This window comes from Ranitomeya variabilis, chromosome 4 (genome assembly GCF_051348905.1).
Source record: "Ranitomeya variabilis isolate aRanVar5 chromosome 4, aRanVar5.hap1, whole genome shotgun sequence".
Classification (NCBI taxonomy): domain Eukaryota; kingdom Metazoa; phylum Chordata; class Amphibia; order Anura; family Dendrobatidae; genus Ranitomeya; species Ranitomeya variabilis.
Genome location: NC_135235.1, coordinates 572,246,067 through 572,318,155, shown reverse-complemented (window position 1 = coordinate 572,318,155; position 72,089 = coordinate 572,246,067). Strand labels below are relative to the sequence as shown.

At 43.8% G+C, this 72,089-nt stretch overlaps 2 protein-coding genes and 1 long non-coding RNA gene across 5 annotated transcripts; 1 reads left to right on the top strand and 2 right to left on the bottom strand.

Annotated features, from left to right (window-relative positions):
- Positions 1-16,148: 16,148 nt before the first annotated feature.
- SS18L1 (SS18L1 subunit of BAF chromatin remodeling complex) lies at positions 16,149-35,359 on the bottom strand. Of its 3 annotated transcripts, none has more exons than XM_077252861.1 (11): positions 35,194-35,351; positions 29,946-30,022; positions 27,121-27,205; positions 25,562-25,706; positions 24,410-24,607; positions 23,845-24,009; positions 23,045-23,146; positions 22,521-22,613; positions 19,127-19,252; positions 18,888-19,015; positions 16,154-16,906 (listed from the first exon to the last, which is right to left on the bottom strand). In XM_077252861.1, exons 1-11 carry the CDS (start codon positions 35,260-35,262, stop codon positions 16,880-16,882), a joined length of 1,215 nt encoding a protein of 404 aa, XP_077108976.1. In that variant the 5' UTR covers positions 35,263-35,351; the 3' UTR covers positions 16,154-16,879. The 3 variants fall into 3 exon arrangements, with proteins under 3 accessions (XP_077108977.1, XP_077108976.1, XP_077108975.1); XM_077252860.1 differs by having other exon boundaries at positions 16,273-16,906; positions 19,127-19,255; XM_077252862.1 differs by lacking the exon at positions 29,946-30,022 and having other exon boundaries at positions 16,149-16,906; positions 19,127-19,255; positions 35,194-35,359.
- Positions 35,360-35,625: 266 nt separating this feature from the next.
- On the top strand, positions 35,626-50,624 carry PSMA7 (proteasome 20S subunit alpha 7). The gene is made up of 7 exons (XM_077252859.1): positions 35,626-35,877; positions 38,350-38,476; positions 38,828-38,952; positions 39,057-39,179; positions 39,266-39,385; positions 39,513-39,575; positions 50,470-50,624. The coding sequence occupies exons 1-7, from the start codon at positions 35,782-35,784 to the stop codon at positions 50,557-50,559; spliced, it is 744 nt and encodes a 247-aa protein (XP_077108974.1). The 5' UTR covers positions 35,626-35,781; the 3' UTR covers positions 50,560-50,624.
- A 4,690-nt stretch (positions 50,625-55,314) lies between these two features.
- Positions 55,315-70,008, bottom strand: LOC143769174 (uncharacterized). Its single transcript, XR_013214246.1, has 3 exons — positions 69,902-70,008; positions 65,319-65,344; positions 55,315-56,420 (listed from the first exon to the last, which is right to left on the bottom strand). It is a non-coding gene; the product is annotated as an uncharacterized LOC143769174 (long non-coding RNA).
- Positions 70,009-72,089: the final 2,081 nt, after the last annotated feature.

Below are 72,089 nucleotides of genomic sequence, written 5' to 3'. Positions count from 1 at the left end.
ATTATAATCCACCACTATGCCCCCACTAACTCAAAATTCATCATTTGCTCTTCCCAACCCCACCTTCAATTAATAATTTGCTCTCCCCACCTTCCTCCTAAATTCATTTCTAGTCCCCCGTTCTCCCATTACTTCATCATTTGCAATCCCCTTCTCCCCTCACTTCATCATTTTCAGTCACCCTACCCCCACTTCATCATTTTCAGTCCCCCATTCCCACTCACGTCATGATTTGCAGTCCCCCATCCCCCCTCACTTCATGATTTGCAGTCCCCCTCCCACCTCACTTCATAATTTGCAGTCCTCTATCACCCCCTCACTTCATGATTTACAGTCCCTCAGCTCTCTCACTTCATCATTTGCAGTCCCCATCTCCCTTACTTCATTATTTCCAGTCCCCATTTCATCATTTGCAGCCCCTTCCCCCTCACTTCATCATGTGCAGTCCCCCCCTTAGACACACTTGATGATGTGCAGTCTGCCTCCCCCTACCCTCACTCATTTAATTCATTGTTTTTCATACTTACTTGACAGACGATCCACAGCAGGAGCAGGTCTACTTCTGGCTTTCTTGTGTATGTCGGCGCATACACGATGACGTCATCGCGTACGCTCCATCACCTGACGGAAGTCCAGAAAAGATGAAGGGAGCTGGAGCTGTGCAGCCTTCAATGTTAGACGGCCGTGCACAGTTCCGAGAATGCCCCCAGGCCTCAGTGCCGATGTGTACGCCGCAGCGCACACAGCATTTTAGCGCAAGATGGGTCCCGGGGAGCAGAAGCCTAAGAGGCGGGCCCCAGGACACCCCCTCTGTACTGCTGTTCACCGGGCCCCATGCATCAGTAAGGGCAGTAATGCCCTGACGGCGGCCCTGTAGGTAGAGATAAGCTGAGCCAATTATATTGCTAGAATATAAGTCCAGAAAATACCTACATAAACACTGACATATGAAGTCATATAAAGAGAGATCGGCCTTGATGTTCAATGTATCAGTGTGGCTCTTCCGTGCATGTATTTGGATTTTACATTTTAATTTGGATCAGGCACAATGTCAGAATGTCCCACATTACATGGTGACGACAAAACTAAGGATAAAATGTTGTTTGTAATTGGGTTTCATTCAAAATTTTGCACCATTTGCCTTCTATAGACTCCGTGTTAGGTCCCCTTCACATGTCCTGCTGTCTGTGTGTACAATCCGTGTGCACCATCAGTGTGACACGTACTGGAATAAAATGCAGAATAGAAAAGACAGATGTTTAGGTGTTAGATGTGCAAAGATAGAGAATAGATATAGTGTAGATAGAAAGATATCTGTGAGATATAGAATTAATGTTGTGCGTGTTTAGTTTACTGTACTTTCATATAGGTAAAAAATGAATTAATGAAAAAATTAGCGTTGGGTCCCCCTTATTTTTAATAACCTGCTAAGGGAAATCAGACAAATGTCAGCTGATCTTATTAGTCTGGAAAAGGCCCAATTACCATGGAGCTTCCTAGCCTGTTACTATCACCTCACTGCTGTCTGCTTAGCTTTTTCTGGTTATTAAAAAGGGGTCCCTAAAAAAAATCATGTGGGGTCCCTCTATGTGTAATAACCAGCACAGGCTAAGCAGACAGCTGCGGCCTGATATTAATAGGCTGGGAAGTTCGATGGATATTGGCCCCTTCCCCGCCTGATAAAATCAGCTCTCAGTTGCCCCAGAAATGGTGCATCCATTAGATGCGCAAATTCTGGCACTTAGCTTCTGCCCTTCCTGATTGTCCTGTTGTGTTGTAAATTGGGGTAATGGTTTTGGGGTTGATATCAGCTTTGTAATGTATGTCTGTCAGATACCTCCACTATTAACCCTGTAGTCAAAATAAATAAACACACACAAAAAAGTACTTTATTTGTTAAAAAAAAAAACACTCCCTGACAAATTCACTTTTTTGCCAATAACCAAAAATAAATAACCTCAGTGGTCCAAAGTTAATATGTAGGTCCCATGATGACCCTAGTCTTCTTTGACCAGTGTATGGCACCTGTTCAGAGAATAGAACTCTATAGACTGACCCTGCAGCCACTGCTGGTTCTCACGCTGTACAGCACAAGAACCCGACAGCTGTGATGAGCGGTGACGTCGGTAAGGTTACCATAGTTCACATATCTATTCTCTATCTTTGCACGTCTAACACCCAAAAATCTGTATTTTCTTTGCTGCATTCTATCCTTGTTGTGCGTGTCACACAGACGCCACATGGATTACACACCTTATGTCATCCATGTGCACGTGTGTGGTACGTTATGACATCTGTGCTACTGGAAAAAACAGACATGTCCAAGTATGGGTCACTCAGACATGTGCGCAGCCCCATAAATTTAAATGGGTCTGCAAGTGAAAGTGTCTCCAGTATGTGTGAAACCTGTCACCACACATACTGGAAACCCTGACTATTTTATTCTATGTGGGGGTTGCCTGGTTGCTAGGGAATCCCCACATGTAATCAAGCAGGCTAGTAGCTGTAAATCATTCAGCTGCCAGGAAGAAAACTAAATCTCCGAGCAGTCATAAATACTCAGAGGTCACATGAGCGTGCTGGGGAAAACCCGAGCAACAAGTACACTTGCTCATCACTAGTGGTAATTCCTTATCCTTCTCGATTTTGGTTTATTCCCCTACCGCCACGCCCCGATGCATTCCTCTGTTATATGTGAGTGAATATTTTGTATGCCTGGAGTTTTCTGTTAACCCCTTTTTTGTCGGGTTGGTGTACTACGGCTGCTACTACAGTAGCGCCCCTCTTCCCAAGGGTGGGGGAAGACAACAGATGGAGGGCTAATTCAGGAGATAAGGCAAGGGTGGAGGCCCGGCATCTTCACCTTCAGAAGTATCCCAGGGAGTAGGGCAAGCAAGAGTGTCCCCTAGTGTTAGGGACATGGAAGGAGCCCCAGGTCCCAGGTCACCCGACAGTTGTATCGTGACAACCTCTTTAAGCAGATATACATGGAATAGACTGGTAAATAAATTAGGTAATAGATAAAAACAGGTAATCGATAGATAAAGTGAAAAAAATGAGGCCGCACACCAGCAGTCCTCTGTAATTTTACGGCGATTTAATAGCCCATTTAATACCAATTGCTATTAAATCACCCTTAAATTACGGAAGACTACTGGTGTGCGATCTTATTTTTTCACTTTATATTGAGGTTTGGTAATTGCCTGGAGGCTTGACATTTCAACAAATAGAAATTGGCTTGTGCTGCTTTACATTTTTCTTTACTTAGATAGACAGACAGACTTGGGCACCCCTGGTCAAAATTACTGTTATTGTGAACCGTTAAGCAAGTTGAAGATTATATGATCTCTAAAAGGCCTAAAGTTAAAGATGACACATTCCCTTTGTATTTAATGCAACAACAAAAAACCCTTAAATATATAGTAATTTTTTACATTTTTAAAATTACAAAAAGGAAAATGGGCTGATGCAAAAGTCTGGGCACTCTTGGACTCTTGTGTACTCAGATAGCTTTGACCAAGGTTTCAGACCTTAATAAGCCTTTTAGTGTTATGGCTTGTTCACTATTATCGTTAGGAAAGGCTAAGTGATGCAAATTTCCCAGCTTTATAAAAACCCAGCCTCCTCTGACCATGTGCCAAAAAAACAGCAGCCATGGGTTCTTCTAAGCAGCTGCCTAGCACTCTGAAAATGGGGGGGCCTACAAAGCAGGAGAAGGCTATAAGAAGATAGAATAGTGTTTTCAAGTTGCCCTTTCCTCAGTTGGAAGTGTAATTAAGAAATGGCAGTTAACGAGAACAGTTGAGGTCAATATAAGGTCTGGAAGACCAAGCAAAATTTCAGTGAAAGCTGCTCTTTGGATTAATAGAGGCAAATCAAAACCCCGCTTGACTGCAAAAGACCTTCAGAAATATTCAGCAGACTCTGGAGTTGTGGTACATTATTCTACTGTTCAGCAACCCCTGCAAAATATGGCCGTCAATGAAGAGTCATCAGAATAAATCTCTCCTTTGTCCTCATCATAAAATTCAGAGTCAGAAATATGCATCTAAACAAGCCTGATACATTTTGGAAAACAGTCCTGTGGACCGATGAGGTTAAAATAGAACTCTGGCCACAATGATCAAAGATATGTACAGAGAAAAAACAATGAATATCTTGCCAACCATTAAGCATGGGGGTGGATAAATCATGCTTTGGGGTTGTGTTGCAGTCAATGGCACATATCACGTAGAGGGAAGAATGGATTCAATAAAATTTCAACAAATTCTTCATGCAAACAGAACATCATCTGTAAAAAAGCTGAAGTTGAAAAGATGCCGGCTTCTACAAATGTATAATGGTCCTAAACACACATCAAAATCCACAATAGACAACCTCAAAAAGCACAAGCTGAAGGTTTTACAATGGCCCTCACTGTACCCTGATCTGAACATCATTGAAAATCTGCAGCTAAACCTCAAAATAGCAGTGAGGAATCTCACAGAAATGGAATAATTTTCCAAGGAAAAATGGATGAAAATCCCTCAAACAAGAATTGAAAGCCTCTTGGCTGGCTACAAAAAGCGTTTACAAGATGTGATGCTTTCAAAATCTGGACGCTATTAGGTACATGCTTGGTGCCCAACCAGGAACCAGGACCTATAAGATATCTATAACACATACTTTCAATATGCAATAAATGCCCCAGAAGCCAATACTGTGGTAACACTATGGCCCTTGGGGTCGGTATGATATGGTAATGTGGCCCTAAAATCCGAAATGGTTCTGCACCCCCAATGTTAATCATATCAGTGGCATCACGTGGGCTCTCAACACCTGGGGCAAGGTAGGTATTGTATCCCCGAACCCCAGTGCCCCCTTAAAACATGTAATGCCTCCTATGTTACTTCTTTAGAAAATAGTTACATTTCAGAACTGATAATGGTCCCCTTCGCAAAAGAATGCTTCTATACTCAGTCCAAGTAAAGAACCTTGCTTCTTCTCCCGTGCATACAGAGCAGTGCCATCTGCTCCGGGACACTGATGTAGACCTACAGAATGGAGGGTATTGGGGCACGGAGCCGATAGCTCCTTACTTTACGACAGGATTCAACAGTATCCGTATCGTTTTGGTGCTGATGGGGAGTTTAAAGTGGAGCTCACCTGCAGACTTGGGTCACCCAATCTTGGTCCCTAACCCTACTATTAACCATATTCCAGAAAGATATAGTGGTAATCTGCAGGTAAATAGCATTTAACTCATGCTTGGCAGGCTTACTGGAGCAGCGACTACAGGGAGAAAATTAAGTTGTATCTTCCCTGCTTTAGCAGTTTGCTTCCAGTTATCAGGGTGGTACAGGGAGCAGTTAGAGTCAATGCTCACTATGCAATTAGCTCACCTTAATCACTCCTCAGACACTTTGACCGCCCGCTCAGCAAAAACACACTGCAGAGTGAGCTGTCAATCAATGTGCTGGGGAGTGCACTCACTGTGCAGTGAGTGGTGACTGTAAGGGTATGTGCACACGTTGCGGATTCCAATGCAAATTTTTCCGCGTGGATTCTGCAGAATCCGCAGGTAAAATGACCTGCGTTATACCTGCGGATTTTGTGCAGATTTTATGCGGATTTCGCCTGCGTTTTTACACCTGCGGATTTCTATTGAGGAACAGGATTCCGCACAAAGAATTGACATGCTGTGGAAAATAAACCACTGCGTATCTGCGCTGAATTTTATGCAGCATAGGTACATAGAATCATAGAATGTTAGAGTTGTAAGGGACCTCCTGGGTCATCTGGTCCAACCCCCTGCTCAAAGCAGGATTCACTAAATCATCCCAGACAGATGTCTGTCCAGCCTCTGTTTGAAGACTTCCATTGAAGAACTCACCACCCTCTCGTGGCAGCCTGTTCCACTCATTGATCACCCTGTCAAAGTTTTTTCTAATATCTAATCTGTGTCTCCTCCCATTCAGTTTCATCCCATTGCTTCTAGTCTTTCCTTGTGCAAATGAGAATAAAGATGATCCTTCTACAATGTGACAGCCCTTGAGATATTTGTAGACAGCTATTAAGTCTCCTCTCAGTCTTCTTTTTTGCAAGCTAAACATTCCCAAATCCTGTAAACGTTCCTCATAGGACATGGTTTGCAGACCAGTCACCATTCTGGTCGCTCTTCTCTGAACTTGCTACAGTTTGTTGATGTCTTTTTTAAAATGTGGTGCCCAAAACTGGACACAGTATTCCAGATGAGGTCTGACCAAAGAGGAGTAAAGGGCAATAATGACTTCACGTGATCTAGACTATATGCTTCTGTTAATACATCCCAGAATTGCATTTGCCCTTTTTGCTGCTGCATCACACTGTTGACTCATGTTCAGTTTATGATCTATTAGTATACCCAAGTATTTTTCACATTGCTGTTGCTTAGCCCTATTCCTCCCATTCTGTATATGCTTTTTTTAATTTTTATTGCCCAGGTGTAGTACTTTGCATTTTTCCCTGTTAAAAATCATTGTTAATTGCTGCCCACTGCTCCAGTTTAGTTATATCTTTTTGAGTCATCTCTTTCTCTTCTCTAGTATTAGCTATCCCTCCTAGCTTTGTGTCATCAGCAAATTTAATCAGTTTACCCTCAATTCCTTCATCTAAATCATTGATAAAGATGTTGAACAGTACAGGGCCCAGGACAGAGCCCTGTGGTACCCCACTTGAGACATTCTTCCAACTGGATGTGCAGCCATTTACGACCACTCTTTGGGTCCGATCACTAAGCCAGTTAGGAATCCACCTAACAGTTGCCTTGTTCATTCCATACTTAGTCATTTTTTTCAATAAGGATTGTGTGAGATACCTTGTCAAATGCTTTGCTGAAGTCAAGATATACTATATCTACAGCATTTCCCTGATCCACCCAGTCAGTGATTCTGTCATAGAAGGAAATTAAGTTAGTCTGACATAACTTATTAGTTACAAAGCCATGCTGACTCTGGTTAATCACTTCATTCTTATCCAGATACTTACATACATGTTGTTTAATAATTTGTTCAAAGATCTTTCCTGGTATAGATGTCAGACTCAACGGCCTATAGGTCCCTGGGTCCACCTTCCGCCCCTTGTTGAAAATAGGAACATTTGCTCTTCTCCAGTCTTCTGGGACTTCTCCTGTTCTCCAAGAATTTTCAAAGATTATGGAGAGCGGTTCAAATTTTTTTTCTGCTATCTCCTTCAGTACTCTGGGGTGTAATTCTTCTGGACCAGGAGACTTGAATTCATTTATGTTAGCTAAGTGTTTCCTCACCATCTCTCTGTTTATAGATATCCTGGATTCTTCTATTCCCTTAAGAGGACAGTGAAAATCAGTTGATGTTACATTTTCTTTCTGAGAGAAAACAGATGCAAAATAGGAATCTAAAAGTTCGGCCTTCTCAACATCCTTTCTTACCATGTCATAATTTTCATCCTGTAAAAATCCTATAGCATCTCTGACTTTTCTTTTACTTTTGACATATCCCCAAAATCCTTTTTTATTGCTTTTGACGTCTCTTGCAAGCCTTAATTCATTGTCAGATTTAGCTAATCTGATTTGTGCCCTGCAGGTTCTGCAGACAGCATTATATTCTTCTTTAGATATGCCTCCCTCTTTCCATTTGATAAACATTTATTTTTTTACTTTTTAGCATGTGTTTAAGTTCTGTGTTCATCCATCCTGGTTTCCTTAAATGCTTCCTATTCTTCCCGGAATTGTTAACGATTGTGCTTTGAGAATCTCATTTTTCAATATTTCCCATCCTTCCTGGACATTTTTGTCCTTAAGGATATCCAGCCATTGGATCCCTTCGATTCTCTTTGTGAGTCCCTTAAAATCTGCATTTCTGAAATCTAACTTTGACGTCCGAGTCTTCATAGGTCTTCCTCCTCTATTTATCCAAAATAGCATGGTCGCTACCTCCTAGGGTCCCAGTAACTCTTACCCCCTCAACCATTTCCTGTTTATAAAGGTACCGTCACATTAAGCGACGCTGCAGCGATATCGACAACGATGCCGATCGCTGCAGCGTCGCTGTGTGGTCGCTGGAGAGCTGTCACACAGACAGCTCTCCAGCGACCAACGATGCCGAAGTCCCCGGGTAACCAGGGTAAACATCGGGTTACTAAGCGCAGGGCCGCGCTTAGTAACCCGATGTTTACCCTAGTTATCAGTGTAAATGTAAAAAAAAAACAAACACTACATACTTACATTGCCGTGTCTGACGCGTCCCTCGCCTTCAGCTTCCCTGCACTGTGTAAGCGCTGGCCCGCACAGCGGTGACGTCACCGCTGTGCTTTGCTTTACGGCCAGCACTGACACATTCAGTGCAGGAAGCTCTGAGCAGCAGCGCGGACGCCGGGGGACGTGACAGACATCAGAGGGTGAGTATGTAGTGTTTTTTTTTTACTTTTACAATGGTAACCAGGGTAAATATCGGGTTACTAAGCGCGGCCCTGCGCTTAGTAACCCGATATTTACCCTGGTTACCATTGTAAAACATTGCTGGCATCGTTGCTTTTGCTGTCAAACACGACGATACGCGCCGATCTGACGACCAAATAAAGTTCTGGACTTTCAGCAACGACCAGCAATATCACAGCAGGATCCAGATCGCTGCTGCATGTCAAACACAACGATATCGCTACCCAGGACGCTGCAACGTCACGGATCGCTATCGCTGCAAAGTCGATTAGTGTGAAGGTACCTTAAGGATAGATCCAAGGTAGCAGATCCCCTTGTTTTCTCTCCTACCTTTTGGAAGATAAAATTGTCAGCAAGAGAGGATAAGAATTTGTTTGACCTGTTAAGGTACCGTTACACTAAACGACTTACCAACGATCACGACCAGCGATACGACCTGGCCGTGATCGTTGGTAAGTCGTTGTGTGGTCGCTGGGGAGCTGTCAGACAGCTCTCTCCAGCGACCAACGATCAGGGGAACGACTTCGGCATCGTTGAAACTGTCTTCAACGATGCCGAAGTCCCCCTGCAGCACCTGGGTAACCAGGGTAAACATCGGGTTACTAAGTGCAGGGCCGCGCTTAGTAACCCGATATTTACCCTGGTTACCATTGTAAAAGTTAAAAAAAAAACAAAACAAACACTACATATTCACATTCTGATGTCTGTCACGTCCCCCGCCGTCAGCGGTGTGACGTCACCGCTGTGCTCTTCTTTACGGCCGGCACTGACAGTCAGTGCGGGAAGCTGACGGCGGGGGACGTGACAGACATCAGAATGTGAATATGTAGTGTTTTTTTTTTTTTTTTACTTTTACAATGGTAACCAGGGTAAATATCGGGTTACTAAGCGCGGCCCTGCGCTTAGTAACCCGATGTTTACCCTGGTTACAAGTGAACACATCGCTGGATCGGCGTCACACACGCCGATCCAGCGATGACAGCGGGTGATCAGCGACCAAAAAAAGGTCCTGATCATTCCCTACGACCAACGATCTCCCAGCAGGGGCCTGATCGTTGGTCGCTGTCACACATAACGAGATCGTTAGCGGGATCGTTGCTGCGTCACAAAAAAGCGTGACGTTGCAACGATATCGTTAACGAAATCGTTATGTGTGAAGGTACCTTTAGTTTTGCCTGAGATTCCCAACAAATGTCTGGATAGTTGAAATCTCCCATGAAAACTATGTCATATTTTTTGGAGAACTTGGCCATTTGATGCATAAAGAGTTCATCCATATCTTCTGCTTGAACAGGCGGCCTGTAGTAAATGCCTACAATGGTGTCCTTTCCGTTGTTCTCCCTTTGTATTCTTACCCAGACAGTTTCCACAGAACTCCCAGTCTCTGAAGCTTCAATCTCTGTGCAGATATACGCTTTTCTAACATACAATGCGACACCTCCTCCTCGCTTATCAAGTCTGTTTCTTGCAAATAAGTTGTATCCTTCTAGTCTTGTATTCCAATCATGTGTATCGTCCCACCAAGTTTCAGTGATTCCAATGACATCTTATTTCTTTTCCCGAGTTAGTAGTTCCAATTCTCCTTGTTTGTTGCCCAAGCTTTGTGCATTCGTATAGAAACATTTTAGTGTGTGATTGGTTTCTTTCTCCAATATTTTTATTATTTAGATTTTATTTTTTTGTCTTTGTTCTTCCACTTCTAATAGCAGAGTTCTCAACAGTGTTTGTCATGTGTATGGCTTCCCTTCCCACATTGTTCTAGTTTAAAGCTCTCCTGATGAGTGTAGCATAAGGATTTGGTTTTCCATAGGTTTACATGGTACTGTACGCCACATGAAAAACTGCTGCGGATCCGCAGAGCCGGATCCACAGCCAAATCCGCAACATGTGGACATACCCTAACTGCCCCCAGCACACCCAGATGAGTGGAAGCGAGCGGCTGCAGGGAAAATGAAGGCTCATTTTCTCCCCGTAGCTACTGCTCTACTAAGTCTGCATGAGTTAAATGCTATTATCTGCAGTTTGCCACTAAATCTGCAGGCAAATAGCATTTCTGAAGGCAACAGGTTCCCTAAAGAAGTTTGTGCCCAGTGGTATGATCAGACAATGTCCCTGTACGGTCAGACACGGCCATTACACAGTACACATTTATCTCAAGATTATCTCAGCACAGGAACATTTTATTTAAACACATCCAATTGTGGATTATTCCAAGATTTATTAAAGTTACCATTGTTTGTGGGAAACCCCCCACAAGTGATCCCATTCAAGTACTACACTCCATACCACGTGGATCAGCTTTATGAGGGGTCTACATAGAGATATGCAGTTACAGTGTAATAATATAACGCATTGCTCTGTGCTTTGAGTTTTCAGTGCACCACAATGAGCATGTGAATCTGGCTCAGATAGAAATAAAAAGTGGGAATAATGGAGCTCCCGCAGGAGATCCCTCACCTTCCAGCCTCAGCGGATTCCACATCTTGCTTATAATAAGAACACAGGACACACAGCGGCACTTCTTTGAAATATTTTTTTTTTATATCCTTCATAAAAAGCAAACTTTAGGACAATTCTTTAAACCCTACAGCAGTACAGAAAAGAATGACATTACAATCTGTCCTCCTCCCCCAGAGCCAGTGCTATACTACAAATGCAAAAAGTGATAACGAATGCAGACAACAACGGATCGATGCATGGGGAAAAGAGACACGTGGTCAGCGCCCCTTTACCAGTGAAGGAAGCTATTTTGTTGGCTACTCTAATACTCAGCACCCCCTGCTGCCATAACTAGCCAGATATGCCGTACAGGAGAACATGTAAACTCTATAGTGGTTGTCACCCAATTTTTACAAAAATAAAACACAGCTGTTTCTTCTCAAAAACAGCGCCACACCAGTCCACAGGTTGTGTGTGGTATTGCAGCTCAGCCCTATTTATTTTATTGGCGTCTGGCTTGGACAATTACCTTTTCCTTTGAGGCACCACCAATAGTGACGCCGACGGCCATATTTAGAGTTTTGGAAGCAATGCTGTAATGCGATGGTCATGGTTTAGGAGTGTATACAACCTTGGATAACCCCACGGTTTGTCCAGTCCAGCCCATATAACAGGCAGCTTTAAGTTGGGTACATACAAGTATTCATAAAATAGCATTAGATTGAAAGGGATATTCCACCTATATTGATCCCTTCCGACATGTCAATAAGACTACTCAAGCAATGATAATGATAGGACTCAGTGTCCTTAGACTCCTACTGAATGCAGGGACCCAAGGGCTTTATAAAAGAGACTAAAACCCATGATCTCTGGTCAGTGATGTCCATAATTCAGATGTTATTAGACACACACTACGTAAGGATGGAATATGCCTTTAAGAGAGTCTTCAAAAGGGTTACCCACCAACAACATTTATCGCCTGTCCACTAAATGTATGGGGGCAAATCATGAGAACAGAGGGTCTGTGTCCCTATGTGACCATTACTACTATAATTTCTGTGGGTCTATGAAAGTGATAGTGTGCACACATGACCACCACAGACAGTGAATGGATAAGTGGGCGGACGCGCACACTAATGTTCTATTCACCTTCAGCACATGAGACCCCATTTATGCAATCAGTGGGGGGTACCATAGGTTGAGCACCAATGCATAGACGATAAATGTTTTTCATGGGTTAACCCCTTTAGCATTTGACATGTTATAGATACAATGCATATAAAAAGTGGAGTCACTCTGCACACACATGATATGACTTGTACTGCTTTAGAGTTACATCCTGTATTTAACTCAGGAGCAGCACTCCATATTCTGCTGGTGAAGTCACCTTATATTCAGATATATACAGACCAAAGCAGGAAACATATAGGTTAGTCTGTCATGCATGCTCAACACCACTTGGGGGAGCAGAAACAGAACCATAGAAAGACGGACACTCCAGCATGCAAGCCTTATAGCTAGTGATAAGCGAATATACTCGTTACTTGAGATTTCTCGAGCACGCTCGGGGGTCCTCCGAGTATTTTTTAGTGCTCGGAGATTTAGTTTTCTTCGCCGCAGCTGAATGATTTACAGCCATTAGCCAGCTTGATTACATGTGGGGATTCCCTAGCAACCAGGCAACCCCCACATGTACTTATGCTGGCTAACAGATGTAAATCATTCAGCTGAGGCGATGAAAACTAAATCTCCGAGCACTAAAAAATACTCGGAGGACACCCGAGCGTGCTCGAGAAATCTCGAGTAGGAGTATATTCGCTCATCACTACTTATAACCCAAGAGAGAGAATGGACTTCAAGTCCAGAAATTTTAAAAGGGGTATATATTTATTGCAACAATACAAATTTTGTACACAAAGTAAATAGTACTACAATAAGGGTACTGATAACCATTAGAATTTCAGCAAGAGAAACAGGTGGAAAAAAGATCGGTGGGTATACCAGATATCACCACATATATCATAAAATTAATAAAGCACTCTGCACTTTATTATAAAAGAGGAAAAGATAACCATGAAAGAGGGATAGTGTGTGTAACTCAAACATAATTGCCGGTGATTGATTAGGACGTATGGTGGGATCTATTTAAAAGCAAGCTTGGGACACACTGCAGCACTGCCCGCTGACGAAGCCAATGCGAAACGCGCGTTGGGGCTGCACCGTGGGGAGCCAGAGGACACCACTTTATGGGTTAGATTTTTAGGATATGGAGGGTCATGATATGGTCAGGGCACTGTTCCCTATGCTAATGAGCAATTGTGTTTGAGTTCCACACACTATCCCTCTTTCCTGGTTATCTTTTCCTCTTTTATAATAAAGCTCTCTGCACTTTTTTATGATATATGTGGTGATATCTGGTATACCCACCGATCTTTTTTCCACCTGTTTCTCTTGCAGAAATTCTAATGGTTATCAGTACCCTTATAATAGTACTATTTACTGTATGTACAAAATTTGTATTGTTGTAATAAATTTACACCCCTTTTAAAATTTCTGGACTTGAACTCCATTCTCTCTCTTGGGTTATAAGGCTTGAAGTCCCCATATACATACATCACATTAAATCTTTTATACTGATTCAGAGTTACATCTAGTTTTATGCTCCAGAGCTGCACTCAAAGTTCTGCCTTTGAAGTCATTGTGTAAATACTTATCCTGTACGGATTTATTGTTACATTTACATTATGCTCCAGAGCTGCACTCAATATTGTGCTTCAGAAATCAATGTGCAAATACATTAAATTACTTTAAAATACCTTTTTCTGATCCGGATTTATATCCTGTATTATACTCCAGACAGAGCTACACTCAGTCAACAAGCTTATCGTCAGACACCCTCATAACAAATTAGCAGACCTCCTATATTTCAGGAGGAACAGCTATTTTTCCCCCACAAAATATAACAGCTTTATGTTAAAACTACACTTCCCAGACTGTCCAGATCAAGCTCTTTTGCAGACATTCAACAAGAGGAGGATGCTTGCAAGATTTCCACATCGTAGCCTGCAGAATTGTGAATGCCGCTCTGGAGTATAATACAGGATGTAACTCGGGATCAGTACAGGATAAGTAATGTAATGTATGTACTCAGTGACTCCACCAGCAGAATAGTGAGTGCAGCTCTGGAGTATAATACAGGATGTAACTCAGGATCAGTACAGGATAAGTAATGTATGTACACAGTGACTCCACCAGCAGAATAGTGAGTGCAGCTCTGGAGTATAATACAGGATGTAACTCAGGATCAGTACAGGATAAGTAATGTGTGTACACAGTGACTCCACCAGCAGAATAGAGAGTGCAGCTCTGGAGTATAATACAGGATGTAACTCAGGATCAGTACAGGATAAGTAATGCATGTACACAGTGACTGCACCAGCAGAATAATGAGTGTAGCTCTGGAGTATAATGCACCATAAGTAATGTATATACACAGTGACTCCACCAGCAGAATAGTGAGTGCAGCTCTGGAGTGTAATACAGGCTCTCATTCAGAATCAGCAGTATATGCAACTAAAAAATTGGGTTGATTGAGTGCGGTTCTTTCACCCACCCATTATTTATTATTTCAATATCCCATGACTGATGAGCGATCAGTATAAGAAGCACATTCAATGTATTAAATAATAATAATTTAAAAAAAAAAAAAAAAAAAAATCAACCAATTAATGAAATAAAGTCTAATATACATATATTGCTGCCTCTCCTTTGCCGGCCTGTCCTGCTCATCTTCTACAACCATTTAGAAAGCAAAACATACAACATACGGACTGTTCAGTTCTTAAAGCAACGCTAAATAATATACATTTAAGAGAAAAAGGTTCCTGCTTCTCCAAAAGTGCTCCGTCAAAATATACACAATCGTACCCCAGGAGTCATCACTCATATAAATACAGCCATTATCTCAAGATCAGCGAGGAGACATGGAGTGACCCCCTACTCTTCTGCCAATAAGCACACAAAGCGTTCTCCCATCTTTAGATGACCCCTTATATCTTCAGTCCAGTGTCAGAGCCTAGCAATGGAGCACCATCAACTTGGTAAATCATTATCATTTTTTATTTTTTACTCAAAAATGTGTCCAGATCCTGCAGGGGGCGCCGAGCCACGTTATGTGCCGGCACCACTTGCTGTCCGGTGCCAGAGAGAGCATTAAAGGGTTTTTTCCTGAAAAAATAAACTGATCAATTACCCTACCCAGATCTAGAGATGGCTGTACGCTGCTGCCCTGGTCTTTGTTGCTCGGCTGTAACTGTGATGTCACGTTAACAGCGCTGCAGCCAATCACTGGTAGACGGCCCTAGCCACCGAGCTCAATGATCGGCTGCAGAGCTGTAGATGTAACATCACCGCTGCAGCCAATAAACTGATCACTTACCGTCCCCAGGTTTACAGCTGGCTCTGTGCCACTAATCTCTGTTTGGCTGCAGCAGTGATGTCACATCGCTGCAGCCAATCAATGAGCTTAGCAGCTCCACTCATGTAAGTGGCACTAGCCTTTGAGCTCAATGATTGGATGCAGATGTGACATCACCGCTGCAGCCCAAAAATAACGAGAGTGCGGCTCTGCTCCTGGGGAGAGCAAGTAACACTTAGTTTGTATTTTTTATAACTATATTACTATGTACAAGTAAGTTTTCTAAAAAGAGGACAACCCCTTGAATTGTTGACTCACTATAGGACTGGAGTGAAGATTTTGTGCTATATATACACATGGAAATATATATTCGGTGATTAGACCTTGCTCCTCCACATCACATGGGTAGCCAAGTGTGAGGACCCAGGTACAAGCAACATATATCTCCGCATCCTAGACCATTATTAGGTTTTGTCAGACCCAAAGCTTGATGGCTCCTGGTGATCCTCAGGATTCCCACCATACAGCATAATGAAGACATGCAACACTGAATCAACTGAAGCAGTTGTAGCACCTCTCCATGGCTGTGCCTGGTACTGCAGCTTAGTCCCCCTGCCCTTGAATACAGTCGCAAGTAATAATGAGCCGCTGTGCTGGCATCTCTTCATTGGGATCACGATGATCAGACCCTCGCTGATTATGACAAGTTATTATTATTATTATTATTATTATTATTAACAAGCCATCAAGGTTTAAGTCTGAGAAAACAGAATATTCATCTAGGATGCTAAGATACATGGGGGCCGGATGACCACCTATACATTTTTAAAGGGAATATGTCATTAGAAAGTGATCTTTCGTTTAAATCAGGTCTTTATTTTTACATTTTTGGCAATATTATTTTTTTCATATCCCAATCTGTATTAAAAATAAAAAAAAATTAGAAATCCTGTAGTTTTAATACCAGTCACTGAGGCTTTTTAAGACTAACTTCTTGTTGTTTCAAGGAATTCACATGTACATTAGCAGCAATGAACAGACTCTGATCCTATCTGTTGTATTAAACCATCTAATGAGCGTGTGCAAAGCTTATTATGAAGGGAGGGGGAGTAGGGTCAGCTGTGACATCGCCTATTGTGATTGGTCGATCATGTGTATCATCTGGGTATAGCGGTGTTGTTATCTGTCATTGTAATTCTGCCTCTGATGATAATGAGCCTACTGAAAAGGACTGGAAGAATGAGCCTAAAATATCCCAATTGGCCAGTGGGAAAATCACTAGTTTTGTTTTTTAAATAAAAGATCGTGATGTGTACTGTCTACACAAAACCTGATGTAAAAGTAGGTCCTTTTCTGGTGACACATTCCCTTTAAATCTTCTTAAAGCATGCAGGGTGACATCACAGATGCAAATGGGAGGTCAAACAACTTGGGTTCTTGCTTGTTGTCTTATCCTCTTCTTGGAGAAAGCCTTGGTAGCTCCATCGCTGATCTTCCATCTTGTAATCAGTAATGGTGGCAAGGAGCCGAGTCAGGTATTATACAAAGTTCTCCCAACCACAGAGCAGGGGGACAATTGTCACATTTACTTATTGCTGGTAGTTTCCATATTGACCCTGTTGGGAAAGAAATGTAGGCACAAGGGTTAGTATCTTGGGGTTTGAAAGAAACCTGGCCAAGCAAGGGTTGGGTAAGGCCGGACTTGAAGACGGAGCAGGAATTGGCTGTAATAAGTGGAGCTCGTGCTAATAAAAAGTTACAAAAATTTTTTTTTTGCATGGGATCATTTGGTGACTTTACAACACATTTTCCCAATTCTTTCCTTTAAAAAAGGCTTTCCGGTATTTTTATAGTGATGGCCTATACTTAAAGTCGGTGTAGGTACATCACCAGATAGCCCCACCAATAAGTGGCTACGGGATGTGATCAGTTGTGACGCTGCACAGCCCAGCGCCTTCAGCTACATAGTGGCCGCGGACGGGTACTGCACATCTTCCCCTGTGGAAATGAACAGGGGTGGTCTGCAGCACCTGACAGCGCTGTGGTGTTCTGCTCCACCACAGAGCACTTCTGGCCACTGGAGACACCACGAACAGCTGATATGAGGGAAAAGGGGTGTCGTACCTCCACTGATTTGATGTAGATGACCTATTCAAAGTACAGGCCATCAATATAAAAAGTGCTGGACAACCCCTTTAAGGAATTCAAGAGACTTCCCCTAAGGACTACAGGACCACAAATTATGAGAAACTTATAGAAGAATACATCATTTAAAGTAGTAACATCTGGGAAACCGATAAAGACCTAGAAAAAGCAATTAAGTGGTTTTCCATGGGATAACTTCTAATCACCAATCCACAAGTTGATAAAAAAAATAAATGTATGACTAGGGACCCCAATGCCGGGACCCAGACTGATCACAAGACGGCAGTGACGAGGCCTTCGCCAGGAGGTAAGCCATTGGTGCCCTGTGATTGCGTCACAGGAGGCAGATGGAATTTGGTATGCAAGTGATACAGACACTATTAGAGATAAGGTGGCCTGGGAGGGTAAAATCTAATATATGAAACCCCAATAAATGACCACTCTCTAACAGGTCATTAAAACACAACTTTTAATTATTTATTAATGATGCAAAAAGATTAAAGTTGAATCATATTTGCCCTAATTCCAGAATGTTTTATTTCATTGAGTAGAAGCCACTCATGAGGATGGCACTCCAGGGGTACCATCAATGTATAATGGACAATTTACACTTATGTTCCATCCCCTGATGATGCCGTTCTACCAGCGAAACATGTTTGTGGGACCTGTGCTGCATGTTTGAGTTGTATATAATTATTATTTGTCTGTTATACTTTCTTGGTATCCCGGGGTGGTATTAATTTATTAATAAAAGTTATGTTTGTATGTTCTCCCCGTGTTTGCCTGGGTTTCCTCTGGGTTCTCCGGTTTCCTCCCACATTCCAAAGACATACTGATAGGGAATCTAGATTGTGAGCCCCATCGGGGACAGCGATGATAATGTGAGCAAAACAGTAAAGCGCTGAGGAATATGTTAGCACTATATAAACATAAAGATTATTATTTATTATTATTATGTTTTGGTGACTTGTTAGAGAGGGGCCGTTTAGTGGTGCTGGGCCCTATTGGTCTCATAAATTGGTGTGTGAGAACATCGGTAAACGATGCAATCGGTGCTCAGCTGGCCATGTACTATACCGGGTGTGGAGAGAGCCCAAATGTCATTCTGAAGAGAAACGTCACTTTTTCCCCCCAATTTTCAAGTAAAATGTTGATGCGAACAGTCATTTTTAGGTTTCATGTATTTGGCTTTTTAGTTACTGTAATTATACTGGGTAGTTGTGCCCTGAGGTAATTTTTTTTTCTGTCAGGGATTGAGAAACACTGATGTAGGGGGATTAGGACAACTTGAACTTTCATCACTCTGACAGACATCTAGAAAACGCTTTTTTTCCATTAAAGTCCCTTAAAAAATCCTCAAATATGGAGGGAAAAAAATGTTAGCTGGCATACAAAATGGAGATTCAGCAAGTAGGAAATGTGAGGAGTGGTTGATCAGTGTGTGTACTCTACCTGCTCGTAGCCATAGGGCCTCTGTTGCTGGGCTGATGACGCGGTCTGTGGTGCCCGGTAGCTGGCGTACTGTTGGCTCTGGCCTTGCTGGAAAGTTGAATACTGTGAGGACGAGCCCTGTGCTGGGACTGAAATGAGGAACAAGGGTTATTCTCACCATTTTGGGGTGTTGAGAGTTGTAGTTTGGCAATAAACTGGTTCCAGAATAAATAAATCGCCATTACCATTGCCCCGCTTACCATATCCCTGCTGTTGCTGTCCGGGATAGTTCTGCTGATTGGAGTACTGCTGTTGCTGGGAGTACGCCTGTTGCTGGCCTGTTCCCTGCTGATATCCGGTCTGCTGCTGGGTGTACTGGGTGTTTCCTGCTAATGAATAATGAATAAACTAATGGGCGGTTGTTAATCACAAAGGTGCTGCATTTAGTGGCCTTAGGCTACTTTCACACTAGCGTCGCTTGCTGTACGCTGCAATGCGTTGTTTTGGAGAAAAAACTCATCCTGCAAAGTTGTCTGCAGGATGCGTTTTTTCTCCATAGGCTTGCATTAGCGACGCATTGCGACATATGGACACACGTCGCATCCGTCATGCGACGGATGCGTCGTGTTTTAGCGGACCGTCGGCACAAAAAAACATTACATGTAACTTTTTTTGTGCGTCGTGTCTGCCATTTCCAGCCGCGCATGCGCAGCCGGAACTCCGCTCCCTCCTCCCCGGACATTACAATGTGGCAGCGGATGCGTTGAAAAACTGCATCCACTGCCCCCGTTGTGCTACTTAACACACTGTCCGTCAGTACGTCGGGCCGACGGTTTGCGACGGCCCGTAGCGACGGACTAGTGTGAAAGTAGCTTTAGGCTACGGCCCCACTATGAGCTTTTGGGGAGTTTTTTTATGCTGCAGAATTTCTGCACCTAGTTAAATTAAATTGCTTGTTGTTTTTCATTGCATTTTTTTTTTTTTTTTTTACAGGCGTTTTTATTGCATGTTTAAAGTTGCGTTATTTGGTGCGTCATCCTTTAACCCCTTAACGACCAGAGGTATTTTTGGTTTTGCATTCTCATTTTTTGCTCCCATCCTTCCCAGAGCCATGACTTTTTTATTTTTCTGTCAATATGGCCATGTGAGGGCTTGTTTTTGCGGGACGAGTTGTACTTTTGAATGACACCATTGATTTTAACATATTGTGTACTAGAAAACAGGAAAAAAAAATCCAAGTGCGGTGAAATTGCAAAAAAAGTGCAATTCCACAGTTGTTTCTTTGTTTTTTTTTACCATGTTTACTAAATGCTAAAACTGACCTGCCATTATGATTCTCCAGGTCATTACAAGTTCAGACACCAAACATGTCTAGGTTCTCTTTTATTTAAAGGGCACCTGTCACCTCGTTTTTTCAGTATGAGATAAAAATACTGTTAAATAGGGCCTGAGCTGTGCATTACAACAGTGTATTTTGTGGACCCCGATTTCCCACCTATGCTGCCAAAATATGCTACCAAAGTAGCCGTTTTCGCCTGTCAATCAGGCTGGTCTGGTCAAAAGATGCGAACTCTGCTTCAGGAAAATGGCCGCCGCGATCTCCATCTGCACACGCGCGGCATCCCGCGGCCATTTTCCTGAAGCCGCGGCCAGCAGAGCGCCGCTTCTGCGCACGCGCGGCCAAAGGAAGATGGCCGCCCCCACCGAGCACCAATGAAATAGTGCACATCACGCTCTTTTAACTCCCCTATGCAGTGGATTCGGGACCTTGGGCATGCGCAAACCACTACGCCACCAACGGAAAACTAAGCAAGATCTGGGGGAAGACACCACGCCCTTTTGACTAGACCAGCCTGATTGACAGGCGAAAACGGCTACTTTGGTAACGTATTTTGGCAGCATAGGTGGGGAATCGGGGTCCACAAAATACACTGTTGTAATGCACAGCTCAGGCCCTATTTAACAGTATTCTTATCTCATACTGAAAAAACGAGGTGACAGGTGCCCTTTAAGTGATGAAAAAAAAAATTCCAAATTTTGTTAAAAAAAGGAAAAAAAAATTTCCGATGCCCGTAGCGTCTCTATTTTTCTTGATCTCAGATTGGGCGGGTGCTTATTTTTTGCGTGCCGAGCAGACGTTTTCAAGATACAATCTTTTGATCGCCTGTTGTTGCATTTTAATGCAATGTGGCGGAGATCAAAAAACGTAATTCTGGCGTTTTTACTTTCATTCTCATTACGCCGTTTAGCGACCGGGTTAATTCTTTTTTTATATATTGATAGATCGAGCGATTATGAATGCGGCAATACCAAATATGTGTATATTTGATTTTTTTATTGCTTTATTTTGAATGGGGTGAAAAGGGGGGTGATTTGAACTTTTATATTTTTTTATATTTTTAAAAACTTTTTTTGGGGCATGCTTCAATAGTCTCCATGAGAGACTAGAAGCTTCCATAATCCGATCGGCTCTGCCACATATAGGCGATGATCAGATAGCCTGTATGTAGCAGAATTGCTCACTTGCTATGAGCGCCGACCACCAGCAATCCGTCAGTAACAACCATAGAGGTCTGCTGGAGACCTCTGGTCGTCATGCCAACCCATCGGTGACCCGCGATCATGTGATGGGGTCACCGATGGGCGGGATTTCTGGCGGACTTGTCAATCAGATTGACAGCAGCATTTAACTAGTTAACAACAGGCGCCAGTAGATCGTGATTCCACCCGCAGCTCTTAGAGGCACATGTCAGCTGTTCAAAAAAAAAAAGAAGATGTGGACTCAGCGCTGGAGCCACATCAAAGGGAGGGTGTCCGACGTGGGTGTATTATTACACCCAACGTTGGAAAGGGGTTAAATAAGGCATTTTTTTTAATACTTCCTGGTAGTTGGCAGTTTACACAGAATAAAAGAGCACAGTGAGCATGAGAATTCTATAAATCCCATCCACTTAGCTGGAACTGTAAGACGCTGCAAAAATACACGGCATCAAAAAATCATTGTGGGACCTTAGCCTTAAATGGGAACTGACCTATTGTTGAAATCAGATTTTTGTGTAACGTGTATTTATGTAAAAAGTGTTGGCAATGTTTTCTTTCATATCAGATCGTTATGTAAAAAAAATAAAAATATAAAATATATAATAATAATAATAATACAGAATTAATAATCTTGCACATTTTCACACTGGCGACTGGGGCTTTTTTAGACTCCTACTTCCTCTTTTTTTCAGCAGGTTCTTCAAAGGCAGGATTGCAATAACTGACAACACCTCTATACACAGCTTATAACATAAGATCCACAATAGGTGAAGTCACAGCTCCCCTCCTGCTCCCTCCCTTCACAAGAACCTTTTGCACACGCCCATTAGATGCTACAATGCAATTAATAGGGCCAGAGTTTATTCATTGTGGCTAATGTACATGTACATTTACTGAAACAGGAAAATTCTAAAATTTCTCCTAGTGACCAGTCTGAAAATTTAATGTTTTCTACTTTTTATTTCTAATCTAGACTGGGATGTGGAAATTTTTTTTTTTTTAAAAGATTTAAAAAACAAACAAACAAACAAAAAAAAACAACAACTTGAGTTAAGCAAAAGGCCATTTTCTAACATCACTTTGCCATTAAATGCATAGATGTTTTTTCCTGACCTCCTTCATAGTAGTGCTGCGACGAGTCATCGAACGTCCTGTCGTAGCTCTGGTCACCGTACGAGGACTGCTGGTACGAGTAGTCGCTGTGTCCTAGATTAGAGAACAGCAGTGAAAGGGTGAACAGCGCCATCTATGGTATTTAAAAGAAGCTAACATCTAAACCTGGGGACTCTGCTATTAAAGGATAAGATGGTCATGTCTGGTATCACAGCTTTGCCACAAAGAAATGAATGCAGGTGTAATACTATAAATGAACAGGAGGGGGGCACTCTTATGGGGAATCCAGATGCTTCGTTGTAATAATGTACAACTCCTTTAAGTGTTAATCAACCAATCAGATCCAGTTACACCACGCCAGCATGAAAATACTGCGTGTTAGCACTGCTAGCTACATTAGAATAAACTCTTTACACCGTGAAGTAATAGCGCCTGACAGCTGTACGATAAATGGAACTGAAATGCAAAATCATGGCCCTCCCCATGCGCTGCCTGGTGTGACTGTGGACAGCTCTGGCACATACCGTCTGTGTAATACTGCTGGCTCATAGACTCCGAGGAGCTCTGACTGTGTGCATACTGCTCGCTGTAGTACTCCTCCTGACCCAGATACTGCTGAGCAGAACCTACATGATGAAACAAAAACCACATCTGAAACGGAAATCACTGGCTAGGAAAATAAAATATTCTCCTTAAAAAAGGGGTTGTCTGGGACTTTAACATTGATGGTCGATCCTTAAGATAGGTCATTAATGTCTGATCGGTGGGGATGTGATACCAGGCACCCTCGCCGATCAGCTGTTCCCATCGGAGTAACTAAACTTTTTATTATTTTGTCAAGCATGGACAATTAAGAAATTTTGCAATTTTTTTTTTGGGGTGGAAGTTTGTCGTCATACCTAGAATTAAAAAGAATATATAAAAAAAATAAAAATGTGAATGTACCATAATTAGTTTCCAAACCTTTGCTTTTCCCCCAGTCAAGTATTGAAAGTGTCCTAACTGAGACACAGACCCATCACTGCCACCATCTGTACTCCAAGTGAAGACATTCTGATATCAGCTGAAGGCAGACAAATAAACTGAGAAAAAGCAAAATGTTTGGAAACCACTTACATGCATTTTTTTTGTTTACAGAAATTAAAGATAAATCCCCTAATTTATTGCACCACTGCATAACTTTCCAAACTGGACAAGATGAAAAAAAAAAAAAAAGTTTAGTTACAATTATAGCCTAGATTAAAAACAATGATTTGCCTATGCCCCCTAGTGGTGATATTTGGAATGACGTGGGCAATGTACCATGTGTCTTATTTCAGCTCACCTTGTTGAGACGATCTGTATGGTCCCAGGGGTCTTTGCCCCATCATACTGCTTCCTTGGTTACTCTGGCTCATAATGGAGATTGAAGATTGTCCTTGGTAATGCTGACCCCCTCCCTGTGCCGTGGTGTAATGAGAGCTGGCAGCTTGCTGATGCATCATGGAAACTGGAATACACAATAGCAAATCAAGAACAGATAGGAACGCATAGGGTCAATAGCATCTATCCAACAAATGGCCGCCATACACACTAGGGGCTTTCAGCCAAACACTGGCTTGGCCGATTGTTCAGCTGGCAGCCATATGGGCCATCTCTCCCATACACAGGAGTGATTGTCCTCTCCTATTAAGATGGATAGCTAGATGGACTATCAGTAATTTGGTAGGTGGAGATATGGGTCAGTTATATTAAGTACACGCAGCCCAGTGACTCTGATGATTTCCTGAGTAGGGGACCCCCTGTATACCATCCATACCTCGTGTAGGCGTATATAAACATGGATTGTCCAGATGGGACACTGTGTCTTGGATATACAACCTAGAATATCAACCAATTGTTTCACTCACCTGGGTTGGTGGGCATGTTTATATTGGCCCGTGACACATAGTTGCCGATGCCGCTTTGACTCTGCATTGGCATATTCTGGGAGCTGGCCACCGTATGACTATAGCCAGGGGCTGTGCCATGGGAGCTGACTGCCATGCTCATACTAGTGGTAGGCATGGTGGTTTGACCAGACTGCTGCATGGCTACATGGTTGGGGCCTATTCCAAAAGAGAGAAGAAGAATAAGTTAAAAAAAAGTCACAACATAGAAAACACTAAAGGATATAAAGGAAACACTTAAATAAATAATATAATACAAATTTTACAGCACTCAGCCAAAACATTAAAACCTAATGTTGTGTAGGATCAAGTTCCCTTTGTGTTGATAAAATAGCTGGACCACTTCAGGACTGAAGTCTAGAGTGACCCCCGCAGGTGTCCTGTGGCATCTGGCACAGATCATTCCTGGAAGTTGTAAGGTTCGGCCTTCATGGATCGGACTTGTTTCCCAGCACAAAATGCTCGACTGGATGGAGATCCAGGGAATTTAGAGCCAAGTCATCACCATGATCTCTTTGTCATGTTCCTCAGCCCAATCCAGAAGAGAAGCCCAGCCATTGGGGAAAAACGCCAATGTAGGCGTTATGCCAAAGTAACATCCACACGAATGCCAGGGGCCAAGGTTGGCGAGCAGACTATTGCCACGAGAATCACATTGCTCACTGGTCTCTTCCCAGATAAGTGAGGAGGACCCACTGGCCATCCAGAGGGTGCAAAAGAAAACGTAATTCATCCGACCAGGCCTTCCATTACTCACGTGCCCATTGTAGGTGATTTTGGCTATATGGCCACTGACCGGTCTAGATCTACATGTTTTGTGTGATCAGACACCTTCCTATCACCCCAGCAGGACTTTCTTCAGTGATATGGTTTACAGTAGTTCTCCTGTAGTCTTAACTCCTCACATGCATCAGTAATCACTCGATGACCATTAATCTGCTGGCAGTTTACAGGTTGTTGATACCATTTTGGTAGGTAATAACCACCGCATTCCAAGTATAGGACTCAATTTCTGCAGTTTTGGAGATGTTTGGACCCAGTGAGCAGAGTAAGTTTATACAAAATAAAACACACATCCTTTATATAAACACACAGCATTGAGACAGGTCTCACCGTTACTGATCTGACTCTGTAAGAGGGAGGAGGGTGGCAGGCTGGCACCCAGGGCGTCACTCAGATTGCCTTGGGAATGAAGGCTCTGGCTGGGGCCGCTTTGGCTCATCCCTCCTGGGCCTAGATTCATGCTCTGGGTTGGTGGCTGCAAAAAAAACAACCAACTGAAGTCATTTCATAGCCAAATGCTACAGGCAGAAAAGAGAGGACACAAACACAAATTGTTTGGATCAGGTTGATATATGATACTTGCTAACTAAACCCTAGGACCTACAACTTAGCTACTAACATTTGCAGGACACTTTCAAGCCTCGCCCTCAATCTGACCAGGAATACTCTAAAAATATGACAAAAACACCAATTTTATAGGGAATTCATCAACAGGCTTTCAAAGACAAATCCAATGGTGCCTTTACATGGTCCGTCCATTCCTCAGTTACTGAGAAATCAGTGTTTGAATTGATATGCAAATGAGGCTAAAGAACTATGGTAGATCTAAAGCCTCTGCCACTCCAGGTCTATTTCCTGCCCAGTGCCACCACCTCCTGCCTGTATGACTGCCTCTAAGCTGTGTGACTTCTTGCAAAAGAGCCATCAGTCAAGCAGCAGCAGGAGGTGGCGGCGCTGGCTAGGGAATAGAGCTGGAGTGACAGAGGTTCCAGATCTACTATAGACCTTCAGCCTGATTTATATTTTAATTCAAATGCTGACTTCTAAGTAACAGTGGCTGTTCTGTCCGATAGTCTTAATTAAAGGTGCAGTGGAGAAAGATGCGTCAAATTCATTACGAAGTCTTGGCCTCTTAATTAATTTGGCACATCTTATAACTGGAATTTAGCCTCATCATAAATGTTACTTCATCCAGGAGATGGTATAATGTACGCCACTTTTATGGAGCAAATTAGAATGAATTTGATAGGCGGGTTTTGCGAAGCCAGCTCCGCTTTAGTAGAAGGCTGGCATGAAAATGACAAAAGTCCCAAAATTTTGTATCACTTCTTGGCGTTTTATGACTCATTGATGAGTTGAGATCAAAGTATATTAGCAAGTGGCAAAACTTTTCATGAAACAATTTAAATTTTAAATTTGTACGGTGCTAGACAAGAATAGTTCTAAAATACTAAAATTTATTAGGAGAACGGGACTCGAGATACTGAACACTTATGGCATATCCGATCAATAAACTGGCATCTGGGGGGCAATACTTTAATCACAAAAGGGAAGGGGGATGCTCAACACTCCAATAACAAAGGCAGCACGGTGGCTCAGTGGTTAGCACTGTACGGTGGCTCGGTGGTGTTAGCACTGCAGCGCTGAGGTCCTGGGTTCAAATCCCACCTAGAACAACATCTGCAAGGAGTTTGTATGTTCACCCCGCGTTTGCGTGCGTTTCCTCCGGGGTCTCCGTTTTTCTCCCACTCTCCAAACACATACTGATAGGGAATCTAGATTGTGAACCCCAATAGGAACAGTAATAATGATGTCTGCAAAGCGCTGGGGAATTAATGGCGTTATATAAGGAAAGCATAATAAATAATAACAAGGATCTCCGTACTCACCGCAGGGAGCAGAGATTGCATATTCTGGTTGGAGTCGGCTATAGTTGCCAGATACACAAGATTTCGGTGCAGGATCTGCTGATATCTACAAGAAATAGCCAACAAGGTTACATGCAGCACTATACACAACACTAAAAAGGAAATAATCCAACATGAAACACTGCAGAAAATATTTTACCAATGGAAAATATATATATTTTATAGATATATAGATATAGATATATTGCGGTATATATAAAGATAGAATATTTATAGTTTTTACTGTAGGAAAAACTTACTATAAACTAAGAAATCTGCTTAAATTATCACACACATTTACACCACTCCAGAACTGGTGCCGATTTGCCTTTCTGATGCACATACAGCCGGAGATGCATTATTCAGGGGTGTATACATCCTAGTAGTCTGCGTGCATCTTACTTCTGTTAACTTCATATTAAGACTGGACCCAGTATTAATAAAATGCTCCCAATAAAGGGAGAACCTCAAAATAAGCACTTCAATAGAAATCATAGAATGTTAGAATTGGAAGGGACCTCCAGGGTCATCTCCGACCCCCTGCTCAATGCAGGGTTCACTAAACCATGTCAGATAGAGGTCTGTCCAGCCTCAGTTGAAGACTTCCATTGATGGAGAACTCACCAACCTTCGTGACAGCCTGTTCCACTCATTGATCATCCCCACTGTCAAAAAGTTTTTTGAAATATCTAATCTGTATCTTCTCCCTTTCAGTTTCATTCAATAGCTTCTTGTGTTTCCATGTGTAAATGTGAATAATGGTGATCCCTCTACACTGTGACAGCCCTTCACATATTTGTAGACAGCTATTAAGTCTCCTTTTAGCCTTCTTTTTTGCAAGCTAAACATTCCCAGGTCCTTTAACAGTTCCTCATAGGACATACTTAGCAGTCCGCTCACCATCCTGGTAGCTCTTCTCTGAACTTGCTCCAGTTTTTCAATGTCTTATTTAAAATGTGGTGCCCAGAACTGGAGACAGTGTTCCAGATGCGGCCTGACCAAGGAGGAGTAGAGTACGGTAAATCATTAATCTTATATTTCAACCCTTAAGCTTACATCACAAGATAAGGAATATCTACATTATGCAATCATTGCATAATAGTGACAACCTTGTGCCTCCAGAACTGTGATGGCATCAGTGCTTCATAGTAGTGAGAGCTAGAGTGCCTCTATAATGATAGCCACACGGCTCCAGTATCAGATCCTCAAGACAATGAAAGGCATCAGAGGCTCAAGGAAGTGACAGCGGGAGTGCCCCACTGGGCCACACGGCCCCTCCAAGTTAGAGCCTCTCGACCCCCTTTATAAAGTTTTTTTTTTTTGTGAAAATAAGAAACTTTAATATATCTTATCTGAAAAATCAACTTCTTTCTCATTCTGGACCGAGCTTTCATTTTCCAAATTCTGTCCTCACCGAATACCGACTTTTCTAATACTGAGATAGGAGATGACAGTTGGTGCTTATAAAGTTCCATGGAGAACTGTGAGGGTATGTGCACACGTCAGGATTTCTTGCAGAAATTTCCTGAAGGAAACCGGAAATTTTCTGCAAGAAATCCGCATTTTTTTTTTTTTGCATTTTTTTCCCGTTTTTTTCGCATTTTGAAAGCGAAATTAGCTTGCAGAATGCTAAAGTTTTCCAAGCGATCTGTAGCATCACTTGAAAAACTGACTGACAGGTTGGTCACACTTGTCAAACATACTGTTTGACAAGTGTGACCAACTTTTTTCTATAGATGCTGCTTATGCAGCATCAATAGTAAAAAGATATCATGTTTAAAAAATAAAAAAAATGGTTATACTCACCCTCTGCAGACAGCCGATCTCCTCAGCGGCGTCCGTTCCAATAGATGGTGTGGTGCAGGACCTTCGATGACGTCGCGGTCACGTAACCGCGACGTCATCGCGGTCATATGACCGCGACGTCATCGCAGGTCCTTCACCACACCATCTATAGGAACGGAAGCGGCAGCGTGCACCTGAGAGGCGGGAAGACTCCGGGGGCCATCGAAGGTGAGTATATGACTATTTTTTATTTTAATTCTTTTTTTTTTTACCAATTATATGGTGCCCAGTCCGTGGAGGAGAGTCTCCTCTCCTCCACCCAGGGTACCAACCGCACATGATCTGCTTACTTCCCGCATGGTGGGCACAGCCACATGCGGAAAGTAAGCAGATCAATGCATTCCTAGGTGTGCGGAATTCCCGCAATTCCGCAAATTTAATGAACATGTTGCTTTTTTTTCCGCTATGCGATTTTTTCACGGAAAAAAATGCAACATTTGCACAAGAAATGCGGAATACACTTAAAATAATGGGAGGCATATGTAAGCCTTTTTTTCTTCGCGTTTTTATAGCGAAAAAACTTGAAAAAAAACGCGAAAAATACTGAACGTGTGCACATGGCCTAACTCTTTAGGAGAACTTGCAGAAGGATGTCTGTGTTACCTCTAGCTCCTCTCCCTCCATAGAATTTTAAGACCACCAACTGTCATCTCCTATCTTCATTGATGAAAAATTTTACTCATGCACTTCTCTGATAATATAGACTACAAAATTGCTAAATTTTCACGTGTACTATCGATTTATGAAAATATTAAAACGAAAATTTTCTCTTTAAGTTTCAATGACAACGCCATAACGCCCCACAAATAATATCACAAAACCCCTGTGCCATCTGTCTTCTCTGCTAGATTTCCAAAAGACGTCAGGAACTACAGAAAATCCAAACTTGAAAAAAAAAAAATTTCATCCGTTTTATTACAGATCTAGGTCACCGTTCCTTTCCAAGAGCCGTCCGTACTCACTGTGTGCACTCTGCTGTCTTCCCCTTGCTCTGATAGTCCATTATACACTGGATCAGGTGGTGGTTCTCATCCAGCATCTAAGAAAAAGTCACAAAATCGTGGTTTGTAATTGTTCTGCAATTCCCATCCTCTTTTATTGCAGGAAGCAATCTGGTCCAGGTGCGGATATAGCATTGGGGAAACCTGTGAAGCCACACAGGGGCCCAAGAGGTAAGTAGAATTGTGCAACATGATGAGTTGTTGGATTGCAAAGGGCCCATATACTGTTCCTGCACAGGGTCCTTTTCTGGCCATGTCCGCCAGTGATCGGGTCTCTCTGTCACCTGGTCAAAAATGACCAGCTTTTGCACATATTTTATTCCTGCTGCTCCCCACATAAAAATGAGCACTAAATAAAAATAAAAAGCCCCATGTCTCTGGAGTCGTATGGCAGCATAATTATATATATATATATATATATATATATATATATATATATATATATATATATATATATATATATATATATATTTATTATATAGAGACACACACACACGGGGCAGCAGGAACAAAATAGGGGCAAAAAGTGCCCCCTTTTGATCTGATGACAGGTCCTCTTAAAGACATTCACGGCCTCATTCCACTGTATGTGGGCACGCTAGCTGAGGCAGGTGAGCGGGTGGCTGATTTCTCCACACTCTGCTGTCAGTACAGCTTAGGGTGAACAGATGATTCGTGACTGACAGCCTGGTTGCTAGGGAACACTGCCTAACAACCACGGTATTTCACATGGGGGTAGTTGGGCAGTCAGTCCCCAGGGACTATTATACAGGGTTACAACTGAAGGCCACCAGGCACATTAACTGGTCATATACATTACCCAAATGTCACTGGGGTCTGCAGACAATTTAATACGTATCAAAGAAGGTTAACCCCCGACATCTGGGCTGTTCCGTGCACAATACATTTGTATAATGTATGAGGAGCCAAAGAGGAGGGCAGCACCAAACGCCCAAATCTATTTCTCTTACCACCATATTAACATACACAAGTGTGATCCAGAGGTATTCTGGATTAGAAGACATCACTTACTTAGGTACTGGAGTTTTTGACTTTTGTGTGGTCTGAGTACGGCATACAGTGTGTGCTGTATGACAATGTACATGTGTATGGCACACAGTGTGACAATGTACAGCACACAATGTGGGCACAACATGACAATGCACACAAGTATGGCACACAGTATGGATACTGTATGACAATGTACACATGTATAACGCCCAGCACGGGCATAGTATGACAAAGTAAACTTGTATGGCCATCAGTGTAGGCACAGCATGACAATGTACACAGGTATGGCACTCATTGTGGAGTATACCAAGGTACACACATATGGTACTCCATGTGGGTGCAGAATAATAATGTACACATGTATGGCACTCATTGTGGGCACAGAATATCAAGGTACACACATATGGTACTCCGTGTGGGTGCAGAATAATAATGTACACATGTATGGCACTCATTGTGGGCACAGAATATCAAGGTACACACATATGGTACTCCGTGTGGGTGCAGAATAATAATGTACACATGTATGGCACTCATTGTGGGCACAGAATATCAAGGAAAACACATATGGTACTCCGTGTGGGCACAGAATAATAATGTATAAATGTATGGCACTCATTGTGGGCACAGTATGCCAAGGTAAAAACATATGATAGTCAGTGTGGGTGCAGAATAATAATGTACACATGTATGGCACTCATTGTGGGCACAGTATGCCAAGGTACAAACATATGGTACTCCGTGTGGGTACAGAACAATAATGTACACATGTATGGCATTCATTGTGGGCACAGTATGCCAAGATCCAAACATATGGTACTCCGTGTGGGTGCAGAATAATAATCTACACATGTATGGCACACAGTGTGGGCACTGTATGACAATATACTCATGTCTAATACTCAGCATGGCAACAACATGACAATATACACATGTATAGCCGCCAGTGTGGGCACAATATGACATTGTACACGTACTGCACACAGTGTGGTAAACACGTATAACACATCATGGGCACAGTATGACAAGGTACACACATATAGTACTGCATGTGGGTGCGGAATAATAATGTGCACATGTATGACACTCATTGTGGGCACAGTATGCCAAGGTACACACATATGTTACTCCATGTGGGTGCAATATAATAAAGTACACATGTATGGCACACAGTGTGGGCACTGTATGCAAAGGTACAAACATATGGTACTCCATATGGGTGCAGAAAAATAATGTGCACATGTATGGCACTCATTGTGGGCACAGTATGCCAAGGTACAAACATATGGTACTCCGTGTGGGTGCAGAATAATAATGTACACATGTATGGCACACAGTGTGGGCACTGTATGACAATATACTCATGTCTAATACTCAGCATATGCACAACATGACAATATACACATATATAGCCGCCAGTGTGGGCACAATATGACATTGTACACGTACAGCACACAGTGTGGGCAAAGTATGACAGTGTACACTCGTATAACGCTCATCACAGGCACAGTATGACAAGGTACACACATATGGTCCTATGAGAGGGTGAGGAATAATAATGTACACATGTATGGCACTCGTGTTGCTATAGTATGGCAATGTACAGAATTCTTCCTATAGGTAGACATAGTATGTATAAAGTAGCAAATAAAGAAAATCCAGCTCCACGACCCGTGAAAGCTTTCTTCAATAAAACACTCACGGTTCGCGGAGCTGGCTTTTCCTCATTGGCATTGTCTTACGCCTTGAGGCGCGTTCCTGTGCTCCGAACACCTTCAGGATGCGGATACAGTGAGCTGGACTTTATTTCCCTCATGTATAAAGTAGGGCACTTTTTGGTGTTAGTATGTGTGTCACTAAAGCCGTTAAGTAAAAATCGGGCACATCCCTGTTCAGAACAATGATATAAATTGTCCCATCAGTGGTCACTGGAAGCGACAGCCCAGTATGGACGACATAGGACACATCGTGCAGATCAATCACAGGTAAAGGGGCTGGACGGTAAGGATCTCAGGAGGCGCCAAGGGTAGTCCGGCCCGTTCCTTGGACCGTAATAAGACGTGCCAGGTTGGCGAGGTAACACAACATAGAAAAAAAAACCTCTTCATCCTGATGGCAGCAGTTTATAATGGAAAACCTGATAGAAAGTTCTCTTTAAGGGCAGATATGGATCTTTTCTTTCTGTTTTCTGCACTCTGGGGCAATTGCCCGAGCTCAGGCATTTATGGTTATACTGAACGGCAGTGACATGGACCACGGGAACCTGGATTTCTGATTTATTTTAACTATAGATACCGACGTGGAAAAATCACTGAAAAATATGAATTAAATAAGAGGTAATTTTCAGGCAATAATCTATTTAACCATTATTGTTGTATTTATGATGACCATTTCTCTGGGTGACATGAATTTACCCGTCAATACTCATATCATTTCTGGGGAGCCTGAAGGGAACCTTGATCGTTCCAGAATGTGCCCATATAGAGCCAAATCAGTGTCTATGTAGGGATAATAATAATCTTTATTTTTATATAGCGCTAACATATTCTGCAGCGCTTTACAGTTTGCACACATCATCATCACTGTCCCCATCGGGGCTCACAATCTACATTCCCTATCAGTATGTGTTTGGAGTGTAGGAGGAAACCGGAGACCCCGGAGGAAACCCACGCAAACACGGAGAGAACATACAGACTCCTTGCAGATGTCGTCCTGGGTGGGGTTTGAACCAGGACCCCAGTGATGTAAAGTCTCAAAATACCATCAACCAGTCCTCAGAGAGCGCCATCCTTTGTCCACATAAATAAAACACAAATTGACAATATCCACATAATACCTGTGATTTTTTTAAGGGATTGCTATTTTTTTTTAGCAATTAACCAACATATTGTGTGGAAATAATTTGGGGAGGTCGTTCTCCTGAGGATTATCGAGCCTGCAGTTATTATTTTAGTATGGAGATAGGTATCACAAAATCGGTATTATTCTTAGTAGCACCCCCACCCTTGCTACTACGTGATACGTATTCTGCAATAGCCAACCAATCAATAATAACGGAGCAAACAATTAAGGGCAGGTTCACACGACTAAATCACAGTTTCATCCAGAAAAGTAGGAGGATTTTTTTCTCACTTGTCGCCCGTATGCGATCCGTAGTTTTTTTCTTTTTTTGCAGCTATTAGTCATTTACAGGACCATTTATGGATTCCTATGTTACAGAATTGTAAAGTATCCATAAAAATTGGACGCTACACTGATCCAATTTTTTTATTGCACCCAGAGACTTGACTGGGTGAGTCTCATCCGATTTTAGACTGAAAATAATGTGGGCTGCGATTTTTATTTTTTACATGCAGATTCAGTCAATGAAAAAAATCTAAATGTTCATCTGCACTGGCCCATTGAACAACATCGGTCAAAGTGCTCGCCGATTTTTTTTACGTATAGCACTCAGACCGAAAGCACGGTCCTAAGGAAGAGCAATCCCTCCCTGCTGGCCCAGGATCAGCGGCAGCTTTTCTACAGGTGATCTCACTTATCAATGTGTTATTCTATAGCAGCCGCCCTGGAACTACATGTCCCAGCGGATCCTTGCATGCTTGAAGTGTAGTTCTGAGCAGGAGAAGCACATGTTGCACATTACCGGTCAGCCCAAAAATCACCTAGGAAAGGCACTGTGCAATTAATGGCGCTATATAAGTAATCATAATTAATTATATTTTTTTGAGCAGCAATAAATAAATACAATATAATAAAATCCCCAAATGTGATGTAGATCTACATTGAGGCCATTTGTGCAGCACTGATGCAGCCACTTCTTTCTCCTCTCCAGTGTGAGCCTCAGATGGTGAACTGTGAGGAGGTGACAGACAATGGTGATTTATGGGCTCTCCTTCACACCCCTCCTCCCTAAGCCACTGATAAGGATGGAGGCACTCAGGGATGCATCCTGCTCCTCTGTCATCATGGAGGCACATCTTGAGGACAGCAGATGAGCAGCACCTGCAAAGCTCCACATTCCCCTGCAGTCTGCATGCAGTCCACACAGAGTTTAGAGATGCTGACTGCACCTGTCAGCCATATTTTGGCAGCTAGCACCCATGCATCCTCACACTCTGCATGACACATGAGGAATTTCCCTCCCTCCTCCCCCTTAGAATAAACCTGGTGCCATCAGACACCCTGGCAGATCATTTACCTTCTGGATAGTTTGCTGGGTGACCTCTCCTTTCCCTCTGGGTCTGGCAGAAGCAAAGGCCACAGACATGATCCCCCCTGCGCCCCTGTGTCTGCCTGATCCTTGCTGACAGCAGTATAATTTATTACAGATATTCTTAATATCTGCACCCTATTACTAGCCAGAGGATCCTTATTCTATGCAGCAGACAGGGGGGAGCTATCACCAATAGAATGACCCGAGTTTCATTTTATAAAATACTTATAGTCATGTCTTGCTCTTTTCTATAGCTTTATATGTAGTAAGACTAATAAAATATTATATGCAAATATTAGTCTATACAGGAACTAGGTATGGGGAAAATTCAATTACGACTCCCCCTGCGAAAAAGTGGTACATTCCACAAGCCGTGTTTCCTGTCTAAAGCACCGGGTAGCGTAGGTTCCCGGGGGTGGAGTTTAGTTACGCTGTTTACGTAGCGTACAGCAGCGGAGGGACGCCGTTCTTACGTTAGATGAGGAGCGCAAGTACGCTTGTGGAATAGGAGGTGGATGAGTGCGCTGTTTTCTGGAGGTTTCAGTTTGTGAGCGGTCAGACACCGTTGTGAACATGAGCTACGACCGCGCCATCACCGTCTTCTCCCCGGACGGGCACCTCTTCCAGGTGGAATATGCCCAGGAGGCCGTGAAGAAAGGATCCACCGCGGTGAGGATCGCTGGTCACCTCTAGCAGGCAGACATATGTATTGTGGTGGGCTAGGGGCGACCACCGGGTGTATATGGGCTGTGCAGCACTACAGGAACAGGGGGCGATTGTGGGGACCTTGTTGTAGACAGAGTGGGCTAGGGGGCAGAACAAGGAACACAGGGACCCCCTTTGGGGTTTGCATTAAAAATGGGGGGAGCTCATTCTGTGATATGTTACTGCTGTGAAAAAAAGGGGCCAGGGGGCACCCAGTTGTTCCATTTATAGGTGGGGGTGATCTGGGGGGGGCACCCAGTGGTTTTATTTATGGGTGGGGGGCACCCGGGAGAAAGGTGCATCCGTTGGGAAACTATGGATGGCCTTCATGAATGTGGGAGGAATCAGACTGGTAAGATTGCTTTTTTGTTTGTTTTTTTTGTGGGAGGTGGGGCTGCATGCACTTATTATGGCTCGGTTTGTAGGGGGGCTGCACTTACTATGGCTCGGTTTGTAGGGGGGCTGCACTTACTATGGCTCGGTTTGTAGGGGGGCTGCACTTACTATGGCTCGGTTTGTAGGGGGGCTGCTCTTACTATGGCTAGGTTTGTAGGGGGAACACCAAAATGATAACCCTAACAAGGCCATGAAGGTACAACCATAACAAAATACCAAAAAAGAAACACCCTCACACAAGAGCCAAGAAATAAAAGAATATATAACCTTTATTAGTACATACAGAATAATATAAAAACAACAATAAAAATATACTTAGGGCAGTAACCACCAGTGCAGCAGCAACAGTGGGTCCCACACAGGAAACAACCTCAATATAAGCAAATAAGGCAGTAGAAAGCTATTGTAAAGAATACAACTAGATATTACATAAATATAGATATACATGGGATGCAAAATAAGTTCACGTGTAACATAAGATCCATCAAAGTGATGTGTTCACATAAAGTATAACGTGTCTATACCCATGAAACTAACAATGCCCCCATGCAGAGGTAAGACAGTCAGCTAAACAGCCTAACAAAACGCTAAAGGTACTGCATGAATGTAAAATATAAGCATAATTACCAGGAGGAAGGACCCGGAGACCCACCACACCCGACGCGCGTTTCGCACCTGGACGAAGCATTTCGGTGCGAAACGCGCGTCGGGTGTTGCTTATATTGAGGTTGTTTCTTGTGTGGGACCCACTGTTGCTGCTGCACTGGTGGTTACTGCCCTAAGTATATTTTTATTGTTGTTTTTATATTATTCTGTATGTACTAATAAAGGTTATATATTCTTTTATTTCTTGGCTCTTAGGTTTGTAGGGGGGCTGCCCTTACTATGGCTAGGTTTGTAGGGGGCCTGCACTTTATTATGGCTCGGTTTGCAGGGGGCCTGCACTTTATTATGGCTCGGTTTGCAGGGGGCCTGCACTTATGGCTCGGTTTGTAGGGGCCTGCACTTTATTATGGCTAGGTTTGTAGGGGCCTGCACTTTATTATGGCTAGGTTTGTAGGGGCCTGCACTTTATTATGGCTCGGTTTGTAGGGAGCCTGCTCTTTATTATGGCTAGGTTTGTAGGGGGCCTGCACTTTATTATGGCTAGGTTTGTCGGGGGCCTGCACTTTATTATGGCTAGGTTTGTAGGGGCCTGCACTTTATTATGGCTAGGTTTGTAGGGGGCCTGCACTTTATTATGGCTAGGTTTGTAGGGGCCTGCACTTTATTATGGCTAGGTTTGTAGGGAGCCTGCCTTTATTACGGCTAGGTTTGTAGGGGGCCCGCACTTTATTATGGCTAGGTTTGTAGGGGGCCTGCACTTTATTATGGCTCGGTTTGTGGGGGACCTGCACTTTATTATGGCTCGGTTTGTAGGTGGCCTGCTCTTTATTATGGCTCGGATTGTAGGGGGCCTGCACTTTATTATGGCTAGGTTTGTGAAATGAAAGGGCACTCATTGGTTGTATTGTATGGGGAGGGACACACCAATTAGATTTGTAGAGATAATAATAATTTTATTTATATAGCGCCAACATATTCCGCAGCGCTTTAGGGGTCATGTTTAGATAGAACAGGGGGCAAACACGGTAACTTTGGTAAAATCGCCAAAAATATTATTTGAAACAAAAAGTATCTTGCTGAGTTCCAGAAGACTTAATTATATAATGATTCAATTTTTTTCCTAAGGATTTATATTAATAGAATGATGTGTACTCATCGGTTGTAGCCCCAGTGCTGGATGATGTCCCACTTTTCAGTCATCTGACTCCTGAGGCCTATGATTGGCTGCAGCGGTTAGGTGTCCTAAAAGCTGAACATCATCGCTTCCTGTTTTGAGAAGGCCACTGGAGCGGCCATGGGGGGCTACAGTAGTTGACATTCAGTTTAAATTGCAAGAATGATTTTAAAACAATTTTTAGTGATTGGAAAACTGGGAAAAAAATCTGCCGTGGGCTCTCCTGAGTTTAATGTGACTTTCTGTTCTTTTGGCATTAGGTTGGAGTACGAGGGAAGGAAATTGTGGTTCTGGGGGTGGAGAAGAAATCTGTAGCCAAACTTCAGGATGAGAGAACGGTGCGGAAGATCTGTGCGCTGGATGAAAACGTCTTCATGGCATTTGCTGGTAAATTGTGTTACCGGGGTCACATCAAACCAAAAATGTCTACTTCAGGGATCTCTATCTGCTCCTGTAGAACCGTAGGCGATGCACAATTTACAGTTGTAATACGGTCCCAAAGGCTAGCACTCCATACTTGGTCCCTCTCTGGGCTGTGGCAAAATTGCTGCATGACCAGAAATTGTGCTTCATTTCATAGGCATCAGAATCGTATGTTACCAGACAGAACCTGTAGACAGGGGTGGTGCTGTCTTGGTGCCCAGGAGGTTGTACAAAATTACAATTTATTAAATGAATCTGTTCAAAATCCAGATCCCCTGAAATTCAGCTAGATGACACCCCTCTTGTCTCTCGTAGGGCTCACAGCTGATGCTCGGATTGTAATAAATCGTGCCCGTGTGGAGTGTCAGAGTCACAGACTGACGGTAGAAGATCCGGTGACGGTCGAGTACATCACACGATACATTGCCAGCCTGAAACAGGTAAGAGATGGGGACTTATCATAGTATTCCTGATCTGTCTTATATAAGCCAGGCCTACTGTTGGGAGACCCATATACAGGGTGTAATATGTATATTTTCTCCAGCGTTATACCCAGAGCAATGGCCGCCGGCCTTTTGGAATATCTGCACTGATTGTGGGATTCGACTTTGATGGGACTCCTCGTCTCTACCAGACCGATCCTTCAGGGACTTACCACGCTTGGAAAGTAAGTGCATCAGCCATTCTCTGGGGAGGAGGACTATGAAGGTGAACGGGAAAGACTTCATTATCTTCTGCTCCATTATCTGACAGGCCAACGCCATCGGGAGAGGGGCCAAGTCTGTCCGCGAGTTCCTGGAGAAGCACTACACTGATGAAGCCATTGAGACAGACGACCTGACCATTAAACTGGTTATTAAAGCTCTGCTGGAGGTGAGCACCAGGCTTGTGTATTACAGATCTTCAGCCTGCCGGTCTAGAAAAAAAACATCACAATGAGCAAACTGTCACCAATCGCCCCCTTATCAAATAATAATCCTGCTCTTCTATTGCTCTCCAGGTTGTTCAATCCGGAGGTAAAAATATAGAATTGGCCGTCATGAGACGAGATCAACCACTAAAGGTAAGTGTGAAGGTGCACGCAGAGGCCTTCCGTATGTAGGACATTTATGGAGACTCTAGGACTAATGTTTCCATAATATGGCATGGGTTGGAATATGCCACCATAGGAACTCGGGCCGCCAGTGGCAGAGAATGACGCCATATACTGGTATGGATGCCAGCGCTTGTATTATGGCATGAGCCCTCATTTGACCATGATTTTATCTGATAGAGGAGATATAATTAGGTAATGGGATAAATCAAGAAAGTCACTATAGGTCCATGGTACATTGTAGTGTAATGTATCAGTACTGTTGTCATTTTAATAGGTTCCTTTTACGTGTTTTATTCCTAACAGCAGGATTTACTCCCAGAAGGTATTAGGGGCGCTTTATCGGCCTCCTAATAACGTTTTTAAGGATGTGTTTAAAAGCCATATTATATCCTCCCTATGTGCACATATCAAACCCTCAGCGAGGGGACACAAGCCAGCATGTGCAGGGAGAAATTGTCCCTCTTCTCCTCCTCCCCGCTATCTTGCTTTTTCTGCACACGCTGGGATGCCAGTCACGATACCAGCGCACTCTTCTACTGATCGTCATTTTTACCCCTGAGGGTGGTTGCATGTTAATGACTGGGCCAATTTTTACAATTCTGACCACTGTCACTTTGAGGTAATAACTCTGGAATGCTTAAATGGATCCCGGTGATTCTGAGACTGTTTTTTCGTGACATATTGTACTTCATGATTGCGATAAAACTTTCTTTGGTATGACTTGTTTTATTTGCTGAAAAAAAACACAAACGGAAATTTGGTGAAAATTTCCAACTTTGAATTTTCATGCCCTTACATCACAGAGATATGTCACACAAAATAGTTAATAAATAACATTTCTCACATGTGTACTTTACATCAGTACAAGTTTGGAACCAACACTTTTTTGTTAGGAAGTTATAAGGGTTAAAATTTGACCAGCGATTTTTATTTATTTATTTTCCTCCCCATTCTTCCAGCAAAATTTACAAAAACATTTTTTTACGGACCACACCACATTTTAAGTCATTTTGAAGGGTCTATATGATAGAAAATACCCAAAAGTGACACCATTCTAAAAACTGCACCCCTCAAGGCGATGAAGACCACATTCAGGAAGTTTAGTAACCCTTTAAGTGCTTTACAGGCATTTAAAAAAAAAAAAAAAACATTTAACTTTTCTCCTACGCCTCATTGGGGGACACAGGACCATCGTTCTTGCTGTGTCCCCCAATGATTGGCTCGGAGAAAAGGATTTTATGGTGAGCACACAAAAATCCCTATTTCTCCTACGCCTCATTGGGGGACACAGCAAGAACGATGGTCCTGTGTCCCCCAATGATTGGCTCGGAGAAAAGGATTTTACGGTGAGTACACAAAAATCCCTATTTTTTCACAAAAAAATTGACTTCTGATCCAATTTTTTAATTTTGACAAATGTAACAGGAAAAAAATGTACCTCAAAATGTGTTGTGTAATTTCTCCTGAGCATGCAGAAACCCCATATGAGGGAGAAAACCACTGTTTGGGCACACAGCAGAGCTCAGAAGGGAAGGAGCGCCATTTGACTTTTTGAATGCAAAATTTACTGGAACTCCATTTTGGAAACTAGACCAGGGAACTGATCTAGGTGTGTAGTGAGCACATTGAACTCTCGGGTGCTTCACAGACGTTTATAATGTAGCCATAAAAATCCAAAACATCTCATTTTCCTCACATTAATGATATGTTGACCCCAATTTTTGCATTTTCTTTAAGAGTAACAGAATAAATTGCACCATACAATTTGTAGTTCAATTTCTACTGAGCACATCAATACCCCATATGAGAAAACTACTGTTTGGGCGCATGGCATGGCTCAGAAGGCAAGGAGCGTCATTTGACTTTTTGAATGTAAAATTTCCTGAAATCATTAGCGGACGTCATGTCCCATTTGGAGAGACCCTGATGTGCCTAAACAGTGGAAACCCCCCACAAGTGACCCCATTTTGGAATGTAGACCCCTCAAGGAATGTACTTAGATGCGTGGTGATCACCTTGAACCCCCAGGTGCTTCACAGAAGTTTATACCATTGAGCTGTGAAAATAAAAATAAAAAAATCACGCCCAAATTTTGCATTTTTATAAGTAGAAATTGCACCATACAGTTTGTTGTACAATTTCTCCTGAGTACACAGATACCCCATATGTGGGGGGGGGGGGGGGGGGGAGGATACTACTTTTGAGGCACAGAAGGGAAGAGGCGCCATATTGGAATTCAGATTTTGCTGGAATGGTTTGAGGGTGCCATGTCACATTGGTGCCAAAACATCAGAAACTCTAGTGAAATGGGTTTATGCCTTTCCGTGTGTGGTAAAATTGATAAGGCAAACTGTTTAACCCCTTCACCCCCAAGGGTGGTTTGCACGTTAATGACCAGGCCAATTTTTACAATTCTGACCACTGTCTCTTTATGAGGTTATAACTCTGGAACACTTCATCGGATCTTGGCGATTCTGACAATGTTTTCTCGTGACATATTGTACTTCATGATAGTGGTAAAATTTATTCGATATAACTTGCGTTTATTTGAGAAAAAAACAGAAATTTGGGGAAAATTTTGAAAATTTCGCAATTTTCCAACTTTGAATTTTTATGCCCTTAAATCACAGAAATATGTCACGTAAAATACTTAATAAGTAACATTTCCCACATGTCTACTTTACATCAGCACAATTTTGGAACCAAAATTTTTTTTTTTGTTAGGGAGTTATAAGGGTTAAAAGTTGACCAGCAATTTCTCATTTTTACAACACCATTTTTTTTTAGGGACCACATCTCATTTGAAGTCATTTTGAGGGGTCTATATGATAGAAAATACTCAAGTGTGACACCATTCTAAAAACTGCACCCCTCAAGGTGCTCAAAACCACATTCAAGAAGTTTATTAACCCTTCAGGTGTTTCACAGGAATTTTTGGAATGTTTAAATAAAAATGAACATTTAACTTTTTTTCACACAAAATTTATTTCAGCTCCAATTTGTTTTATTTTACCAAGGGTAACAGGAGAAAATGGACCCCCAAAGTTGTTGTACAATTTGTCCTGAGTACGCTGATACCCCATATGTGGGGGTAAACCACTGTTTGGGCGCATGGCAGAGCTCGGAAGGAAAGGAGCGCCATTTGACTTTTCAATGCAAAATTGACTGGAATTGAGATGGGACGCCATGTTGCGTTTGGAGAGCCCCTGATGTGCCTAAACATTGAAACCCCCCACATGTGACACCATTTTGGAAAGTAAACCCCTTAAGGAACTTATCTAGATGTGTGGTGAGCACTTTGACCCACCAAGTGCTTCACAGAAGTTTATAGTGCAGAGCCGCAAAAATAAAAAATCCATATTTTTTCACAAAAATGATCTTTTCGCCCCTAATTTTTTATTTTCCCAGGGGTAAGAGAAGAAATTAGACCACAAAAGTTGTGCAATTTGTCCGGAGTGCGACGATACCCCATATGTGGGGGTAAACCACTGTTTGGGCGCATAGCAGAGCTCGGAAGTGAAGGAGCGCCATTTTACTTTTCAATGCAAAATTGACTGGAATTAAGATGGGACGTCATGTTGCGTTTGGAGAGCCCCTGATGTGCCTAAACATTAAAACCCCCCACAAGTGACACCATTTTGGAAAGTAGACCGCCTAAGGAACTTATCTAGATGTGTTTTGAGAGCTTTGAACCCCCAAGTGTTTCACTACAGTTTATAACGCAGAGCCGTGAAAATAAAAATTCCTTTTTTTTTTTTTCACAAAAATGATTTTTTAGCCCCGAGTTTTGTAATTTCACAAGGGTAACAGGATAAATTGGACCCCAAAAGTTGTTGTCCAATTTGTCCTGAGTACGCTGATGCCCCATATGTGGGGGGAACCACTGTTTGGGCGCATGGCAGAGCTCGGAAGGGAAGGAGCGCCATTTGGAATACAGACTTAGATGGATTGGTCTGCAGGCGTCACGTTACATTTGCAGAGCCCCTGATGTACCCAAACAGTACAAACCCCCCATATTGGAAACTAGACCTCCCAAGGAACTTATCTAGATGTGTTGTGAGAACTTTGAACCCCCAAGTGTTTCACTACAGTTTACAACGCAGAGCCGTGAAAATAAAAAAATATTTTTCCCACAAAAATGATTTTTAGCCCCCCAAATTTTTATTTTCCCAAGGATAAAAAGAGAACTTGGACCCCAAAAGTTGTTGTCCAATTTGTCCCGAGTACGCTGATGCCCCATATGTTGGGGTAAACCCCTGTTTGGGCGCACGGGAGAGCTCGGAAGGGAAGGAGCACTGTTTTACTTTTTCAACGCAGAATTGGCTGGAATTGAGATCGGACGCCATGTCACGTTTGGAGAGCCCCTGATGTGCCTGAACAGTGGAAACTCCCCAATTCTACCTGAAACCCTAATCCAACAACACCCCTAATCCCAACGGTAACCCTAACCACACCCCTAACCCTGACACACCCCTAATTCTAATCCCAACCCTAATCCCAACCGTAAATGTAATCCAAACCCTAACTTTAGCCCCAACCCTAACTTTAGCCCCAACCCTAACTTTAGCCCCAACCCTAACTTTAGCCCCAACCCTAACTTTAGCCCCAACCCTAACTTTAGCCCCAACCCTAACTTTAGCCCCAACCCTAACTTTAGCCCCAAACCTAACCCTAACTTTAGCCCCAACCCTAACCCTAACTTTAGCTCCAACCCTAGCCCCAACCCTAGCCCCAACCCTAACCCTAGCCCCAACTCTAACCCTAACCCTAGCCCTAATGGGAAAATGGAAATAAATACATTTTTTTTAATGTTATTATTTTTCCCCAGCTAAGGGGGTGATGAAGGGGGGTTTGATTTACTTTTATAGCGTTTTTTATATCGGATTTTTATGATTGGCAGCTGTCACACACTAAAAGACGCTTTTTTATAGCAAAAACTTTTTTGCGTCTCCACATTTTGAGTGCTATAATTTTTCCATATTTTGGTCCACAGTCATGTGAGGTCTTGTTTTTTGCGGGACTAGTTGACGTTTTTATTGGTAACATTTTCGGACATGTGACAGTTTTTGATCACTTTTTATTCCGATTTTTGTGAGGCAGAATGACCAAAAACCAGCTATTCATGAATTTCTTTTGGGGGAGGTGTTTATACCGTTCCGCGTTTGGTAAAATTGATAAAGCAGTTTTATTCGTCGGGTCAGTACGATTACAGCGATATCTCATTTATATCATTTTTTTGTGTTTTGGCGCTTTTATACGATGAAAGCTATTTTATAGAAAAAATAATTATTTTGGCATCGCTTTATTCTGAGGACGTTTTTATAACGTTTTTATTTTTTTGCTTATGATGCTGTGTGGCGGCTCGTTTTTTGCGGGACAAGATGACGTTTTCAGCGGTACCATGGTTATTTATATCCGTCTTTTTGATCGTGTGTCATTCCACTTTTTGTTTGGAGGTATGATAATAAAGCGTTGTGTTTTGGCTCGTTTTTTTTTTTTTTTCTTACGGTGTTCACTGAAGGGGTTAACTAGTGGGACAGTTTTATAGGTTGGGTCATTACGGACGCGGCGATACTAAATATGTGTACTTTTATTGTTTTTTTGTTTTTAGATAAAGAAATGTATGGGAATAATATATATTTTTTTTCTTTATTTAGGAATTATATTTTTTTAATTTTTTTTTTACACGTGGATTTTTTTTTTTTTTTTACTTTGTCCCAGGGGGGACATCACAGATCGCTGATCTCACAGTTTGCACAGCACTCTGTCAGATCAGCGATCTCACTCATCGCTGCAGGCTTACAGAGCTGCAGCCTGCTCCTGACACGGAAGTTCTCCCTGCAGGACCCGGATGCAGCCCCGCGACCATTTTGGATCCGGGGACTGCAGGGAGAGGACGCTCGGTACAAGGTGAGTACATTCCCTTGTACCGATCGTCTCAGGGAAGCCCGCAGGGAGCCCCCTCCCTGCGCGATGCTTCCCTGTACCGCCGGCACACTGCGATCATGTTTGATCGCGGTGTGCCGGGGGTTAATGTGCCGGGGGCGGTCCGTGACCGCTCCTGGCACATAGTGCCGGATGTCAGCTGCGATAGGAAGCTGACACTCGGCCGCGCTCCCCCCGTGAGCGCGGCCGATCGCGCTGGACGTACTATCCCGTCGGTGGTCATACGGGCCCACCCCACCTCGACGGGATAGTACGTCCAATGTCAGAAAGGGGTTAAAAAGGGGTGTGTTGCCAACACTTGCTTCTGTGGTTATCTCTGCTGAGAATGAAATCTACCTGGGTGTAGGCTGAACACCAGACAACTGAGGGAATACAGGTGCACACCAAAAAATGAATCACTTATAGTCCAAAAACAGAGAAAGGTGGCACTCCCCATCCGGTAAAACATTCCTTTATTTAGTCCATAACACGGGTACAGCGGAAGAGGAGCAGATACCATCTGTGGACGACGGCTGTTTCGTGCAAGCTGCGCTTCAGTAGGACCGGTTGAAGAGCTGTGAGCGCGAAACGGTTATCTTCCACAGACGGTATCTGCTCCTCTCCTGCTGTACCCGTGTTATGGACTAAATAAAGGAATGTTTTAAGGCTAGGCTCACACTGCGTTAGTGCAGTCCGTTCAACATATCCGTTAAACGGACTGCACTAACGCAAGTGCCGACGCTTGCACAGCGCTCATGCTAGCTCCCTCTGCGCTAGCAGTGACGGACCCGGAAACGCTGCAGCCTGCGTCTCGGGTCCGTCACTCAAATGACGGCACATCACTAGCGCACGCCCATTGTGGGCGTGCGCTAGCGATACGTTCACCATTGAAAGTAATGGCGGCGTTAACGGACTACGTTATGCCGCGGTGTAACGTAGTCCGTTAAACGGGTTCACACAACGCAGTGTGAACCTAGCCTAAGGCAGTTTTATTCTTCGGGTCAGTACAGTTACAGCGACACCCCACTTATATTATTTTTCTATGTTTTGGGGCTTTTACACAAAAAATATTTTAGACAAAATAATTATTTTTGCATCCCTTTTATTCTGTGAGCTATACCTTTTTTTATTTTTCAGCTGATGGAGCTGTATGGGGGGCTTGTTTTTGCGGGATTAGATGACGTTTTCAGTGGTACCATGTTTATTTATATCCGTCTTTTTGATTGCGTGTTATTCCACTTTTTGTTTGGCGGTATGATGATTAAGCATTGTTTTTGCCTTGTTTTTTAAATCATTTCTTGCAGGCTGATCGCTTCTACAGCATGGGGTTTCACCAGCATCCCCATGCTATAGAAACTGTCAGCTCTGCACTGACAACTTGCTCATCATTCACTGCGTATGATCAGCAATTTTCCAAGCTCTGGTGACCCAGATGTCGTCATAACAACGATCGGGATTCCCCGTCACGCCGCACGGTCCACGATCCAAATGCAGAGGGGCTGTCGGCCCTCTGCCGGCTCCTGGAATGCAGCAGTCTGGTTCGATTGCAGCATTTCAAAAGTTAAAGTGCCAGGAGCGGTGTGACACCGCTCCTACCACTCTGTGCTGGGTGTCAGTTGTGAGAATCAACTGACACGCGGTGGCGATCACACAGACGTAATAATCCTTCTCTGGTCAAATAGGCCCAGGTCACATGGACGGATTATGTCTGTCAGATAGGGGTTAAACATACAAATGTGGCATTTAGGGATAATACAGAGATCTTTAAAAGGAAGTTGATAAAATGCACTCAATACCTCCCAAGGGGTAAATCCTGCTATCAGGATTCCCTAATATTGCATATTATATATTCTGGCTATATCCTCCGTTGCTGCAGCAAGATAAATACACCGGGCAGATTGTCGCACACTTTTTTGCCATTAAAGATTGGATGGGCCTTTTGTTTCCTTGGCGCAACGCTACATGCAATCAAAATGCTGTGTCCATTGTCTGAAAGATTTTTTTAGACTTGTCTGTTTTTGATCCGAGCCATGAATACACATCTATGGGTCTGTGAAAATTATGTACAGTACATTATAGTATAGCACCGTGTGCTGTCCGTTTGACATTTTAATGGGTAGGAGAAGCTTTGCAATTTATCTATTTATAAAGAATGAGAAATGACAGATGATAAAAACTGAAACACTGACCACTGCTGAAGAAAATGTGATCCAAAATACTGATAAGTTGTTCTTTTCATGTATATGAAAAAAAAAATGATCATCTGAGGCCTTAGGCTATGTGCACACTTTGCGGATTCCACTGCGGATTTTACCGCAGCGGAATTCCAAAATCCGCAGTGAAAACCCGTTGCGGTTTTTACTGCGGATTTATCGCGGTTTTTACTGCGGTTTCTTATGCGGATTTTCATCTGCATTTTCCTATTGGAGCAGGTGAAAATCCGCAGAAAAGAAGTGACATGCTGCGGAATGTAATCCGCAGCGTTTCCGCGCGGCTTTTTCCGCAGCATGTGCACAGCGTTTTTTGTTTCTTATAGGTTTACATTGTACTGTAAACTCATGGGAAACTGCTGCGGATCCGCAGCGGTCAAATCCGCTGCGGATCCGCAGCAAAATCCGCAAAGTGTGCACATAGCCTTATAGTGATAATGTACTGTACGGTGCAAGTTTAGGCAGGTGTGGGAAAAAATGCATTCACAAATAGAAGTGCTAATAGTTACATTTTATCTATTAATAAAATGCAAAGTGAATGAACAAAATAGAAATCTAAATCTCCTTATATTTGGTGTGATCGCCCTCTTTACTTTTAAAGCAGTATCAATTCTGCTAGATACACTTGTGTACAATACAGCCTTTGATGGAACTTAGAAGTGAGGTTGTGCCAAATATCTTGGAGAACTAACCACAGATCTTGTGGGCATAGCTTCTGCAAGTCATTCTCTTTTCACACCATTATGGTATGTCCACACTGCAGACGTTTCTGCATCCAAACCCTATGTCTTGGTAGCAAAAACGATGCATGAAAAAATTGCTTGATTGTGTGTTTTGGGTGCCATTTTTTTTCTCCATTCATTAGAATGGGTGAAAAATGCTGAAAGAATTGACTTGCTGCAGCTCTGCAACTGCTTCAAATCCGCAAGGAAAAAAATAAACGTGCATATGTTTCAGAATTGCATTCACAGTAAAATGCATTTTTTGTAGCAAAAACACAATGTGTGAACATACCCTAAAACTTTAGCATGTTGTTCCCGACACCAGCCTGCTGCACAGTACTATATGTGCGGCAGAGTTCACTTATTTAGTGACAAAGTAAAAACAAGGATTATTATGTGGCATAAACTGCCCTAACTAAGGTCACCAATGACCTATTAACCGCCAAGAGCAAGCGACACTACTCTGTCCTCCTCCTCCTGGACCTGTCCTCTGCCTGTGACACAGTGGACCATTCCCTATTACTACAGACCCTCTCATCTCTTGGCATCACAGACTTGGCCCTATCCTGGATCTCATCATACCTAACAGACCGGACATTCAGCGTCTCCCATTCACACACCACCTCCTCACCTCACCCCCTATCTGTCTGAGTCCCGCAAGGTTCAGTTCTAGGGCCCCTGCTCTTCTCCATTTACACTTTTGGCCTGGGACAGCTCATAGAATCTCACGGTTTTTAGTATCATCTCGATGCTATCCATTACAGTAAACGGCTGCCCACTCTTGCCAGTCCCCAAGCTCGCTGCCTCGGGGTAATCCTTGACACTGATCTCTCCTTCAAACCGCATATCCAAGCCCTTTCCACTTCCTACTGCCTTCAACTCAAAAATATTTCATGGATCCGTGCATTCCTAAACCAAGAATCTGCAAAAACCCTAGTCCATGCCCTCATCATCTCCCGCCTCGACTACTGTAATCTCCTGCTCTGTGGTCTCCCCTCTAACACTCGTGCACCCCTCCAATCTATTCTAAACCCAGCTGCCTGACTAATCCACCTGTTCCTCCGCTATTCCCCGGCCTTTCCCCTCTGTCAATCCCTTCACTGGCTCCCCATTACCCAGAGACTCCAGTACAAAAGCCTAACCATGATATACAAAGCCATCCACAACCTGTCTCCTCCATACATCTGTGACCTCTTCTCCCGGTACTTACCTACACGCAACCTCCGATCCTCACAAGATCTCCTTCTCTACTCCACTCTTATCTCCTTCCCACCATCGTATACAAGATTTCTCTCGCGTATCACCCCTACTCTGGAACCCTCTACCACAACACATCAGACTCTCACCTACCATCGAAACCTTCAAAAAGACCCTGAAGACCTACCTCTTCCGGCAAGCATACAACCTGCAGTAACCACCGATTGACCAAACCGCTGCACGACCAGCTCTATCCTCACCGACTGTATCCTCACCCATCCCTTGTAGATTGTGAGCCCTCGCGGGCAGGGTCCTCTCTCCTCCTGTACCAGCTGTAACTTGTATTGTTCAAGATTATTGTACTTGTTTTTATTATGTATACCCCTCCTCACATGTAAAGCACCATGGAATAAATGGCGCTATAATAATAAATAATAATAAATGTGTGTAGTCCAATGAAAAGAAAAAAAAATACATTCCATTATTTTCTACATAAAACATAAGGGAAAAAATGCCTGTTCTGTCTTGATACATTAAAGACCCATCCATAGCTGAAACAAATAGGCTAAACTAAGAAATATAAAATGTAGAATGTGTGGTGTTAAAAGGACATTTCCCCAAAAGCTGAAACTGCCTTATACCTAGTACAAGGTTTCAAGGACCAAGCCATGACATGGGTATTGAAAAACTTCCGTTTCTCGGCACCGCGACTGATCAACTTTGTTTCTGGCTTCTGAATCCTGGCTCATGGGTAAAGGTATGGGTATTGAGACTAAATATTGAATTTTCTGTTTGTTTTCCTGACAGATCCTGAGTCCCGAGGAGATTGAGAGGTACGTCGCAGAGATTGAAAAGGAAAAGGAAGAGAACGAGAAGAAGAAACAAAAGAAGACATAACTTATTCTTCTGGACAATACTGTGTAAATCAGTCCGACAATAAATGTTTTTCTTTATTAAATTTCTCTACGGGCTCGGAGTCTGGTATTTGGCTTGCTGCAGATTGCGGGATCAGCAGTCTCCTCCAGCCTTGTTTCTGAGTAATCACTTGGATGTGATTTATGATTTAATTTATAATTATTACTCAGTATATTGCATTATCGGATATCATTCAAGAATAACATGACATTATGATTCACTACTCAGTGTATCGTTATTTGTGGACCACTTGGGGCAAAATCACACACAGCGGCCAAATATCGCACCGACCACATGGTTTTCGTATTGACACAGTTTTGCGAAGGAACTGGTAAAACTGTGGAGCAGTTTTTAAATTAAGTGCTATTCGTGGTTTTCATACATAGCACTCTTTCCTGTGATAAACTATGGGGGGCTGGCTATTCACATGTCCATGATTTATTGTGGATCGAGCAGTCCACGGAAAATTGTGGCGACTAATGATTTTGATCCAAGGGTCAGATCAGAGTGTGGTCAGATTTTCATAAACTGTTAGAAAAGAGAATTTGGAGAAACTTTTTATTTTTTTTTCTCCAGACACGAGAAGCGTTGACAATCAGTAGTTATTTATTATATATTCTAATCGGTCCATTATTCTTGCATGTGCGATAAACAGAAGTCTGAATGAAGCTTACCACTCTAGGACCTTTGCTGAGGAAGGTCCTCAATGAATACGTTCTATGGAAATGTAGCATAAGAATCAATTATTTGAGGGTCAGAAGATTCCCCTCTAACCACATCTAAACACATTACTTATCTATGTGATGTCTTTATTAACCCCTTAACGACCGCCGATACGCCTTTTAACAGCGGCAGTTAAGGGTACTTAAACCACAGCGCCGTTAATTAACGGCGCTGTGGAAAAAGTGAATAGCGCCCCCCAGAGTTGGATTTTCTCTGGGGTCTTGGTTACCGGGGGTAGCAGAGACCCCAGAGAACATGAATCGGGTTTTTTTTTACCGACCCCTGGGTTGCGATCGCCGGTAATTAACTATTTACCGGCGATCGCAAAAAAAACCCCAAAACGCGATTTCCCATTTAATTTCTCTGTCCTCCGATGTGATCGCATCAGAGGACAGAGAAATATGGGGATTCGGGGACCCTGTTATACTTACCGGTGTCCCTGGGTCCTCCTGCGTCCCCTCCTGCCCGACGGCTTCTTCATGCAGAAAGAAAATGGTGGGCGCATGCGCAGTGCGCCCGCCATGATCTGTCGGCCGGCAGCTAGAGGGGTTGGGGCTAAATTTAGGGTTAGGCTTGGGGCTAAATTTAGGGCTAGGGTTAGGCTTCTTTCACACTTGCGTCGGTACGGGGCCGTCGCAATGCGTCGGCCCGACGCACGTTGTGAAAATTGTGCACAATGTGGGCAGCGGATGCAGTTTTTCAACGCATCCGCTGCCCAGTCTATATCCTGGGGAGGAGGCGGAGTTACGGCCGCGCATGCGCGGTCAGAAATGGTGGACGCGACGTACAAAAAAAGTTAAATTGAACTTTTTTTGTGACGACGGTCCGCCAAAACACAACGGATTCAGTGCACGACGGACGCGACGTGTGGCCATCCGTCGGCAATACAAGTCTATGGGCAAAAAAACACATCCTGCGGGCACATTTGCAGGATCCGTTTTTTGTCCAACACGACGGATGCCACACGACGCAAGTGTGAAAGTAGCCTTAGGGTTGGGGCTAAAGCTAGGGTTAGGGTTGGGGCTAAAGTTAGGGTTAGGGTTGGGGCTAAAGTTAGGGCTAGGGTTGCGGCTAAAGTTAGGGTTAGAGTTGGTATTAGGGTTAGGGTTTGGATTAGGGTTGGCATTAGGGTTACGTTTGGGATTAGGGTTAAGGTTAGGGTTAGGGGTGTATTGGGATTAGGGTTAGGTTTGAGATTAGGATTAGGGGTGTGTTGGATTTAGGGTTGTGATTAGGATTATGGATCGGGTTCGGATTAGGGATAGGGGTGTGTTGGTGTTAGGGTTGGAGTTAGAATTGGGGGTTTCCACTGTTTAGGTACAGTACAGACCAAAAGTTTGGACACACCTTCTCATTTAAAGATTTTTCTGTATTTTCATGACTGAAAATTGTAAATTCACACTGAAGGCATCAAAACTATGAATTAACACATGTGGAATTATATACTTAACAAAAAAATGTGAAACAACTGAAATTATGTCTTATATTCTAGGTTCTTCAAAGTAGCCACCTTTTACTTTGATGACTGCTTTGCACACTCTTAGAATTCTCTTGATGAGCTTCAAGAGGTAGTTACCGGGAATGGTTTTCACTTCACAGGTGTGCCCTGTCAGGTTTAATAAGTGGGATTTCTTGCCTTATAAATGGGGTTGGGACCATCAGTTGTGTTGAGCAGAAGTCTGGTGGATACACAGCTGATAGTCCTACTGAATAGACTGTTAGCTGCTTTTTTCTTGCCATAATACAAATTCTAAGTAAAGAAAAACAAGTGGCCATCATTTTTAAGAAATGAAGGACAGCCAGTCCGAAAACTTGGGAAAACTTTGAAAGTGTCTCCAAGTGCAGTGGCAAAAACCATCAAGCGCTACAAAGAAACTGGCTCACATGAGGACCGCCCCAGGAAAGGAAGACGAAGAGTCACCTCTGCTTCTGAGGATAAGTTTATCCGAGTCACCAGCCTCAGAAATCGCAGGTTAACAGCAGCTCAGATTAGAGACCAGATCAATGCCACACAGAGTTCTAGCAGCAGACACGTCTCTACAACAACTGTAAGGCCGGGGTCACACTAGACCGTAATACGGACGAGTGCTATGCGATAAAAAATCGCATAGCACTCGGCCCAATGTTAATCTATGGTGCAGCTCCCATCATCCGATATTTTCTCCGCCGTATTCAGGATCCGAGTGAAATCGCAGCATGCTGCGATTGTCAGCGTATCTCGGCCGAGACTCGCCAATGCAAGTCTATGGGTGCGAGAAAAAAATCGGATTACACACGGACCATGCGTGTGCATTGCGAGAAATACGCACCGGTGTTAGAGAGAAGCTTCATTTCTCCTTCACAAACCTGACATGATATGAGACATGGTTTACATACAGTAAACCATCTTATATCCCTTTTTTTTTTTTTTTTTTTTTGCATATTCCACACTACTAATGTTAGTAGTGTGTATGTGCAAAATGTTGGCGCTGTAGCGTGTAAAATAAAGGGTTAAATGGCGGAAAAAATTGGCGTGGGCGTGGTAAAGCCAGTGACTGAGGGCAGATACTAATAGCCTGGAGAGGGTCCATGGTTATTGGCCCCCCCCCCCCCCCCCTGGCTACAAACATCTGCCCCCAGCCACCCCAGAAAAGGCACATCTGGAGGATGCGCCTATTCTGGCACTTGGCCACTCTCTTCCCACTCCCGTGTAGCTGTGGGATATGGGGTAATGAAGGGTTAATGTCACCTTGCTATTGTAAGGTGACATTAAGCCAGATTAATAATGTTGAGGCGTCAATTATGACACCTATCCATTATTAATCCAATTGTATGAAATGGTTAAAAAAAACACAATATTGCAAAGTATTTTAATGAAATAAAGACACAGGGTGTTGTAATATTTTATTGCTCTCTCAATCCACCTGAAGACCAGCAGAGGGCGCATCACCGAGACTGAAGGTAACTATAGGTCATTGACCTACATTACCTTCATTCCCCGGGGTTTACAGGCACGAGCACAGCTGCATTATAGCAGAGCTCCTGCCTGTAAAATATTTTAACCCCTTCAGATGGATTTACATCGTGGGACGTCACAGATCTACGGAAGGTATGTATATTGTTGGTTTATTTTAATTTGTTACAGAACGATGGTCTTCAGGTGGATTGAGAGAGCAATAAAATATTACAACACCCTGTGTCTTTATTTCATTAAAATACTTTGCAATATTGTGTTTTTTTTAACCATTTCATACAATTGGATTAATAATGGATAGGTGTCATAATTGACGCCTCTCCATTATTAATCTGGCTTAATGTCACCTTACAATAGCAAGGTGACATTAACCCTTCATTACCCCATATCCCACCGCTACACGGGAGTGGGAAGAGAGTGGCCAAGTGCCAGAATAGGCGCATCTTCCAGATGTGCCTTTTCTGGGGTGGCTGGGGGCAGATGTTTGTAGCCAGGGGGGGCCAATAACCATGGACCCTCTCCAGGCTATTAATATCTGCCCTCAGTCACTGGCTTTACCACTCTGGTGGAGAAAATTGCGCGGGAGCCCACGCCAATTTTTTCCGACATTTAACCCTTTATTTTACACGCTACAGCGCCAACATTTTGCAGATACACACTACTAACATTAGTAGTGTGGAATATGCAAAAAAAAAAAAAAAAGGGATATGAGATGGTTTAATGTATGGAAACCATGTCTCATATCATGTCGGGTTTGCGAAGGAGAAATGAAAAGACGGCAATTGAATTGCCGGCTTTTCACATATCTCGCGCTGATTTAAATATAAATACAGTGTATATATATATATATATATATATATATATATATATGTATATGTGTCTCAATGAGATATATATATATATATATATATATATATATATATATATAATCTCAAACAACACACCAAAGAAAACAACGATCTATAGGCCAGAATATATCGAGAACATATAACAATTTTTATTACATAAATACAATAAAACAGGTGAAACAGTGGGTACTCCCACCAAACATATGTGTTGATTTAAACAGCAAAAACGGGACATGGACAGTATGGTGATAATGCAGATATTAATATAAGGAGCCTATACACATGGCTCAAATATTATCCAAATTCTATGTCCCTTTCTATGATAAAGTGACGGTGCAATGAAGTAAATATATTCCATTAGTTGGCATATCCATATAATAGAGATACATAACCTATCACTCCCAGTATCACATAGTATAAAATATCGGAGTCATGGTCTTACCTATTATATCACACACAACCGCCAAAATATCAATCAGGGGACCCACCAATAGCTTCCACGTCACCCCGACGCGCGTTTCGGCACAGCCTTCGTCAGGGGGCATGTCTGAATCGATAGTGCACAGTATAAAAAGGCAACCGGAACCAATAAGAAGCCACCCGGAAATAGTGTCAGTTCCCATGGTGATCAAGTACACGCCAATATAGTGGACAAAGAAAAATCACCCAAAAGTAGAAATAGTGGTCCAGTCTATATTCGTATCATTAAGCCGAAGTGCACCGCTCAACACTCAATGATATTAAATCTATTTGATGGTATGAAGACCACTATCATACCTCCGTACAAATGGAGGCCGGACTATCGTATCCAACTATTACGTCATCAGGGGGCGGAATCAAAACCTATCGTTCACTAACAATTACTTGGATACACACCGCACTGATGTTGACGCATGCGCAACTGAATCCCGGACTCTGCCAAGCGGCGTCAGCCTCAACGGAGGGCGGGGTCGCAACAACACGTGTCACGGCACCACACCTCCCAGACACACCGAGAGCCAAGTGACACAGAACGGTACAGAGCGCATGCGTGCCAGGCGGATAATTAATATATTTAGACATATATCAGCATTATCACAACCAGGAATCAGACAATATTACAAATCATATGAATTAATAAATTCTGCATCCATCCACTATATAGATATCACAATATCCGATTCCTGTATCCAACAGCATATATATTCGTGATGTTCAAGATGATGTTGATAGGATAAAAACGATCCAAGGAGCACTATATGAGCACTGTGACGTTCACATTAAAGTCCAATATATATATATGGTTAGACACCGGTGACTTGAATTGGTTAAACGGAAACCTATAATATAAACATTAAAAGGTTAAAAATTAAAAACAAGAACTGAGAAAATCAATACACAAGAGATGGACCCAATATACACAGTCCTCCACATTAGAGAAAAGGGACAAAGCTAATCTGCTCATTAAGACCATTTGGATGTATGGTATTTAACGTCCAGATCCAGCGAGATTCTAGCTGGGCAAGTTTTTGTGACAATTTACCGCCTCTAATATTAACCCCTTAATCCCATCTGACGTACTATCCCGTCGAGGTGGGGTGGGCCTTAATTCCCACCGACGGGATAGTACGTCATACTGTTTAATGCGACATCGCAACTTAAGTCGCGGTGATCGCATTAAATTGCCGGTGCCATCTTACCTGGATGAAGATGGCGCCGACATCCCCGGGCCTAGCTCCGCCCCCCAGGCCTCTTGATCGCTGTGATTGGCTATTCAATTCTGAACAGCCAATCACAGCGTTCCTCATTGTTTCAGCCAATCGGAGCGGCTGAAACAATGAGGTCGCAGGCTAGGATCGAGTACCGATGTACTCGATCCTAGGGCCGGTGCCTGGCAACGCCAGGCACCGGCAAAACCCCCCCGTTGGTGCGATCGCGGATCGTATCGATCGCGCCAATCGCAGGGCACAGCGGCGGTATTACCGCCGCTGTGCCCTGCTGTACTGGCCTGGATCGGTGCTGCAATAGCACCGATCGTAGGCCAGAGCCTAGTGCAGGCCCAGCAGGGCCTGCAGGAGCTGATTGGCGCGATCAATGCGATCGCGCCAATCACAGGGCACAGCGGCGGTAATACCGCCGCTGTGCCCTTCTGTACCGTACACCCTGCTCCCTGCTGTCCCCTGCTGTAGCGGCCTGGATCGGTGCTGCAATGGCACCGATCACAGGCCAGTGATTAGTGCAGGCCCAGCAGGGCCTGCAGGTGCTGATTGGCGCGATCGATGCGATCGACGATCGCGCCAATCACAGGGCACAGCGGCGGTCACGTTGTGACCGCTGTGTGCCCTGCTGGTGACCTGGCAGTGACCTGCCTAGGATAGGAGGGATCCAAGGCAGTTGCCATGGTCACCAAGCCCTGCAGGGATTGGTGGGATCGATGTTATCATTCGATCCCACCAATGACAGCTCACAGCAGCGGTGTGACCGCTCTGTGACCTGTCTGTCACCTGCAGGTGACCTGTGTGACCGCTCTGCAGGGGTCCTCACTCTAGCTGAGGGACTCCTGCTGAGCGGTCACACAGCCAGATCCTGTCTTGCTGGGCCTTGTGGTGCTACAGAAGCCTGTAACACCACAATCCCCTGCAATACAAAAAAAAGCGAAAGAAAGAAGAAAGAAAACCAAAGAAAGAAGAGAGACTACAAAAGGTAAGTGCTAACAGCCCCTACCCGGTCTCACTTCACCCCCTCCATCCACCCATCCCCCCTCTTTTTTACCCCCTCCGTCCCTCTTTGCGTCGCCTCCGTGCGCACTTTTAGCAGCCGCCGAGCGTTGATTGGTGACGCAGTTCACTGATCAACACTCGTGCTCGCTTTTTTTTCAGCAGCTCCCTTTGCCCAATTCCGTACACCCATCCCGCAGCCGCCAAACTTTGATAAGTGACGCAGTTCACTTATCAGAGCTTGTGCCTGCCGTTTTCCTTTTTTTTTTTCATCACACCTGTGCGCACACCCAGCAGCTGCCGAACTTTGATAAGTGACGCGGTTCACTTATCAAAGCTCTCGTGCCTGCCGTTTTCTTTTTTTTTTTTACACATCCCCGTGCGCTCACCCAGCCTCCGCATCTGACCCTTGCCTTCCTTTTCTTTTTTTTTCCCCACATCTCCGTGCGCTCACCCCGCCGCATCTAACCCGTGCTTTACTTTTTTTTCCCCCACATCTCCGTGCGCTCACCCCGCCGCGTCTAACCCGTGCTTTCCTTTTCTTTTTTTTCCTCACATCTCCGTGCGCTCACCCCGCCGCGTCTAACCCGTGCTTTCTTTTTTTTTTTTTCCCCACATCTCCGTGCGCTCACCCCGCCGCGTCTAACCCGTGCTTTCCTTTTTTTTTTTTTTTTCCTCACATCTCCGTGTGCTCACCCCGCCGCATCTAACCCGTGCTTTCCTCTTTTTTTTTTCCCCACATCTCCGTGCGCTCACCCCGCCGCGTCTAACCCGTGCTTTCCTTTTCTTTTTTTTTTTTCCCCACATCTCCGTGCGCTCACCCCGCCGCGTCTAACCCGTGCTTTTTTTTCTTTTTTTCTCACATCCCTGTGCACGCACCCAGCAGCCGCTGAACTTTGATAAGTGACGTGGTTCATTTATCAGAGCTCTCCTGCCTGCGTTTTTTTTTTCACATCCCCGTTCACACACCCAGCAGCCACTGAACTTTGATAAGTGACGCGGTTCATTTATCAGAGCTCTCGTGCCTGCGTTTTTTTTTCACATCCCCGTTCACACACCCAGCAGCCACTGAACTTTGATAAGTGACGCGGTTCATTTATCAGAGCTCTCGTGCCTGCGTTTTTTTTTTCACATCCCCGTTCACACACCCAGCAGCCACTGAACTTTGATAAGTGACGCGGTTCATTTATCAGAGCTCTCGTGCCTGCGTTTTTTTTTTCACATCCCCGTTCACACACCCAGCAGCCACTGAACTTTGATAAGTGACGCGGTTCATTTATCAGAGCTCTCGTGCCTGCGTTTTTTTTTTCACATCCCCGTTCACACACCCAGCAGCTGCCAAACTTTGATAAGTGACGCGGTTCACTTATCAGAGCTAGGGCCTGCTGTTTTATACTTTTCTTTCACAGGTATTTTTTTTTCCTTTAGCTTTTTCTTTTCAGAGTAGTTTGCACCAAGCACTATCCCCCCACACTTACACAGTTACCAATAAAGTGCACCCAAGCACCACACTTACAAAAAAAATGTCCCGCTCGTCCCGTTCGTCCCAACAGCGCTATTCAGCGGAGGAGGCATATTCTTTCCTTGCCTCCGACACTGATAGCGAGGGAGAGGATCCCACTTTTCTTTATTTTTCTGATTCTTCCTCATCCTCTTCCCACTCCTCATCTTCCTCCTCCGGCCCTGCGGAACCGCCACGCAGACGCCGCAGGACAGAAGATGAGGCTAGGCCCATCGTTGATGAAGGTGAAGATGAAGCGCCCACCATTGCTGAAGACGAACCAGCGCACCCACTGCGGATCCCATATGGACCTCGCCATCCGAAAATTACGAGCCACTGATTCCTGATTTTGTGGCAGAATCAGGAATCAAGTTTGACACCACCGGCCTCACAGAACTAGACTTTTTCAAAGTCTTTTTCTCTGAGGCTTTCGTCAACCTCATGGTGGAGCAAACTAATCTGTATGCTCGGCAATTTTTGGACCAAAACTCGGGTTCATCATATTCTAACTGGTCTCCTGTAGACGCAGTTGAAATGATGCAGTTTTGGGGCCTGGTCCTCCACATGGGGATCCTGAAGAAGCCTGAACTTCGGCAATATTGGAGTGTGGATATTTTATATAACACTCCAGTATACCGAATGGTCATGACCCGGACGCGTTTTGAGGCCATCCATAAGTTCCTGCATTACAACGATAATGCGCGGTGTCCCGCACGAGATGACCCCAACTTTGACCGTCTGTTCAAAGTTCGGCCGGTCATCGAACACTTCAACAAAAAGTTTGCAGAAGTGTACGTGCCTCAAAGGGACATCTGCGTGGATGAGTCCTTAATTCATTTTAAGGGGCGGCTTAGATTCCGTCAATACCTGCCCAGCAAGAGGGCCAGGTACGGAATCAAACTCTACAAGCTGTGTGAGAGTACCTCAGGGTACACCCACAGCTTTAGAGTCTACGAAGGGAAGGACAGCAGGATTGAACCGCCTGAGTGTCCTTCTATCCTGGGAGTGAGTGGGAAAATTGTGTGGGATTTGGTGCACCCACTGCTGGATAAAGGTTATCACCTCTATACCGATAACTTTTATTCCAGCATCCCACTCTACAAATCTCTCTTTGCGCGAGGTACCGCAGCCTGCGATACTGTCCGCAAAAATCAGAGAGGCCTCCCGAAGACGCTACTTGGGCAGATTCTCAGAAAAGGCGAGAGCAAAGCCCAATGTAGCGACCACCTGCTGGTTGTCAAGTACAAGGACAAAAGGGATGTCCTTCTGTTGACCACCATACACGGTGATGGCAGCGCCCTCAGCACTGTACGGGGTACCTCTGCACAGGTCTGCAAACCGGACTGTGTACTGGGGTACAACAAAAACATGGGGGGCGTTGATTTCTCCGATCAACTCCTCCAACCATACAGTGCTTTGAGAAAGGCCAGGGTGTGGTACAAAAAGCTGTCCGTGCACATCGTACAAATGGCAATGCTCAACGCTTTCCTGCTGTCACGATGTGCACGCAACACCGATACGTCGTACCTTCATTTCCAGGAGGTAGTGGTTAAGGCCCTGATGTTTGGCACGAGGGAAGGAGCGGGCTCCAGTACTTCTGGAACTGAAGGTGCACGTGTCATACCAGGCCAGCATTTTCCTGGGGTGGTCCCGCCAACTGAAAAAAAAGGTAAGCTGCAAAAAAGGTGCCGAGTGTGCTACAAAAGAGGAATTCGAAGGGACACCATCTATCAATGCGACACCTGCCCCGACAAACCTGGCCTGTGTATGAAGGATTGCTTTAAATTGTACCACACCTCCATGCACTACTAATTTACTTTACAGCAAATAGAATAATTCCAAAGTTGGCACATCTAGGTAAGTTCTCTGGGGGTCTACTTTCCAAAATGTTGTCACTTGTGGGGTTTTTTCCTGTTTAGGCACATCAGGGGCTCTGCATATGGAACATGACGCCCGCAGACGATTCCATCAAAGTCTGCATTCAAAAACGTCAGTACTTCCCTTTCGAGCCCCAACGTGTGCCCAAACAGTTTTTTCCCACATGTGGGGTACCAGCGTACTCAGGGCAAATTGGACAACAACTTTTGTGGTCCAATTTCTCCTGTTACCCTTGGGAAATTAAAAAATTGGGGACTAAAAGATCATTTTTGTGGCAAAAAATAGGATTTTTTATTTTCATGCCCGGGCGTTATAAACTTTAGTGAAACACTTGGGGGTTCTAAGTTCTCACCACACATCTAGACAAGTTCCTTAGGGGGTCTAGTGTCCAAATTGGGGTCACTTGTGGGGGATTTCCACTGTTTAGGCACATCAGGGGCTCGTCAAATGGAACGTGACGGCCACAGAAGATTCCATCAAAGCCTGCGTTCCAAAACGTCACTACTTCCCTTCCGAGCCCTGACGTGTGCCCAAACAGTAGTTTTCTCCCACATGTGGGGTACCAGCGTACTCAGGGCAAATTGGACAACAACTTTTGTGGTCCAATTTCTCCTGTTACCCTTGGGAAATTAAAAAATTGGGGACTAAAAGATCATTTTTGTGGGCAAAAAATAGGATTTTTTATTTTCACGCCCGGGCGTTATAAACTTTAGTGAAACACTTGGGGGTTCAAAGTTCTCACCACACATCTAGACAAGTTCCTTAGGGGGTCTAGTTTCCAAATTGGGGTCACCTGTGGGGGATTTCCACTGTTTAGGCACATCAGGGGCTCGTCAAATGGAACGTGACGGCCGCAGAAGATTCCATCAAAGCCTGCGTTCCAAAACGTCACTACTTCCCTTCCGAGCCCTGACGTGTGCCCAAACAGTAGTTTTCTCCCACATGTGGGGTACCAGCGTACTCAAGGCAAATTGGACAACAACTTTTGTGGTCCAATTTCTCCTGTTACCCTTGGGAAATTAAAAAATTGGGGACTAAAAGATCATTTTTGTGGGCAAAAAATAGGATTTTTTATTTTCACCACGGGCGGTATAAACTTCGGTGAAGCACTTGGGGGATAAAAGTGCTCACCACACATCTAGATAAGTTCCTTAGGGGGTCTAGTTTCCAAAATGGGGTCACTTGTGGGGGGTTTCCACTGTTTAGGCACATCAGGGGCTCACCAAACGCGACATGGCGTCCAATCTCAATTCCAGCTAATTTTAGCTTGAAAAAGTCTTATGGCGCTCCTTCCCTTCTGAGCCCTGCCATGCGCCTAAACAGTGGTTCCCCCCCCCACAGATGGGGTATTGGCGTACTCAGGACAAATTGGACTACAACTTTTGTGGTCCAATTTCTTCAGTTACCCTTGTGAAAATTAAAAATTGGGGACTAAACCATCATGTTTGTGGAAAAAATAGGATTTTTTATTTTCACGCACGGGCGGTCTAAACTTCGGTGAAGCACTTGGGGGATAAAAGTGCTCACCACACATCTAGATAAGTTCCTTAGGGGGTCTAGTTTCCAAAATGGGGTCACTTGTGAGGGGTTTCCACTGTTTAGGCACATCAGGGGCTCACCAAACGCGACATGGCGTCCAATCTCAATTCCAGATAATTTTAGCTTGAGAAAGTCTTATGGCGCTCCTTCCCTTCTGAGCCCTGCCATGCACCCAAACAGTGGTTCCGCCCCACATATGGGGTATTGGCGTACTCAGGACAAATTGGACTACAACTTTTGTGGTCCAATTTCTTCAGTTACCCTTGTGAAAATTAAAAACTGGGGACTAAACCATCATGTTTGTGGAAAAAATACGTTTTTTTATATTCACGTACGGGCGGTATAAACTTCTGTGAAGCACTTGGGGGATAAAAGTGCTCACCACACATCTAGATAAGTTCCTTAGGGGGTCTAGTTTCCAAAATGGGGTCACTTGTGGGGGGTTTCCACTGTTTAGGCACATCAGGGGCTCACCAAACGCGACATGGCGTCCGATCTCAATTCCAGCTAATTTTAGCTTGAAGAAGTCAAATGGCGCTCCTTCCCTTCTGAGCCCTGCCATGCGCCCAAACAGTGGTACCCCCCCACATATGGGGTATCAGCGTACTCAGGACAAATTGGACAACAACTTTTGCAGTCCAATTTCTCCTGTTACCTTTGGGAAAATAAAAAAATTGTTGCTAAAAGATTGTTTTCATGACTAAAAAGTTAAATTTTCATTTTTTCCTTCAACATTGCTTTAGCTCTCATGAAGCACCAGAAGGGTTAATAAACTTCTTGGATGTGGTTTTGATCAGCTTGAGGGGTGCAGTTTTTAGAATGGTGTCACTTTTGGGCAGCGTCGGACTGGAGTACCTTGGGCCCACCAGAGAAAAATCATTCTTGGGGCCCACCTTGCAGTTATATAGAAATAATACCAATTATGTTGCAAAATGATGTAATATCAAACGTAGTGTTTATTAACCTCTATACACTACACCACACGGGACACATCCTCTATATACTGCACAGCACAGGACACATCCTCTATATACTCCACAGCACAGGACACATCCTCTATATACTGCACAGCACAGGACACATCCTCTATATACTGCACAGCACAGGACACATCCTCTATATACTGCACAGCACAGGACACAATCTCTATATACTCCACAGCACAGGACACATCCTCTATATACTGCACAGCACAGGACACATCCTCTATATACTCCACAGCACAGGACACATCCTCTATATACTGCACAGCACAGGACACATCCTCTATATACTGCACAGCACAGGACACATCCTCTATATACTGCACAGCACAGGACACATCCTCTATATACTCCACAGCACAGGACACATCCTCTATATACTGCACAGCACAGGACACATCCTCTATATACTCCACAGCACAGGACACATCCTCTATATACTGCACAGCACAGGACACATCCTCTATATACTGCACAGCACAGGACACATCCTCTATATACTCCACAGCACAGGACACATCCTCTATATACTGCACAGCACAGGACACATCCTCTATATACTGCACAGCACAGGACACATCCTCTATATACTCCACAGCACAGGAGGTCCTCTACATCCCACTGGCCATATTCCACTGCGTATTCTGTGTGTGTGTGTATACAGTATATATATATATATATATATATATATATATATATATATATATATATATATATATATATATATATATATATACACACAGCCCACCAGACTCCAGGCTTATAACTCTCCTTGATTTCAATTACCAGTATAGAACCCAACACTGTAGAATGGAATGTCATTTTACAGCACTGGCTCCAGTACGGATATGGAAATAAAGAAGACAGAGCAGGACACAAGACTAATGCAGAGTTAGGCCTCATTCACACTTTCTTATTTTGTTCACCATTCAGCACTGGGATTTGTAAGACAAAACTCAGAGCTGAACCCAGACAGAATATAATAGAGAGACTCACATTTATTCTTCAAATTACTGACGAAAACATGTCAGTGCAGATGAGGCCTAATAAGCAGCTCACCGCACAGACCAGGAACTATATTTTATGGGTTCGCTCACACGAGCGTATGACATGGCCAAGAGTTATGTGATGTTGTATTGGATAGCACTAGGCCCAGTGTTCTACTATGGGATAGTGCAGATGTGCAATTATGGCAGCAAGGTGCAAGTGCATCTGATATTCGGATGACACGTACCCATACAAGTCTATAGGTGCATGCAGTAGTATAACTAAGGATAGGGGTCAGGGTGTGCTGTTGGCCTGGGCCCCGTGCTCTGATGAGCCCACCTGGAGCTACACTACATTTAACTATCGGTGTGCACAGCGCGCCATTACAGTTAAACTCTGCGACAGAGCGGGGAGAGTTTGAGTTGGACCAATTCTTTTGTATGACAGAATTGATGGCCGTGTGAATGAACCCTAAACCTCACATGATTGAAGATGTAGAGAACCCTGTTCCTAAATGTGAATATCAAGAAAACAATGACATCCCATCTATAAAAACATGAATGATCATTATTAATAATGGAAACAGGGGCACTACTCACAATTCCGAGGCTGAGATCTCAAAATTGAACTCACCCATTAGATTGTTTGGTGTCGGCTCACTATGGTAAAAAAAAGATAGAAGTGAGCAGAAAGCAAAATACAGGTCAAGCTCCTGACATAATGACATTAGGCTTCCTATACAGGGCGGGCCATTTATATGGATACACCTAAATAAAATGGGAATGGTTGGTGATATCAACTTCCTGTTCGTGGCACATTAGTATATGGGAGGGGAAAAACTTTTCTCCCACTCTTGACACACTGATAGCAACACCGCAGAGGAAATGCTAGCACAGGCTTCCAGTATCCGTTGTTTCAGATGCTGCCCATCTCGTATCTTCACAGCATAGACAATTGCCTTTAGATGACCCCAAAGATAAAAGTCTAAGGGGATCAGCCAGGTCTGGAGTCCTTGGTGGCCATTCAACTGGCCCATGACAACCAATCCACTTTCCAGGACACTGTTCATGTAGGAATGCTCGGACCTGACACCCATAATGTGGTGGTGCAACATCTTGCTGGAAAAACTCAGGGAACGTGCCATCTAAAGTGCATATTGAGGGCAACATATCACGTAGCAATTTCAGATATCCAGTGGCATTTAGGTTTCCATTGATGAAGAATGGCCCCACTATCTTTGTTGTACCATCTCATATACCTCCCCATACAAAGATAGTGGGGCCATTCTTCATCCTCCTCTATGTTGGTGGAAAAACTTTTTCTCCTCCAGACGCAGAGAATGCCCCCTTGTGACCGTCACCTTCCTTGGTATTAAACAGATCCTCGGAGAGATATTTGTATTTTCCCCTTACATACTTAAACATGGTTTATAGATCGCCCCTCAGTCGTCTTTTTTCTAGACTAAATAATCCTAATTTTGCTAATATCTCTGGGTATTGTAGTTCCCCTATCCCCTTTATTAATTTTGTTAACCCTTTCGCGATGGGAAAATTTTCCAGCTTTGAGCTCTAGTTTTGTGCTTCCTTTTTTTTCCAAGAGCCATCATTTTTATTTTTATGTTCATATAGACCAGGCGTGGGCAATTAATTTTCCCAAGGGGCCACATGAGACCGTGGCTGCTGCGGAGGGCCGAACCAATAGGCCAAAATTAATTCTGCTCAACTGTAATATCAATATATTATAATTATTATACTATTGATCATTTTATTAATATTAATTGTATCACCTAATATTGAGCAGAATTAAGTATGTTGACATCCCCCTATATATCATTTGAACCTGAGCGCAAACCCTTCCGTATATCATATGAGCCTCCCATAGCCTCCCCATATACACTGAATGTCGCCCCCATAGCCTCCCCATGTGCAGCATGTCGCCCCCATAACCTCCCCATGTGCAGCATGTCACCCCCATAACCTCCCCATGTGCAGCATGTCGCCTCCAAAGGCAGCACCATGTGCAGCATGTCACCCCCTTATGCAGCACCATGTCACACCCCCATAGCCTCCCCATGCCCACCCAAATAGCCCATACACATGAGAAAAAAAAATGAACACAACATGCTCACCTCGGTCCCATTCCCTGGCGCTCTGCTTCTCTCCCTGCCTCCAGTGCGCTGACTCTTCGGGGAACACAGCTGACACAATGAAGTGACGTCATCGCATCAGCTGTTTCACACGCTGATTGGTGGAGGAATTGGCAGGAGGCCCCTCCTCCACCAAAGGAGTCAGCGGCGCAGCGCAGAGCCACAGATGGAGAGACAGCGAGCGGGCGGGCACTGTGTGGCCCATGGACCTCTGATTTCCAGCCCCACGACTGTCTTGGTCCATGGAACGGACTGAGACAGCCAGAGGGCCAGATGTGGCCCGCGGGCCGCACTTTGCCCAGGTCTGATATTAGACATGTGAGGGCTTGTTTTCTGCAGGGCGAGTTGGACTTTTGAATGACACCATTAATTTTTACACATAGTGTACTTGAAAAACGGAAACATGTTCCAAGTTCAGTGAAATTGTGAAAAAAAAGAAGGATTTTTTGTTTTTAATTGAGCATTTTGTGATAAAAATGACCTTGCAATATCACTCGGCTCATCAGTATGATGACGGCAATACCAAACGTCCATTTTTATTATTATTTGAGTAGTGAAAAACAAAACAGAGAACATTGAGAAAAAAAAAAGATTTTGTGTCACCTTATGAGACCAGTTACGTTTTTATTTTTCGGATGATGGAGCTGTGTGATAGCTTATTTTTTGCAGGGCTAGATAATGTTTTATTAGTACTACTAGATGGTGGCCCGATTCTAACGCATCAGGTATTCTAGAATATGCATGTCCACGTAGTATATTGCCCAGTCACGTAGTATATTGCCCAGCCACGTAGTATATTGTCCAGTCACGTAGTATATTGCCCAGTCACGTAGTATATTGCCCAGTCACGTAGTATATTGCCCAGCCACGTAGTATATTGCCCAGCGACGTAGTATATTGCCCAGCCACGTAGTATATTGTCCAGCGACGTAGTATATTGCCCAGCCACGTAGTATATTGCCCAGTCACGTAGTATATTGCCCAGCCCATGTAGTATATTGCCCAGTCACGTAGTATATTGCTCAGCCACGTAGTATATTGCCCAGCCACGTAGTATATTGTCCAGCGACGTAGTATATTGCCCAGCCACGTAGTATATTGCCCAGTCACGTAGTATATTGCCCAGCCACGTAGTATATTGCCCAGTCACGTAGTATATTGCCCAGTCACGTAGTATATTGCCCAGCCAAGTAGTATATTGCCCAGTCACGTAGTATATTGCCCAGTCACGTAGTATATTGCCCAGTCACGTAGTATATTGCCCAGCCACGTAGTATATTGCCCAGTCACGTAGTATATTGCCCAGCCACGTAGTATATTGCCCAGTCACGTAGTATATTGCCCAGTCATGTAGTATATTGCCCAGTCACGTAGTATATTGCCCAGCCACGTAGTGTATTTCCCAGCCACGTAGTGTATTGTCCAGCGACGTAGTGTATTGCCCAGCCACGTAGTATATTGCCCAGCCACGTAGTGTATTGCCCAGCCACGTAGTATATTGCCCAGCCACGTAGTATATTGCCCAGTCACGTAGTATATTGCCCAGCCACGTAGTATATTGCCCAGTCACGTAGTATATTGCCCAGTCACGTAGTATATTGCCCAGCCACGTAGTATATTGCCCAGCCACGTAGTATATTGCCCAGTCACGTAGTATATTGCCCAGTCACGTAGTATATTGCCCAGTCACGTAGTATATTGCCCAGCCACGTAGTATATTGCCCAGTCACGTAGTATATTGCCCAGCCACGTAGTATATTGCCCAGCCACGTAGTATATTGCCCAGCCACGTAGTATATTGCCCAGCCACGTAGTGTATTTCCCAGCCACGTAGTGTATTGCCCAGCCACGTAGTATATTGCCCAGCCACGTAGTATATTGCCCAGCCACGTAGTGTATTGCCCAGCCACGTAGTATATTGCCCAGCCACGTAGTATATTGCCCAGCCACGTAGTATATTGCCCAGTCACGTAGTATATTGCCCAGTCACGTAGTATATTGCCCAGCCACGTAGTATATTGCCCAGCCACGTAGTATATTGCCCAGCCACGTAGTATATTGCCCAGTCACGTAGTATATTGCCCAGTCACGTAGTATATTGCCCAGTCACGTAGTATATTGCCCAGCCACGTAGTATATTGCCCAGTCACGTAGTATATTGCCCAGCCACGTAGTATATTGCCCAGTCACGTAGTATATTGCCCAGTCACGTAGTATATTGGCCAGTCACATAGTATATTGCCCAGCTACGTAGTATATTGCCCAACCACATAGTATATTGCACAGCAACGTAGTATACAGCACAGAGCCAAGTAGTATATTGCCCAGTCACGTAGTATTGCCCAGCCACGTAGTATATTGCCCAGCCATGTAGTATATTGCCCAGTCACGTAGTATATTGCCCAGTCACGTAGTATATTGCCCAGTCACGTAGTATATTGCCCAGCCACGTAGTATATTGCCCAGTCACGTAGTATATTGCCCAGCCACGTAGTATATTGCCCAGTCACGTAGTATATTGCCCAGTCACGTAGTATATTGCTCAGTCACGTAGTATATTGCCCAGTGACGTAGTATATTGCCCAGTCACGTAGTATATTGCCCAGTCACGTAGTATATTGCCCAGTCACGTAGTATATTGCCCAGTCACGTAGTATATTGCTCAGTCACGTAGTATATTGCCCAGTCACGTAGTATATTGCCCAGTCACGTAGTATATTGCCCAGTGACATAGTATATTGCCCAGTGATGTAGTATACAGCACAGAGCCACGTAGTATATTGCCTTCCTCACTGTGTCACGTCACCTGATTTCCTGAGGACCCCTTCCCCACTGTGTCACCTAATTTCTGGAGGGCCCCCTGTGTGCCCCTTTGGGGCCCTTCCCCAGAGGTGAAATGGTGGGAGAGGTGACCGGGCCCTACAGTAAATTAGGAGACAGTGGGGAAGGGGGACCACAGGAAATTAGAAATTTTCTATGGGGCCCCACCTTGTGTCACCTTCAGATTGCAGGGGGGCCTCCCATAACTGTCTCAGTGTCTCGAACTATGCTGCAGGCATATTTTACTTACACCTTACTGACTGGCTGCAATCATCAACAAAAATGTGACGTCCCTCAGCTCCAGGCAGCCTCCGATCGTAGTAGTGCAGACAGTGCGCGCCTGTGTGCCTGTGCTGCTTGGGCAGGAGGACAGACGACCAATCACAGCACAGCTCATTGAGGTGTGCTGTGACCTGTGTGATTGTGGGGGCACACAAAGAAAAGTAATGCTGATTGGCTGCTCTTGCCTGCATCTGTCAGCCAATCAGCATTAGAACACCCTTAGTCCAGACTCCAGAGTCAGTCCACAGAGTTTTAATGATGAAGAGGCGGAGTCGAGGGCGGGCAAAGTAACAAGAAACAGCTCGGTGATGATGACCCGTGCTGCAGACTCAGTGCAGTGCGTGCGTCCGTCCCCGTCTTCTCTGACTCTGAGTCACACAGTCAGTCAGCTGTTTCCTCGGACTGTGCTGTGTGCTGGCTGAAGTCAGTGAGGTCGGCACTCGCACCACGCTGCGCACGGGCCGCTCTTATCAAGAGCACAGACTCGGCGTCGCCGTCGGCAGCAGTGCGAGATGATCATTTCATGTGAAGGAGCGAGCAGCTGCCGCGCGGCTGCTTGCACAGCACTTCACATTCTTCCGTACAGCCTGTGCGCCGGGCCGCCTGCTATAGAATAAATAAACTGTGCACCGCATGCAGGGCAGGGACAAATGAAGGAGGCTGGGGGTGGGGCCCACCGGAGGATTCTCCGGTGTCCCGGTGCTCCAGTCCGAGCCTGCTTTTGGGTATTTTTTGCTATATAGACCCCTAAATGTGACTTCAAATGTGAGGTGGTCCCTAAAAAAAATGGTTTTGTAAATTTTGTTGTAAAAATGAGAAATTGCTGGTCAACTTTTAACCCTTATAACTCCCTAACAAAAAAAAATTTGTTTCCAAAATTGTGCTGATGTAAAGTAGACATGTGGGAAATGTTACTTATTAAGTATTTTGTGTGACATATCTCTGTGATTTAAGGGCATAAAAATTCAAAGTTGGAAAATTGCGAAATTTTTAAAATTTTCGCCAAATTTCCATTTTTTTCACAAATAAACGCAGGTAATATCAAAGAAATTTTACCACTATCACGAAGTACAATATGTCGCGAGAAAACAATGTCAGAATCGCCAAGATCCGTTGAAGCGTTCCAGAGTTATAACCTCATAAAGGGACAGTGGTCAGAATTGTAAAAATTGGCCCGGTCATTAACATGCAAACCACCCTCGGGGCTTAAGGGGTTAATGTCCAGGGAATCAATGCCCCTAACTTTCAACAATGTGGCATCACAATTATGGTGGAGCCAGAAGTGCCTAGGGATAGTTTTCAAGGTGGATGTGTCCGTGTGTTCAGCGGCCGCTAATATGCCCAGTACGTGTTCCCTAATCCAGACTTTGAAGGCACGTGTAGTTAGTCCTATATAAATAAGTCCACATGGACAGGTGGCAAAATATACGACATAGCGAGTGGTACAATTTATATGTTTCCTGATGCTAAAAGTTCTAGATCTATCAGAATTAAAAAATGAGTCGCATTTTTCCACATTGGGACACGCCACACACCTTCCACACGGAGCACATCCACTTTTTTTGGGATAAAGATCCAAAAATGTCAGATTATTCTTCCCGATGTAGTGACTATGCACCAGCATGTCACGAAGATTCCTAGAACGTCTAGTGGTGATAGCTGGACGTTCTGGTATATACTTAGAGATTATCGGGTCCGCCTGGAGAATGGGCCAGGACTTAATGAGAGCTTCCCTCATAAATGAAAACCGATTATGATAATTGGTAATGAACCTAACCTTTTCTACAGGCAGCTTATTCGATGTTTTGTATACCAAGTCATGACGGGAAGAATATTTTGCACGATTGTATGCACGTTTTACCATCCTATGACTATATCCCCTTTCATAAAACCTTCTAGTTAGGTCCAATGCCTGTTTCTCAAAGTCTGCATCACTGGAGCAGATCCTCCGAATACGGAGGAACTGACCCAGTGGGACAGACTGAATCACGTCTCGGATGCGCGGAGGAGGCATGCAGCAATGTATTAGTAGATGTCAATTTCCTAAATACGTCAGTCTGAATGACATCCTCCTCATCACGCCTTACCAGGACGTCCAGAAAGTCCACACTTCGACTGTCAAAGTGAAAAGTCAAAATAAATATATATATATATAT

What these genes read in the sequence shown, in the direction of transcription:
- SS18L1 (XM_077252860.1), bottom strand. Translation starts at nt 35,262, where the DNA reads ATGTCTGTGGCCTTTGCTTCTGCCAGACCCAGAGGGAAAGGAGAGGTC. An exon ending in AAACATGCCCACCAACCCAG is followed by an intron (nt 24,010 to 24,409) that starts GTGAGTGAAACA and finishes TGTGTATTCCAG; the next exon opens with TTTCCATGATGCATCAGCAA. An exon ending in GGCCCTATGGCTACGAGCAG is followed by an intron (nt 16,907 to 18,887) that starts GTAGAGTACACA and finishes CTTTCCCAACAG; the next exon opens with GGTCAATATGGAAACTACCA.
- PSMA7 (XM_077252859.1), top strand. Translation starts at nt 35,782, where the DNA reads ATGAGCTACGACCGCGCCATCACCGTCTTCTCCCCGGACGGGCACCTC. An exon ending in CGTCTTCATGGCATTTGCTG is followed by an intron (nt 38,477 to 38,827) that starts GTAAATTGTGTT and finishes TGTCTCTCGTAG; the next exon opens with GGCTCACAGCTGATGCTCGG. An exon ending in TTATTAAAGCTCTGCTGGAG is followed by an intron (nt 39,386 to 39,512) that starts GTGAGCACCAGG and finishes ATTGCTCTCCAG; the next exon opens with GTTGTTCAATCCGGAGGTAA.